The sequence below is a fragment of the Haliotis rubra genome, unplaced genomic scaffold (assembly GCF_003918875.1).
Source record: "Haliotis rubra isolate DU_JTF1 unplaced genomic scaffold, ASM391887v1 Scf507, whole genome shotgun sequence".
NCBI lineage: Eukaryota > Metazoa > Mollusca > Gastropoda > Lepetellida > Haliotidae > Haliotis > Haliotis rubra.
In genome coordinates, this window is record NW_025767199.1 from 416,662 (window position 1) to 488,750 (window position 72,089).

General features: G+C 40.2%; 3 protein-coding genes across 4 annotated transcripts; all 3 read right to left on the reverse strand.

Annotated features, from left to right (window-relative positions):
• Positions 1–4,686: 4,686 nt before the first annotated feature.
• On the reverse strand, positions 4,687–23,640 carry LOC124292104 (multiple epidermal growth factor-like domains protein 11). The gene is made up of 4 exons (XM_046729147.1): positions 23,552–23,640; positions 22,056–22,199; positions 6,748–6,837; positions 4,687–6,616 (listed from the first exon to the last, which is right to left on the reverse strand). Exons 1-4 carry the CDS (start codon positions 23,616–23,618, stop codon positions 6,528–6,530), a joined length of 390 nt encoding a protein of 129 aa, XP_046585103.1. The 5' UTR covers positions 23,619–23,640; the 3' UTR covers positions 4,687–6,527.
• A 1,761-nt stretch (positions 23,641–25,401) lies between these two features.
• LOC124292100 (putative EGF-like and EMI domain-containing protein 1) lies at positions 25,402–26,628 on the reverse strand. Its single transcript, XM_046729141.1, has 2 exons — positions 26,405–26,628; positions 25,402–25,559 (listed from the first exon to the last, which is right to left on the reverse strand). The coding sequence occupies exons 1-2, from the start codon at positions 26,532–26,534 to the stop codon at positions 25,402–25,404; spliced, it is 288 nt and encodes a 95-aa protein (XP_046585097.1). The 5' UTR covers positions 26,535–26,628.
• A 6,166-nt stretch (positions 26,629–32,794) lies between these two features.
• On the reverse strand, positions 32,795–46,977 carry LOC124292108 (delta-like protein C). 2 transcript variants are annotated; one of them, XM_046729154.1, is made up of 5 exons: positions 46,890–46,977; positions 46,223–46,375; positions 41,463–41,552; positions 33,976–34,065; positions 32,795–33,842 (listed from the first exon to the last, which is right to left on the reverse strand). In XM_046729154.1, exons 1-5 carry the CDS (start codon positions 46,933–46,935, stop codon positions 33,754–33,756), a joined length of 468 nt encoding a protein of 155 aa, XP_046585110.1. In that variant the 5' UTR covers positions 46,936–46,977; the 3' UTR covers positions 32,795–33,753. The 2 variants fall into 2 exon arrangements, 1 of the variants encoding a protein (XP_046585110.1); XR_006902359.1 differs by lacking the exons at positions 41,463–41,552; positions 46,223–46,375; positions 46,890–46,977 and adding an exon at positions 36,506–36,640.
• Between the last annotated feature and the right edge of the window lie 25,112 nt (positions 46,978–72,089).

The window sequence follows — 72,089 nt, forward strand, 5'->3', positions numbered from 1 at the left end:
CATCAGATGATGCTTGCTCCTCCATCAGGTGATGCTTGCTCCTGCATCAGGTGATGCTTGCTCCTCCATCAGGTGAACCTGTTCCTCCATCAGGTGATGCTTGCTCCTCCATCAGGTGAACCTGCTCCTCCATCAGATGATGCTTGCTCCTCCATCAGGTGATGCTTGCTCCTCCATCAGGTGAACCTGCTCCTCCATCAGATGATGCTTGGTCCTCCATCAGGTGATGCTTGCTCCTCCATCAGGTGATGCTTGCTCCTCCATCAAGTGATCCTGCTCCTACATCAGGTGATGCTTGCTCCTCCATCAGGTGATGCTTGCTCCTACATCAGGTGATGCTTGCTCCTCCATCAGGTGAACCTGCTCCTCAATCAGGTGATGCTTGCTCTTCCATCAGGTGATGCTTGCTCCTACATCAGGTGATGCTTGCTCCTCCATCAGGTGATGCTTGCTCCTACATCAGGTGATGCTTGCTCCTCCATCAGGTGATCTTGCTCCTCCATGAGATGATGCTTGCTCCTCCATCAGGTGATGCTTGCTCCTCCATCAGGTGAGCTTGCTCCTCCATCAGGTGATGCTTGCTCCTACATCAGGTGATGCTTGCTCCTCCATCACCTGATGAAGGAGCAAGCATACACTCCGAAACTTGTTATTCACAACAAAGAAGTTGACATCCATAAATCTTGCTTTTCTTATGCTTTCTACTTCTAAATGCCCTTCAAGGTATTGAGTTTAGTTTATTATTTAGCGAGTCGTTTAGAATAGTGTAGACTACGCAGTCGTAGTCTCTTAGAAAACTTCGAGAGGGTAACGGCACTGTTGGGTTATAGTGAAGTCATGGAAGCCAGCTGAAATGATCACATTAAGAAGTCACGAAGCGCTATTCAGGCTTGCTCCCTGGTTACGGTTGATAGCGGGTTTGGATCCCCCTGTTTGGTTTCTTGCAGCTTCCATTGACCCTCGTTGTTGTTATGAGACAGGACACTTTAGAACATTTTATAGAAGATAGTTTATTCGGGTTTTTTGGACATCGATCGGCCCATGTACATCATGGAACATAAATATACTGAGAGAAATAAATAAAGGAACACAGGAAAATTCAAGCGTTCCTTTGATATTTTCCAGTTTTCATCACCAGCCTTCAATAGCTCTGTGGGAGGAAATCTGAGAATAAATATAGGAACACTGCCATGAAGTGGTGTTCCCTTATTTGTTTCCCTCAGTATATAATGATATGATGAAAATGACAATGATTATACAATGCGGAGAGACAAGCAGTATGTAACATATTTTGTTACATTTAGAATGATTTCATGATCTTTACTGCATAGTGCATGCTAGTAACGTATAAGAATAAAAGTAGGGTTATCAGAAAATCTAGATGGTAGATATTTACTTCTTATCAAATTATCCATTGGGCAGATAAACAAAGAGTGTGTAACATCTTCAACTACATTATCATTACAATTCTTACAGAAACACAAACATTTATCTATACCCTGCCTACGACCAATAGTTGTTTGAATAGGTAACTCGACTAATCTAAATAAACATAAATATCTCCTAAACTCCCAATTTCTAATATTTATGATATAATATTCTGTGTCAAAACCGATTTTAACTGGAGATAATATTTTAACCTCTAGTTAAGGGGACACTTAGTGACTTACAACATGACGGTTGATGTAAATATAGCCAATGGAATTGGTAATGGTTGTCTTAAAGTAACTGAAGAATACACTATTTAAAGCAGACATTGAAATTTTAAGCTTATTGTCTGTGTTCTTGTGTCAACAATGTTTCGTGACATCTATATTGTACGTATGTGTTTTATGCGGTAAATCGTTTTGAAAAAAAATTATTTACCATTTTTTCAGGGAAAGACAGGTCAGAGTGTGGTGACAATGCTTTAGATACATGTAAAATTTCGAACCTTTTTAAAGTTACAATGACAGGCGATTATATTTTCGAACAAATAACAACTCTATCGTGACAGCAGTGTAAAAGAACAAAATGAAATTTGTCCTTTGTTGTGTCAGGAAGAGAAATGTATTGAAAGTGAGAGATTGAATTAGGTTTGACGCTGCGTTAAAACTTCAGTAAAAGTCCCACGTAGTATACATGGCGGCCTGCTAACTCGTAGGAAGAAAGCCCGGAGTAATCTATGTCTGAATGAACCACTTTGGTGAAATCTTCGAGGATCTTTATGATGCTGACAAACCTTGAGTGACTGAGAGAGTGGCCGAGTTGGGGTTAACGTTATTTTAAGCAATATTGCAGCAATATCAGGGTTGGAGACCGAAATGCGCTTCTCACATTGTAGGGAATCGAACCCGGACCTTCGGCGTGACGAGCGAACACGTGAACAACTAGGTAAACCCTGTCAAGCCTGGAAAGATAATTTGAGTGAATGTAGGATTTAAAAAAACGATCGTAGTTCTCTGGCACGCGGGGTGGTGGGGTAGCCTTGTGGTTAAAGTGTTCGCTTGTCATGCCGAAGACCTGGGTTCGATTCCTCACATGGGTACAATGTGTAAAGCCCATTTCTGGTGTCCCCCGCCGTGATATTGCTGGAATATTGCTAAAAGTATGTGTCTGTGTGCATGTGTTTATTTGTGCGTATGTACGTGCGCGTGCGCGTGTGCGTGTGCGTGTGTTTGGTGTATGTCTGCGAGTATCCCTTGAAACATTTAAGCGTAATACATGTTATAATATAGTTCGCCCCGAATGAACCTTTGTATTTCAAGCAATGACGACTTGCTGTACACCGAATCTCGTATGCTGAAACATTAGTGAGTTAATCAAAATTCGTTGATTCAGGAAGAATCCGTATCCTTACATTGGAAACAAAAAACTCATGTTTCACTGACAGAGTCAGGAGAATATACTTATACTTCGATATTATCGTCACGCAAATACACCCTATGATCAACCTCTCTGCCTTTACTGCCACTCTGCTGGCCTAAACTATGTTGAAGACGAGCTTCATGTCCTACTTATCTGTGGTAAATATTCTGAAATAAGAAAGAAGTGTTTCACAAACCACCAGACCTGCCCTCCAACAATTGAAACCTTTGTGCGTTTTATTACCTGTAACAACATAAATTATATAAAATCATTAAGTACGTACATTCCTCTCTGCTGTATTAAAACTACGAAGTAAACCCACCAGGACAATCAACTGACCCTGTATTCCAATCGTTATCCTACATCCAGCATGTATGTATTATCTATATTTGCACTATGTTGTATTATTGGCCAATGACCTACGTTATACTGGTTAAAAATCTCATAATTGATGATTGGCTCATTACAACCGATCAATCATCGAAAATAATTGGTTAGCGTCCTTTTCTGAAATTTTCCTGATTATTTTTGTTAACGGACAAAAAAAAATAAATAAAAAAACCCTGTAGTTCTTTGGTGTTTTTGCAAATTGCACAAAAGGCATTGGCAAATTTCACATCTTTAAAGGATGACTAGTAGGTTAGGAACATTAATTTCTTGGGGTCTTTAAGATACATTAAATCATGACTTGAAACGAGCTTGTAGTGGTCATGAAATGTAACAGACAAAACCAGCCTTGCGAAAAATATTGTTAATGCAAACAAGTGTGCCAGAATTGTTTGTGTTCGAGAAAACATGATCGATTGCTTGGTTGTTTAGTCACTGCGACAAATCTTCGATTATTTCAATTAATCGGACCACCACTACTACGTTACTGAAATAAAATATGTCTGTCTATCTGTCTGTCTGTGATATTATCAGCCGATGTTTATATGCACCAGCCGATGTTTGAGTAAAACTTTATGAAAGTATATTTACAAACGTTTCTCACCTTTATTATAATAGGGTATTTATATAGCGCACATATCCAGGCAACTACTGCATGCTCAAGGCGCTGGTATTTTGGATGGATCATTGGATGTCAATCTCAACGGCACATCGTATTATCAGTCTCAACTCCCTGGGGAGTATGCAACTCTAGGCGGACCGAGTTATTGTGGCTTTCTCATCATAACAAGGTACCCATTCACAGCTGGGTGGACTGGGACACATAGTCACAGTACTTTGTCCAAGTTCACTGCACCCGCAACTAGGTGTATTCATGTGGCCACCATGTGGTCATATACCAACGGATCTGTGGGTTCTTTTAAGTGCACAAGGTTGTGTACTGTACACTAGGGGTTGTGACAACACTGAAAGAGTCTGCACACAAAGTTGACTCCAAGGTTTTTACACCCGGTCACATGTGGGCTCGATCCCGACACCTCATGCTCGCTGGATCAATAGCCTGGCGCCTTAGCCAGCTCGCCCACCGTATTTCACCATGATACTAACTTGATTGTTTTCTTCTTATTTGCTCGCGATACATTAACGCATGCTCATGATACAGTCAGAGGCTTTCAATGGAATCAGGGCGGTGGGGTAGCCTAGGGGTTAAAGTGGTTAAAGCGTTCGCTCGTCACGCCGAAGACCCTTGTTCGATTCCCCACATGGGCACAATGTGCTTAGTCTATTGCTGGTTTAACCAGTCGTGATATTGCTAGAATATTGCTAAAAGCGGCGTAAAACTAAACCCACTCGCTCAATCGAGTCTTCTTTTGGCAGGGAATTCTCAGAAGAAGAGGGTTTTGTCCCTGATATTTTTCACGCATTGTTACTTGACAAGCAACAGGCAAACTGTAATTTAAATCTTTTATTGGAAAGAAGATTTGAGTACAAGCATGACATTGATAGATTGGTGGGTTAACAAAAGATTACACATGTGCATATTGTGACAATATTGATTTCTGAAACTTTGTATAGACGAAAAACTATGAATGAACATGAAGTATAACTGTAGGTAACATCTCATCTAGCCCTTTCTGCAGGTCAGTGTGAGATGAAGCAGACAAAGTGCGAAGTTGTGCTTTCAAGACACATTCCAGATATTGAGATTGTGAATGCATATCATGAGATTGTGAATGCATATCTTTACTTTGTGAATGTATGTCTTTACTTTGTGAATGCATATGCTAAATACTTTGTGAATGCATATCTTTACATTGTGAATGCATATCATAATATTGTAAATGCTTATCTTTACATTGTGAATGCACATGTTTTCATTTTGAATGCATGTCTTTACATTGTGAAGGCATCTCTTAAAATTGTGAATACATATCTTTACTCTGTGCATGCTTGTAAGATATGCAGACAATGCATGTATTTTGAACCATACGCCTTGCAGATAAACGCCCGTATGTTCGTGCTCGTGACGTTCGACATGTGACAAACATACCAAGTCATGAGAGGGTTTTACTGACAAACACACTAAGTCATGAGAGGGTTTTACTGACAAACATATCAAGTCATGAGAGGGTTTTACTGACAAACATACCAAGCCATGAGAGGGTTTTTCTGACAAACATACCAAGCCATGAGAGGGTTTTACTGACAAACATACCAAGCCATGAGAGGGTTTTGCTGACAAACATACCAAGCCATGAGAGGGTTTTACTGAGAAACATACCAAGTCATGAGAGGGTTTTACTGACAAACATACCAAGCCATGAGAGGGTTTTACTGACAAACATATCAAGCCATGAGAGGGTTTTACTGACAAACAGGATTTCCTGTCCTTGTGATGCCGTGGTTCTAATGCCAAACTGGATATAATGTCATCTGCCAATGGCTTTTAGAACAAACGTCATTGTTCCCTGGTTGTAATGCCAATTACAGTGGATGCATGTAGTATACATACCTTAATTGGTTAATTGACATGACGCAAATTTATTGACCAAACTCATGATGGACAGATTCAAGCGGATGATGAGAAGAGCCATGTGTTCTTATTGCTGGACAATCTGATCTGAGTCACCTAGCCTCAGATGTATTTGAAATATATATTTTGAACGATGAATGATAGCAAGTTCACATAAAATTCGTAAATAAAGGGTTATTATGATAAATTATGTTCTGTATGCTTTATGCTCAATGCAGAAACAACTCGTTGGTAGCTGATATTTCTATATATATGCCAAACTTCAGACAATAGCCTCGTTATTGTTTTACTTCATTTTTACCTGTGTGTTCTTGTTTCCATCTTGGGATTAAAGAAACAGTGAAACTTGATCAAAGTCTGAAGAAATGGTTTCATATGTGATGAATTATACCTTCACGAATGGTTCATATGACCCTTTAAGGAACAAGGTGAAATTAAACGAAAAGCTTTTTAAAATGGGTAAATATGTATTTTGATTGTTGGTCTGATATGTAGGCTGATATGAAGGCTGATTGTTGGACTGATATGTAGGCTGATTGTTGGTCTGATATGTAGGCTGATTGTTGGTCTGATATGTAGGCTGATTGTTGGTCTGATATGTAGGCTGATTGTTGGTCTGATATGTAGGCTGATTGTAGGCTGGTTGTTGGTCTGATATGTAGGCTGGTTGTTGGTCTGATATGCAGGCTGATTGTTGGTCTGATATGTAGGCTGATTGTTGGCCTGATATGTAGGCTGATTGTAGGCTGATTGTAGGTCTCTACGCCTTCATGGTAAGCTGCACAACGACACACATCAGTACCGTCGCTGGAAAGGTGATCACGTGATCTGCTGCGGACAAAACACTCTCTGAAAAGGAGTAAACAGCTTATAAAATCGATTTGCTTGTACCAAAAGATATTACTGAATAAGTAATGCTATTCGATTCATTATTTCGCAGCTGTTGAATTATGTTTTCATCAGAATATAAAGCATCTCACCACACTTTCCCCCCGTGTATCCCGCCATACATTTGCAGCCCCGGGCTTCGCACGTGCCTTTGTTGTTACAGTCAGCGTTGGTGTTGCAGGCTGAAACAGATGATAGTGACGTCACACATGATGCTGATACATCTGAAGGAGTGGTTCCCCACCATGAAAAAACAAACTGGTTATTGGCATGAGAGTCAGCTGAAGACGTACCGAACTGACCATGCCGTGATCGTCTCATGACACAGCTGGGAACAGCTGTACAAAGCGATCTTAGAGCTAAGGTGATCGTAACTCTCATACCTTAACACAGATTTATGGCGACAGTCGAACTGCTAAGGTGATCGTAACTCCTATACCTTAACACAGATTTATGGCGACAGTCGTACCGCTAAGGTGATCGTAACTCCCATACCTTAACATAGACTTACGACAATCGTACCGCTAAGGTGATCGTAACTCCCATACCTTAACATAGACTTACGACAGTCGTACCGCTAAGGTGATCGTAACTCCCATACCTTAACACAGATTTATGGCGACAGTCGAACTGCTAAGGTGATCGTAACTCCCATACCTTAACACAGATTTATGGCGACAGTCGTACCGCTAAGGTGATCGTAACTCCCATACCTTAACATAGACTTACGACAGTCGTACCGCTAAGGTGATCGTAACTCCCATACCTTAACATAGACTTACGACAGTCGTACCGCTAAGGTGATCGTAACTCCCATACCTTAACATAGACTTACGACAGTCGTACCGCTAAGGTGATCGTAACTCCCATACCTTAACATAGACTTACGACAGTCGTACTGCTAAGATGATCGTCACTCATACCTTAACATAGACTTACGACAGTTGTACCGCTAAGGTGATCGTAACTCCCATACCTTAAAATAGACTAACGACAGTCGAACTGCTAAGGTGATCGTAACTCCCATACCTTAACATAGAATTACGACAGTCGTACCGCTAAGGTGATCGTAACTCCCATACCTGAACATAGACTTACGACAGTCGTACCGCTAAGGTGATCGTAACTCCCATACCTGAACATTGACTTACGACAGTCGTACCGCTAAGGTGATCGTAACTCCCATACCTTAACATTGACTTACGACGGTCGTACCGCTAAGGTGATCGTAACTCCCATACCTTAACATTGACTTACGACAGTCGTACTGCTAAGATGATCGTAACTCCCATACCTTAAAATAGACTTACGACAGTCGTACCGCTAAGGTGACAGATGAACTCCCAGTAGGCTGACGTAAATCAGGCCTTGTTACGACGTAAATTGTAATAAAAACGCAAATTGTAACACTTGCAGCAAATTGTAATAAACTTGACGTAAAAACTAATAAAAACGTAAATTGTAATAAAAATTGACGTAAATTGTAATAATTTTCGTTGCGGTAACATGTAATAAATGTTAACGTAAATTGTAATAACAGTTTTAATCACTCGTAAATACGCGGGTGTTTGTTTTTCGTTGCATTTCATACATCAAATAAGCTTGTTAGGGCGATAACTCAAGAAAGAAATGATGGATTTTGTTCAAATTTGGTACCAAGGTATATTGGCGAGATTCACCGACACAAGTGAAATGGCGTGACCTTGAGATAATATAAAGATTGATAGCGCGATAACCCAAGAATGAATTGACAACTGATATGTATACATATAAAGTGGGGGTGGGGTAGGGGTGGGTTTCTAACGGGTATATCTAACACACTTGCATGCATGTAGAGTAGGAGAGGTGGGTGGGTGTTCGGGTATAACTACGAGGGACGTTCAAATAGTAGTCAGCCTCACCTAGAATATGACACAAATGCAGCTGTTTTTATGTTTTATTTTTCTACATATTATCAGTCAGCCTCAAACAAATTGGTTTTGCTATGTTGCAGCCTCACGATCCCCATTTTGTGAGACTTTGTATCTTGGCTTGGTACTCCCAAAAAACGTAAAATCTGCAATAAAATGCATCACAAACTTCAGGAAACAAAATATGCTATGTTTGAGATTAGTAGAAGTCGGCTAGAATGAAACATAGACATTAAACTTCACAAAAACGCAATTTCAAAACTACAATCGCTTGTTCAAATGACTCCCCATTCTGTTTACTGAAAGAACTCGAGAAAGAAATGATGGATTTTGTTCAAATTTGGTACCAAGGTTTATTGACTGGAGATTGAGATTTACCGACACCACTTGAATTTAGTGACCTTGAGGTCATTTTAAAGGTCACAGCGAAGGTGTAACAGTTTTGCACATGCCAAGCTTGGTAGCCGCGAACTCAGGAAAGTATTAATAGATTTTGATCCAATTTTATATCAAGGTGTATTGGCGGGATTCCCCAACACCAATTGATTGGAAAACTTGTGCTCATTTTAAGTTCACAGTGAAAAGTGTTTTGCACATGTCTAACTTTTTTAGTGCGAAAATACAGAGAGAATTAATATGTTTTGCTTAAAGGTACCAAGATGCGTTGGGAGTATCGTCTAACGCCAGTCCAATTCAGTGACCTTCGGATTATTTTCAAGGTCACAGCGAGTATTCTTGCGATATCTCCAAACCTAATGGATGGAATTTGTTCGCATTTTGTATCAAGGCATCAGATGACAGTTTCGGTAACGTTTACATAATTTTCAGGGTCAGACAGAGGATAATTGCGACATTCAGATATCGACATGTGGCGGGGTAATAGCTTTGTTTGTGACAAACTACTAATTTTCAAATTTTTGTTAGCATATGGTTTCTATAATTTCATGTTAATTCTACCAGCTGTAGAAATTATTCGTGACACGTCTTAAAAAAGCCAGAGATTATTTGTGTATGTTTAAAGTTAATTGTTTTCATTATGGAGTTATTTTCGATGTTGACGCAAGGACATATTTTACGAGCAATAGCTTTCAATAATTTAATGTTATTTCTATTACATTTTGAAGTTCTTCATAGCATATCCCAAAATAGCAGGATATTGTTTGTTTACGCTTTGAAATGTACGTTTCTTTTTCTTCATTTTCGAATTATTTTCAATGTTGACGCAATGACATATTTGAAGTTAATTTAATGTTTTAATCATATGTGATTTATTATGATTTATGTTTCGATCATACATTCATATATTGCGTTGTCATAGTTTAACCTGGTTCGTATTATTTTCTTCATCATATTACTACATGTTATTGTATTTTTATGAGAGGGAATTTTAAGTTACATTTGCTAAGGATATCATAAATCGCTGGCACCTGGTTATTCCTTGTCACATAGCAGTCAATCTGTCTACTCATTTGTTGTATTTGATTGATGCATATAAAATAAAATGTAGAAATGATATTGAATTGCATCATTTGCTTCAAGGAATCGATCAGATGTGCTCGTTATCAAAGTAAAGTCAAAACTTCTTTCTGTAAGGTATACAGTGGAAGTTGACACCTTAATTGTTATGGGTAGACCAAAGAAATCATTTATTTAGTTTCACCGATCAAAATACAACACAGAATTCAACGGGTGGCATTAACCTCAAAGAATGATCATAACAATGCTTATAACATACGAGGGCAAACATATCGGGGATAATTTGTTTTGATGCGATATGCACCGGGTGAAATATCACTTTGTCATGGTGACATGACATCATGAACAATGTTATGACGTCACGTTGCTTCTAAGAAGCCGCCTTCTATATGTATACAACGATGACGGGGAGCCTGCCTTTGTTGGAAAATAGATTATCGCGTAATTTCCGCAATTAAAGACTTCGGTAATAAATAGAAAATTATATTCGTGACCATAATATGCTAGGTTAACGACTTAAATATCGGCATATCCCTTCTCTGGTTCCGAAAATACCAAGACAGTTACCAACGTCCCAATAGTGTCCATATATTTTAGAAATCTATAACAATAAAGCACAACCTCACTACTTTTTTTGATAAATGACAAAGGATTAATCAACCATATTAAAAGGTTTTCAGTCTTGAAGGACGAAGCTCATTAAAATCTATTGCCAGCTCCCTTTTAGAGACTGATAAAAGGTTCGAAAATGTGGGTCATAATGCATGAAAGTTTTTATTGTTGTTCATACCCGTTAGGCCTCCCGCCTCTACGTGTATTTGATATATAACCGTTAGAACCACCACCACCCCCTCTATGTCTTAAAGTATGCTAGATATAACCGTTAAAACACACCACACCACTTTTCTGCCCATTTATTCAATTGGGCTAAATCATAGTTGAGAGTTGCTTCTATGGATTTTACATATTTTCCCGCAACACCGATTGATGCGTCATCGGCCAACATTATTGTGATATTTTGTAAATTTCCAGGTAAATCATTGATATATACAAGGAACACAAATTAACCAAGGGCAGATCCTTGAGGAACCCCTGCAGTAACATTTAGTTTTTCATAATGTTCCATTAACAGAGACACACTGTCGTCTAGTTAGTTAACCAACTAAATACGTTTCCACGAACACCATCATTTTCTAATTTGTGCAATAAACCTTTATGCCCTGCCCTGTAAAAAGCTTTTGAAATATCACAAAACAGCATACAGTAAAGGTGGTGATTATCTTGGACTGAACATATATTATGATAAATGTCTATGTTGAGATGTAGTAGAATGACTAGCAGTAAAACCTGACTGGAATTTACTTAAAATGTTATGTTCATGGAAATGGTCGTGCACATGCTTTACCATTATTCTTTCAAGGATTTTCCAAAGGATAGGTATTAAACTAATAGGTCTGTAATTAGTTGGGAGGGATGCATTTCCTTCTTTCAAAATAGGAGTAACATTACCCGTTTTCCACAATGTAGGAAATACAGTCACTCAGTGATATATTATACAACAAACAAAGAGGTTCAGCTATAGATGTACAAATTCGTTTTACCCCTCTCATGTTAATGCCATCAGGTCCACTAGATTTGTTTGCTGGTAAGGTCTTATCAGATACCTCCTTTTTTGTTGTCGCATACTTTTGCGTTATTGAAACAAATGTTGACAACTTAAAGATGATGTATGGTGTTATTACAGCAAAGGCTGAGCGGAAGGAGAAATAACATGGTTCCGGCACTGTGAGGCTATTAAGAAAGGTCACATGCAGCGCAATAATATTCCAATTATGTACTGCCAAAAAATATTTTACAGTAGTGAGCTGAATAGACTTAAGAATTACGAGTTGGTACGTGTGGCATATTTGGCTGTGCTCTAAGAGACATCCTCGATAATCTCAGGGTATACGTTACGATAACTCTCCACTATACCCTGGATGCATCCACGGCTTAGGGCGATGATTTTATTACCTCCCTTGGCTGGCTCCACATTCTCACAGTAGCCAATCAGCTAAGCCGCCGTTACAACCGAGCTTGCCAGTGTCAACAAGGATAACGGTCGCAGTCGCGAAGGTTTGTTCGCAGTGCCACTCAGATTTTTGGGAAATAATGAAGACAAATTGACAGATCTGAAACTTTAAAAAATATATGACAGAACTCCTTCTACTTCTTTCAGAGTACCTCTGCATCAATTGTGTTGCCAAGTTTTAACGGTTAGATAATTTAAGAAGCGAAAGTGAGTTGTGATTGGTACGCTCAACTTCCCAGCGTAGGCACCTGATTGGATAAAAAGCCAGCCAATTGAGGTAATAAAATCATCGCCCTAAGCCGTGGATGCATCCAGGGTATAGTGGAGATTTATCGTAACGTATACCCTGGAGATTATCGAGGATGTAAGAGAGATAAAGTGCTATTCTATTGGGACAGCTAGGGACACTTGAGATGACAAAGAGGAACCTCATCGCCCTTTGTTCACCACTGAACCTTTTAATCCGTAACTGATACTGGTAGCAAGAGCGAGTGCAGCTTAATAAGGCGTGTTAGCTTGCGTAATACTGCTTTCTTTGTCAGGCTCTTTTGGTGATAAGAATAATGGGTTCACGTGGACGTGCAGCACATTGAATACTCGGATAATATACTCCAGTAGAAAAATCATATAACTATATAACTATATATATATATATAGTTCTATATAAAACCCTATATAACTATATATATATATATATATATATATATAAAACCCTATAAAACTATATATATATGTCTGCGGATATATATATATATATATATAACTATATATATAACATATATATATATATATAGTATATATATATATACCCTATAAATATATATATATATATATATATGTCTGCGGATAGTTCTTTATAGTATATATATATATGTCTGCGGATCTAAGTCGACCATATCAGATTAATGTCTATTAATATTTCGCTCATCTCCTACGTATATACGAGATATTAAGTACTACGTAGGGGATAATTTGTCCTACGTAGGAGAAAATATGCCTTACGTAGGAGATATTAAGTCCTACGTAGGAGATAGTGAGACCAAACATTTTTTTCACCGTGGCCCTACTACACTTCCGTAGTACTAAACCCTAACTTGAAACTCTACATGTTACTGTAAGAGACAGTTATCATGAACATAGAACCGTTCATAGACAACCGTTCTCTGTCAAGTTTGTACAGGAGGTGGTGCGCGTGTAAACGTATGAAGTAATATCCGTTACATGTTCAACACGAATGGCGTTATGAATAAGCTTCACAATATCATATGCGACTGAATATCTTCGATATTCACTGCGCGATCAAAGGTAACAAGAGTTTTTAAAACTCCCAGCGTTGTTGAGTGAGTGACTCAACATGGATTTATGCATAAACACCATACAGGGCATTGATTAGATTCGAGTTCCCAAATAGACCAGCACGAACAAACACAGGCGTTCACTACACGCTCTCGCTTTATGAGATATACGACGACAGATGGTTGTTGTCACAACATGTACTCAGTGAGTGTTCAATAGCAAAAAACAGTCAGTAGTTTACAAACTAAATTATAATAGCAAGGTTTCCTTTTATCCACTATTATGTATCATTTAGCATGTGTTAAGTTGTAGAAACGCTACACTTCAAAGAGTAAATAAGCACAAGAACTTCCATTTGTTTTCCGTTGTCAGATCACATAATGCCAATGTCATCGCTGGGCGTGGGACGTGGAGTGACTGAAAAGCAAATCAGCTCGGAATACTTTCTGTGTTTCAAAGACAACTATTTAACATTAATGGCTGGTGTAAATCACATAATGCCAATGTCATCGCTGGGCGTGGGACGTGAAGTGACTGAAAAGCAAATCAGCTCGGAATAGAAGCTGTGTTTCAAAGACAGGTATTTAACATGAAAGACTAGTGTAAATTTTGCAGTAATGACTTTTTAATAACGATCGAAATGGGTTGACCAATATGAATAATCTCTCCATATATGCCTATGAGTATGAAGTCAAGTACATGTAATGCCTTGCAAATGGTATTATTGATAAATATAACTTGACAAACGTTCAGCCATTATTTGGGCTGTGGGATAGCCAAGTGGTTTAAGCGTTCACTCGTCACGCCGAAGACCCGGGTTCGATTCCCCCAAAAGGTTACTATGTGTGAAGCCCATTTTAGGTGTCCCCCGCCGTGATATTGCCGGAATATTGCTAAAAGCGGGTAAAACTAAACTCACCCACTCACTTCATTATAACCGACACTGTCCATGTATTTCATGCAGCCTCCATGATTTTGCCGTCGCCCATGTCCGTGTATGAACCATACAGAGACACATACAAATTGCATGTTACAATAATGTCAGTAAAAGCTGATATCATCTAAATGCGTTTTCATGCAAGATTAAAGAGTTACAATGCCTTTAAGGAGATATGCAAATAAACGATAAGAAGGAATCTCGTAGCATGCTGTTACTCTGTAATCAACGAGTGAGCGAGTGAGTGTGGTTTGCGCCGCTTTTTGTAATATTCCAGCAATATCTCGGGGGGTGGCCTCACACATTATGCAAATATGGGAAATTGAACCCGGATCCACGAGCGAACGCTTTAACCACGAGCCAAGCAAACCGACCCTCCATGATCAACGAGGACACGTGACCAGAACATAATTTGTTAAACATCAAGCACATTCCTATGGTTGTTTTCATATATGGACACAGCAGATAATTTCATATATGCTTTCATTCGGAAAGTGAAGTATGTGTATATATAAATTTTATTTTCTAGCATTGCCATTGAAAAGCATAGTTTTATTACTTCCTTTTTAAAACTGTTTCTGAAGAGAATACAATGCAACCATTCTGAATAACACATATAAGATTCAGATTTAAGATTCACAAATCGTAATCGAGACGGGAAGCTATATGAGGACCTTAGGAGAACGCATAACTTGTCAGTTGACACGATTTATCATCAATGAAGTTCTTACCGGACCCGAGCAGCGCAAGGTCGAAGGGCCCGTCAACTGGTCTTGTATAAGAAAGTCGAGGCGTCATGGGTGACCAGCGGGGTCATGCATCCTCATTAAGATGGGGGACGGGCCGGCGAGAAAGGTGGCCAACAGCACTTCGATGAAGTGTGCAAGTCTACTAAACTCAAGGTGGTGATTAGTCTGAGTCAAAACAAATGAATACTATTACAGTCATGAGATAACTTGTTTGAAATACCCATAATGCCCTTGCACGATCTCATGAACAGTTACTGTCGATAGTCATCATGACTCCATGCTTTACATTTGTTAACATCAGTATAACTGTGCATAAAACTGTGTTGTTTACAGTAACATAGCGCTTTTGCAGAGATTCACATGTGATGTAAATGAACAATTTATATGATTTAGATAAATATGATAATATGCGCTCATGAAGTTGTCAATGCCTCCCCTCACGTCTTCAGTCAGTGACACGCACCGCCAGATGTTAACGGTGAACGCGCTGCGAATGTTGTGAAGCATGTGCACGTGAGTGTGTGGGATGCACGAGCAGTGTATCCGTGCTCTACATGCTATTTAACGGTTCTGTCTACTACAGACAGACAACACGTACTTATAATAGATCGTCCATACAAGTAAACTGTGAGCGTCCTCCGATGATAACGAGTCCCAGTGTACCAACTTGATTTTTATGCATACTATGATTTTGCTTGCTTGGTTCCTCATTTCATTAAAATGCACATATGAATACACATTTGTTTGCATCTCTAACCAGGTGTAATCTTGAATACGAGTGGACGTTGCTTAGCATAGCATTGACTACATGCATAATATGTTGTGTAGTATATGTGCAACATATACAGTATTGCAGTATGCATATTACAGTAAGGGCTGGACAGAAGGGCAAATAATATCGGTCTGTGACTGTGATACAGACTGGGACAAGGTATGGAAAACCAACAATTTGGACAACAGACCATTGTTTGGGTCTTTTAATTGTAAATATGATTCAAATAGCTTAACCTAGATTTCGATATCCTCGAATGTACATTTGGTTGAAACTGGAAAATATACATACGCTCAATCACAAGTGTCCTCCAGGTCACGGAGAATCATTGGTGTAGGGGCTCGTATTGCAATTCTCGTGCGTTTGCATGTGTTGTTGACGCGGCATGGACGCCTTGTAACATCACAATTTGATTATGATTCACAAACACATGCTCATGATATGGTCGGAATCATGCCACGGATTAGCAGATATTTATCATGAAAACGGATTTTTATGTAGGTGGCTTGAAACTTGCTTTTACAAAGGCCAATAGATTCGATCACAATACTTTTCGTTTTACAACTTCTTTTCTCTTAACATGCTGACCTCAAAACTGATTTAAATTCTAATCGCTGATTAAAGAGTAAGACAATAAATAGTATGCCAAATTATCGTTACCATGACAACCCTGTGATATTTCCCCTTATGTAAGAGAGTAATAAATACGATGCTAGGTATGGCAGTACTACTGCAGCTGACAGTGTCTGTCGTAAATTTTAATAAGTTGCTTCAGCGCTATCACTAATCACTGGGTATGTATACAATTATATGTGTGATGGAGGAGTTCTTGCCTCGCTAATTTTCTCAATAATCTGAATATATGTATGTAGCGTGAAACCGGCAGATACCTATGGAAGAAAGTGTTTGCCCTACCTGTAACAACGATGTCCCTTGTATGTAGAAGGGATATAATATGGGGATGAATGGCATGTACTTTTATCTTAGCCCGTTTATGAAGATAAATACTGCGATATTTCACAATAATCTCTCTGGCTATCAGATTGAGGGTACTTTTTAAACATAGCTGGTATTTCAATTATTGTATTTATACAGTAACATTCTTCAAACGTTCTCCACAAACGTCCGTCAGATACATCGCGCACTACCCCTTTCTCTTTTGATCTCTCAAACGACTGTTACAAGTTCGGAGAATCCTGGTCAAAGTTGAAACGTCTTAAGACCAGAGCTCCAGATAAGATTTAGCTAATGTGGGTACTGTACTCAATGTATTTTTTTGAAGTGGGTATTATGAATGTTGAGTGGGAATTTCATTTTCCGTTACCCACTGCTTTCACATATGTGCGTATTTCAGTCATGTTACTCACCTAAGTATTATGTCAGTGAGTAAGTTTACTAAGCAGGTATGTTCTGCCTTATGTCATACCTAATCAAAACCAACTTAAATATAATGGAAATGATTTCATAAAAAAATCACTCATCCTGTACTGACAGTACAACACTTGTCCTATACTAACAGTACAACTTGATAGCAATCGATGTCTTTTCATTACGCAAGCGATTTCTATAAATATATTCCGTATGCATTTGTTTTAAACCTTTTGCGTATCTAACATTTCAAATGCGTAATTGGTACGCAACAATGATTTTTCAATGCGTAATTGGAAATTTTCTAAGCGTATTTTACCCGGATACGCAGCTTATCTGGGCCTCTGTAAGACTATTCTGTAACATGCACATTGTACCTAAAATGGGTAGAGCTTCAGTTCAGGAGAATATCAGAAGGACAGCGATACACTTGTCTCCAATGTTGTAGAAGACACTCCACTTACTTACGAAAACAATCACCCAATGAGATATTGCATTCATGTCGAATTCAATTTTTTCGGCCCCTATCAGATGTGAACTTGAACATGCAAGGTCTGCGTCTATGTCAGAATAAAGGTCTACGAGTTGTTTAGCAGCACTGGGGCGTAATAGTCATATAGGCCTGCTCCAAACAACGGAATATATATCTTTTGAGAAGGACTTCTCCGACGGGTAAAGGTACAGCAATGCAACATTACGAAAAATCTTTTTCTTTCACTATTTTTCATTTCATATCTCACAGAATATATAATTTGATGGGCGAGAGTTTTTAATATCGTTCTAACTTAGTCGAATTAAGTCAAAATGAGCTGAAATTTGTGTCATGATGCTTATAAACATACCTTCATTCATTTACAACCTCCAAAACATGAATTCTGAGCGAAATTAAACATTCTCGCCCATGGGCCAATATATTTTTCGCCCATGGGCGAGAATGTTTAAGTTTGCTCAGAAGCGAGTTTAAATCTAAAGTTTTCGCCAATTTTTTTCATTTTTTCATCCTTGGCACATAACAACTGCATGTTTAATTTGGTCAAATCACTTGTCAGAAAGTACCCACAGTGCAGAGAGTTTCTGGACTTTTGTGAGTCCAGAATTAAATTGTGACGTGTTAATGACATTTGTTATACTGTTAACACAGCGATTGCTAACAGGTGGCAAAGTCTTGCCGCCATCAGTAACATTTGAAACAGATACAAAATATTCATTTAATGTTTGAGCTTTATCCAAATCTGTAAAACCTGAAGGTATCCCAGAATCATCAGTGACAAGAAGGGGAGTGGGCCCCGATGAAGTACTAACCACCTGATTGAGTAGACTGAGGTGATAAATGGTTATCAAAATTAGAATAAAAGTTTCCCTTGGCTATTCTTTTCAGATTATTTACTTTATTCCTTTGCTTTTTGTATTTAAATAGCTCAGAAGTATTCAGAGATCGAAATGCTTTTTTCCTTAGACGTTCTCATTTCTTTTAAGTATGTTACGAGGGGCGTTGAAAAAGTAGTCAAACTAACTATATTCTCGATGTCCAATGTTTGAAAAGAAGCTTCCATTTTATTTTGAAGGAATCATTAGCAAAGTCATATCAAAAATTTCATGTGGGTAATGTGGTTAACGATATATTAGTCATCACAACATTGGGGTATTATGCTTCTTGCAAATTTGCAGAAAATGGAAAACATTACATGTGAAATGTAATGGGATAAGAAGATTTATTACCCTTATAAAAAATTTGTCGAATTCTGATTGGCCAATAGCCAAAACATACGAAACCACGTAGGCGGATTTGCCAGGGTGTACGAACCTTACACCCCATCAAATCTGTCAGGTGACATAATACACTGGTTGTACAAATCACCTTGACCTTAGATGGAATGTGGCTGCCAAACGGTTGATTGCTTCGAAATTTTAGAGTAGGCGTATACAATTATGTGTATAAACAGAGTAATAAAATTATTGCCACAATTTCTTATTTGTTTGTGTCAATAAAAATATATAAAAATGAAATGTTTCTGTATTTCGCTTGCTGTTTAACAAAAGCTCGAATTCGATCATTTTTATGATAAACTAAGTCATCCCGAGTTATTTCCCTTTATGACCGTTCCGGGAAAAAAATCGGGCTAGAATATTGGCCTTCAGTAACCCATGCTTGTCGTAAGAGGCGACTAACGGGATCGGGTGGTCAGGCTCGCTGACTCAGTTGACACAAGTCATCGGTTCCCAATTGCGCAGATCGATGCTCATTCTGTTGATCACTGGATTGTCTGGTCCAGACTCGATAATTTACAGACCGCCGCCATATAGCTGGAATATTGCTGAATGTGGCGTTATACTAAACTCACTCACTCACTCAGGAAAAAAATCATGGCGAAACGTTTTGCGTCTCATTCTGCCAAAGATTAAATGTTGGTTTTCAAAGATACGCCGCGAGGACGAGAAATCACTTTCTTTGTGGGGTATGAGTCTGTTTAACATCCCGCAATGAAGCTAAAGACCGTTCGTCACTAAAACGTCAATTAAAGAAGAAGTCTATGTGCCATTCAAAGATCTGCGTCATTTAAAGTCATAGTCATTTACTGCAGGAGCTAGTCGAACTACTTGATATCTATCAACTTTCAGTTCATCTTTTACGACAGATTGAAGCTTGTCGGCAAGAGGAAATCGGTGGCAGTATCCCATGGCTTGTGTTTTTATTGTTAGGCGTTATAATTCATGCATCTCCGCTCTTTATGTCATCAACCCAGCTCGTGTTATAACACATACCGCGGAAAATACCCGTCAAGATCAGGGTTAGAATTTCTCAATCAGAAATCATCTGAACATTAATGTATTTCTTTGGGATTCTGTTGTTTCCCTCATTAAGACGTATTTTCAATGCAGAGAATAGGGATTGCCACAGTGAGTGATCAGTCGCGTCAGCTGCATCTTCAACGGTCTCTGCTCATTGTTGTTAATCACTGTCATGTATCACTACGCCTGACCAGAGCCCAACTGCATCTTTAACGGTATCCGATTATTGGTCCTAATCACTGTCTAATTACTGTGATGCATCACTACTAATCACTGTCATGATCACAGAGCCGATATATGAAACAACATACAGGGCTGTCAAGGTGAGTGTCAAACACGAGGGTTTCACGCTTGATTTAGTGACGTAGACAATGCCTCAATGAATAAATGATGACATCATGAACTAAAGGACGTATTTATTGATTGAGTGGGAAAGATGTCAATAGTTTCATACGATAAAATTCATGTTTTGAAAGAACTATCCAAAGTGAATATTCTCGTCAGATAGCTTGCGACCTTTTGGTTTTGACAAATAACACATATCAGAATGGTTTCTAATCGAATCACCTTTACCTGCATGACATCTCTTTACATATAGGTTGTATCTGTTTACCTGCCTGACATCTCTTTACATACAGGTTGTATGTGTTTACCTGCATGACATCTCTTTACATATAGGTTGTATCTGTTTACCTGCTTGACATCTCTTTACATGTAGGTTGTATCTATTTACCTGCTTGACATCTCTTTACATGTAGGTTGTATCTATTTACCTGCTTGACATCTTTTTACATACAGGTTGTATCTGTTTACCAGCCTGACATCTCTTGACATATAGGACATCTCTTGACATATAGGTTGTATCTGTTTACCTGCCTGACATCTCTTGACATATGGGTTGGATCTGTTTACCTGCCTGACATCTCTTTACATATAGGGTGTATCTGTTTACCTGCCTGACATCTCTTTACATATAGGTAGTATCTGTTTACCTGCCTGACATCTTTTTACATATATGTTGTATCTGTTTACCTGCTTGACATCTCTTTACATGTAGGTTGTATCTATTTACCTGCTTGACATCTCTTTACACACAGGTTGTATCTGTTAACCTGCCTGACATCTCTTGACATATAGGCTGTATCTGTTTACCTGCCTGACATATCTTGACATATAGGTTGGATCTGTTTACCTGCCTGACATCTCTTGACATATAGGTTCTATCTATTTACCTGCCTGACATCTCTTGACATATAGGTTCTATCTATTTACCTGCATGACATCTCTTTACATATAGGTTGTATCTGTTTACCTGCTTGACATCTCTTTACATACAGGTTGTATGTGTTTACCTGCATGACATCTCTTTACATATAGGTTGTATCTGTTTACCTGCTTGACATCTCTTTACATATAGGTTGTATCTGTTTACCTGCTAGACATCTCTTTACATATAGGGTGTATCTGTTTACCTGCTTGACATCTCTTTACATACAGGTTGTATCTGTTTACCTGCCTGACATCTCTTGACATATAGGGTGTATCTCTTTACCTGCATGACATCTCTTTACATATAGGTTGTATCTATTTACCTGCCAGACATCTCTTTACATATAGGGTGTATCTGTTTATCTGCCGGACATCTCTTTACATATAAGTAGTGTCTGTCACCTGCCTGACATCTCTTTACCTATAGGTTGTATCTGTTTACCTGCCTGACATCTGTTTACATATAGGTTGTATCTATTTACCTGCCTGACATCTCTTTACATATAGGTTGTATCTATTTACCTGCTTGACATCTCTTTACCTATAGGTTGTTTATGCTTACCTGCCTGACATCTCTTTACATACAGGTTGTATCTGTTTACCTGCCTGACATCTCTTTACATATATATTGTATCTGTTTACCTGCTTGACATCTCTTTACATACAGGTTGTATCTGTTTACCTGCTTGACGTCTCTTTACATATAGGTTGTATTTGTCTACGTGCTTGACATCTCTTTACATATAGGTTGTATATGGTTACCTGCTTGACATCTCTTCCCTTCATATCCAGCTGGACAAGAGCACGCTCCCCCAGCCACTATGGTGTTGCAGGTGCCCCCGTTGGCGCAAGGATGCGCAGTGGAACACACATCACCGGAAACCACCGCAGGCGGTGTGGCGGACTCTGTTAAAATAAAACATGAAGTGCCGTCTTAACATCCACGTTCTTCTATCCTGTTCTTTTATCTCGCGGGGTGGTTGGGTAGCTTAGTGAATAAAGCGTTCACTCAAAGTCACGCCGAAGACCCGGGTTCGATTCCCCACATGATTACAGTGTGTGAAGCAGATTCCTGGTGTCCCCCGCCGTGATATTGCTGGAATATTGCTAAAAGTGGCGTAAAACTAAACTCACTCACTCACTTCATATGTATCCTGTTCTTAATATCTTGCTCTAGTAAACCTCTAGAATGCATGTGCAGTCATTGTGTACCAACTCAGGGTGACAATTAGATGCACACAAAGCAGGTTATCATACGAAACAGGTTTCCATGTCAAGAGGTGTTACGAGTTGAGTGAAGCAAGTCATAATGTTTTGTCTGATGATCGTGAATATGGATGAGTGCTTCACCTTCGTCTTGACACCAGGATAGGTTTCTTTTCATTGTGGTGTCGAGTAACGTCATAAGCTTGGCTGCATCTAAATGTCTCATTGTGAGAACAGGGAACAAACGCTGCATGGGTGTATTGGTCTATAAGAGTGAGCGAGTCTGACTACCCGATCCCGTTAGTCGCCTCTTACGACAAGCATAGTCGCCTTTTGTGACAAGCATGGGTTGCTGAAGACTATTCTACCCCGGATCTTCACTGGTCTGGTCTATAAGAATCCCAAGTTACAAAGTAATTACAGAGCCAATACAACGACAACAAAACCGACAATATTTATTATCATGCCAGTGTCAAGTCCTTCCTTACATGGCTTGTTTATTGCTGTTGTGACATTAGATGGGAAATATCTCGAACGCAAGTCACGATAAGCGACACTGTTTTCGACAAATATTTAAATTCTTGAGACAACTGATCTGCAATGTGACCTCAACATATATGTAAAGCAATGGTTTCAGATTATACCAGTGACTGTGAACACGGGTGGGGGGTTGGGGGCTCAGGGAGTGGGGTTGTATAGTTACAGTAATTCCGTATATGTGTGTGTGTGCGCGCGATGCGCGCGTGCGTGTGTGCGTGTGTACGTGCGAGTGCGTGTCTGTGTCGTTGTTATTATAATACATGTTGGTGTTACAACCTGCTTGATTGTCTTTCAGTTACATGTCACGTGATGGTGTTACAGCTTTCCAGAATAGTCTAGTCCAGTTACAAGCCACTTGATGGTGTTATTATATTACATGTTGGTGTTTCAATCTGCTTGATTGTTTTTCAGTTACATGTCACGTGGTGGTGTTACAGCTTTCCAGAATAGTCTGGTCCAGTTACATGTCACGTGATGGTGATGGTGTGTAACAAATGGGGTATTCAACTCACCACACTTTCCTCCTGTGTACCCTGGTGCGCAAACACAGGCCTCTCTTTGACATGTGGCCCCGTTCATGCAGTCTGCACTTGTGGAGCACTCTGTTAATAATCAACAAACAGATTAAATATAAACCTATAGACATCGGAATTTAAAGACATTCACTTGAAAAACAAGAAGGGTTTTGATGTAAACCAATAGACATAGGAATTAAAAGACATTCACTTGAAAAACAAGAAGGGTTTTGATGTAAACCTAAAGACATCGGAATTAAAAGACCTTCACTTGAAAAACAAGAAGGGTTTTGATGTAAACCTAAACACGTCGGAATTTAAAGACATTCACTTGAAAAACAAGAAGGGTTTTGATATAAACCTATAGACATCGGAATTTAAAGACATTCACTTGAAAAACAAGAAGGGTTTTGATGTAAACCTATAGACATCGGAATTTAAAGACATTCACTTGAAAAACAGGAAGGGTTTTGATGTAAACCTAAAGACATCGGAATTTAAAGACATTCACTTGAAAAACAAGAAGGGTTTTGATGTAAACCTATAGACATCGGAATTTAAAGATATTCACTTGAAAAACAAGAAGGGTTTTGATGTAAACCTAAAGACGTCGGAATTTAAAGACATTCAGTTGAAAAACAAGAAGGGTTTTGATGTAAACCTAAAGACGTCGGAATTTAAAGACATTCACTTGAAAAACAAGAAGGGTTTTGAGGTAAACCTAAAGACGTCGGAATTTAAAGACATTCACTTGAAAAACAAGAAGGGTTTTGATGTAAACCTAAAGACGTCGGAATTTAAAGACATTCACTTGAAAAACAAGAAGGGTTTTGATATAAACCTAAAGACGTCGGAATTTAAAGACATTCACTTGAAAAACAAGAAGGGTTTTGAGGTAAACCTAAAGACGTCGGAATTTAAAGACATTCACTTGAAAAACAAGAAGGGTTTTGATGTAAACCTAAAGACGTCGGAATTTAAAGACATTCACTTGAAAAACAAGAAGGGTTTTGATGTAAACCTAAAGACGTCGGAATGTAAAGACATTGAGTTGAAAAAGAAGGGATTTAATGTAAAACTGTGGATATCGTTTTTTGAGAAGCACAATTACTGTAAATAATGCGATAAGGGGTTGTCATTATCGATGACATAAAGGACAGTATCAATATCCTCCCAAGCGCATGATTCGACGTGAAGTCTATAATAACCTAATTGCAGATACTGTTAAGCGTGCTGACTAACCTGAAAATATGGCTGGCTGCTTCTGGTTTATTGCATAGAGCAACGTTCGATGTAGATCCTACACCGTGGCCAAGCTGGGGTGACTAGAACAACTGACTGACTGAGTTTGGTTTTACGCCGCTTTTAGCAATATTCCAGTAACATCACGGCGGGGAACACCAGAAATGGGTTTCACACATTGTACCCATGTGGGGAATCGAACCCGGGTTGACTAGAACGAAGTAAATAAGGCGTGTATAAGCATGACGCCTGGTTAAGGACCATCCTGACATTATCAGCAACAGGTAATAGATAACAAGTTTGTTTGTTGTTTAACGCCACATTATGCAATATTCCAGCTATATGAAGGCTGTCTGTAAATTATCGAGTCTGGACCAGGTAATCCAGTGATCAACAGCATGAGCAATTAGGAACCGATGACATGTGTCAACCAAGTCAGCTAGCCTGACCACCCAATCCCGTTAGCCACCTCTTACGACAAGCATGTGTTGGCAAAGACCAGTTCTAACCCGGATCTTCACGGTTGTCTCTTCATGAAGGCCACCACTGAAGAGCATTTATGGTTCGTGATTTGCAGGATTAGCAACCAAAATCACCCAAACATATTACCTTTTTTGACACCTGTCACCAGTGTATCCTGTTGGGCACGTGCAGCTGCCGCTGTCGCTGCTGCCGGTGGGGTCACATGTTCCTCCGTTCTCACAGGCGTGTTTGTCGGAACAAAATTGCCCGTACGACCCACCACCTTCAACAACACCGGACACTGAAACATGCAACAATGTGTGTTAAATATGCCCTCTGTCAATTAGAATAGACAGTGGACGGAATGGCAAATTTGCTGTTAAGGTGTGAAGATGTTCAGTTCTGTTTTATCAGTAAACAGTAAAAACTGTAAAAACTGCTCGAAGGGAAGGCATGGGCCCTTCTAATCAGTCTCACAGTCCCTGAACCACATTATTTTCCCTACTGCCTAGCTATCTCTGCAGTGCTAAAGCCCTAAATAAAGCAAGTCTAGATTCCCTCAGGTTCTGAATCTCTGGTCTCCCTGGGGCTCCTTTTCAATTTAAATGGGCTTGTTTGTTACCATCAAAATTATATATATTCAGAGATTAAGCATTAGTCTAGGGCCCATGGTATTTCGTAGTTGTTCACTTGAACTTCCAGACACCTTTGTATAGACTGTGGAATACCGGCCTTCAGGAAACTGGGAAAACGGGATGTGCAAACACACATACGACTAGCAGTGTCTGTCTTGTGACGTTTAGAATTGTGATTCAAATACACAACACAATTTTACGATTTGAAGTTCATCACAGTTTCCGATCGTACGTTTTATCTTTTTTTTCACAATATGTAGATTAGGTAACATTGTGGCTGTCGAATAACATATTTTGACAATCTGCAGCATTAGGTGCCTGACTCGAGGGTTCGAATACCGGACGGGACTCAACCCAACGAAAGTACTAGAATCTTGACTTTACTGGGGAAGTGTAATCACAAACGTAACATGTATTACAGAGCAAGTGTAATACCAGATATATCATGTGTTAAACTTTAAAAATGACAATCAAACAGATATTTTGTTAAAGAGTGCATATTAACACGCACCTGCAAGCAGAACAACTGCACCGAATGGAGACAAGCACATTTTCATCTTCTTGTTTACAGGAGTAGATGGAGCTCCGTACAGCTGGGGGGAACGACCTGGATCTGGCGGCTTTCTGTTAGGGTTGTACATTCAAAGGCTTTGTTGCTAGGGGTGAAAACAAAACATTGACGCTTCAGAAGTTTCTGTATTAAAAAATGCTGCATATATTGTTCACGGGTGCTGCTGTCAATACCGCCTTTTAGGAAGACGCGACTTTTGCCAATGGAAAATACAGTGAAGTGCAAAAGGTTCTGTACCAAAATGACAGTTGGTGAAATTTGTCATCACAAAATAATCGTGAAACCAAGCCACACTAATCGTAGAAATGCAAGAAGGAACCGATGCTTTAGTTCCATGAACTTCAGCCAATGGAATCTCCTTCAGGTCCGGGTTCGAATATTGGCCTTCAGTAACCCATGCTTGTCGTAAGAGGCGACTAACGGGATCGGGTGGTCAGGCCCGCTGACTTGGTTGACATATGTCATCGGTTCCCAGTCGCGCAGTGTTGTTGATCACTGGACTGTCTGGTCCAGACTCGATTATTTACAGACCGCCGCCATATAGCTGGAATATTGCAGAGTGCAGCGTAAAACTAAACTCACTCACTTCTTCAGCGGGTTATCAAGACTGGGTATGATCTGGCGGTGACATTTTTTACATTACTTAGTCAGATCAGGAAACGTGCGTTCAGCGTGATCACACTACACAAAGTGTACAGTATACATATGAAACAGGACACACAATTAAAAGATGCATAGGGTACAGGAGACATATGGTACATGTGATATAGGATACAGGAGACATATGGTACAGGGGACATAGGATACAGGAGACATAGGTACATGTGATATATGATACAGGAGACAAAGGATACAGGAGACAAAGGGTACAGGAAACATAGGGTACAGGAGACATAGGATACAGGAGACATATGGTACAGGAGATATAGGGTACAGGAGACATAGGGTACAGGAGATATATGGTACAGGAGACATAGGGTACAGGAGACATAGGGTACAGGAGACATAAGGTACAGGAAACATAGGGTACAGGAGACATAGGGTACAGGAAATATAGGGTACAGGAGACATAGGGTACAGGAAATATAGGGTACAGGAGACATAGGATACAGGAGACATATGGTACAGGAGACATAGGGTACAGGAGACATAAGGTACAGGAAACATAGGGTACAGGAGACATAGGATACAGGAGACATATGGTACAGGAGACATAGGATACAGGAGATATAGGGTAGAGGAGACATATGTACATGTGATATATGGTACAGGAGACATAGGGTCCAGGAGACATATGGTACAGGTGAAATAGGGTACAGGAGACATAGGTACATGTGATATATGGTACAGGAGATAAAGGACACAGGAGACATAGGTACATGTGATATATGGTACAGGAGACATAGGGTACAGGAGACATAGGGTACAGGAGACATAGGGTACAGGAGATATAGGGTACAGGAGACATAGGTACATGTGATATATGGTACAGGAGATAAAGGACAAAGGAGACATAGGTACATGTGATATATGGTACAGGATATATAGGATACAGGAGACATAGGGTACAGGAGACAGGGTACAGGAGACATAGGATACAGGAGACATAGGGTACAGGAGATATAGGGTACATGAGACATAGGGTACAGGAGACATAAGGTACAGGAGACATAGGGTACAGGAGACATAGGATACAGGAGACATAGGGTACAGGAGACATAGGGTCCAGCAGATACAGGGTACAGGAGACATAGGGTACAGGAGATATAGGTACATGTGATATATGATACAGGAGATATAGGACACAGGAGACATAGGTACATGTGATATATGATACAGGAGACATAGGTTACAGGAGACATAGGGTACAGGAGACATAGGATACAGGAGACATAGGGTACATGAGACATAGGGTACAGTAGACATAGGATACAGGAGACATATGGTACAATAGACAAAGTGAGTGAGTGAGTGAGCTTAGTTTTACGCAGCACTCAGCAATATTCCAGCGATATAGCGGCTGTCTGTAAATAATCGAGTCTGGACCAGACAATCCAGTGAGCAACAGGATGAGCATCGATCTGACAGGAGACAAAGGTTACATGACACATAGGGTACATGAGAAACGGGGTACAAGAGACATTGGGTACTGGACACATAGCGTACTGGAGATATATGGTGCAGGGGCATAGGGTACATAACGTATAGGGTACAGAGAGTGTAGGGTACATGATGCATATGGAACAGGATGCAGAGGGTACGGAAACTGCTGACATTTGCATGAAGAGTCCATGGTGGACAGTGGACACTTAGGACAGTGGACAGTGGGCAGTGGACACTTAGGACACAAACACCACTTCAAGTCTGGTAATGTGTGAAGCCAACGTGCTATTTTCACTGTGACCAATTATAACCTCAAACAGACGACACCTCGTGTCCTTGTATATGCCGTAGGTTGTGTATATGCCTCGCCAAAGCTAACATCGCATCGTTGCCGATGTATTTTACTTAACCTGACGTTTTGGTGTAGTTTATTTTGCTAGTTAGTGTACATGTTGATTGAATATACTCTAAAGAAGTTACGTTGTTGTTGAACGCTCGACTGAACAGCCTTTCACTAATTTTACATGTGTAAAGGCGGCCAGGGTCGTACAAAACAGCCTTTCCCGTTATAAGCAATGATGCGTGCAGTCTTTTGTCCCTCATATTTATCAATATCATGTTGGAAGTCCACACGTTGATTGTAGTCGCGTTATTTGTTGTGGCGTTGGTTTGTTGGAAAGTGGGAGCAAATGGGTGTGTGTTCATGTTACATCCCTGTCAGGACCACTGCTGAAGTTCATGTTACATCCCTGTCACGACCACTGCTGAAGTTCATGTTACATCCCTGTCAGGACCACTGCTGAAGTTCATGTTACATCCCTGTCAGGACCACTGCTGAAGTTCATGTTACAACCCTGTCAGGACCACTGGTGAAGTTCATGTTACATCCCTGTCAGGACCACTGCTGAAGTTCATGTTACAACCCTGTCAGGACCACTGCTGAAGTTCATGTTATATCCCTGTCAGGACCACTGCTGAAGTTCATGTTACATCCCTGTCAGGACCACTGCTGAAGTTCATGTTACATCCCTGTCAGGACCGCTCATCTAACACCCTGTCAGGACCACTGCTGAAGTTCATGTTACATCCCTGTCAGGACCACTGCTGAAGTTCATGTTACATCCCTGTCAGGTCCACTGCTGAAGTTCATGTTACAACCCTGTCAGGACCACTGCTGAAGTTCATGTTACATCCCTGTCAGGACCACTGCTGAAGTTCATGTTACATCCCTGTCAGGACCACTGCTGAAGTTCATGTTACATCCCTGTCAGGACCACTGCTGAAGTTCATGTTACATCCCTGTCAGGACCACTGCTGAAGTTCATGTTACATCCCTGTCAGGACCACCGCTGAAGTTCATGTTACATCCCTGTCAGGACCGCTCATCTTACACCCCTGTCACGACCACTGCTGAAGTTCATGTTACATCCCTGTCAGGACCACTGCTGAAGTTCATGTTACATCCCTGTCAGGTACACTGCTGAAGTTCATGTTACATCCCTGCCAGGACCACTGCTGAAGTTCATGTTACAACCCTGTCAGGACCACTGCTGAAGTTCATGTTACATCCCTATCAGGACCACTGCTGAAGTTCATGTTACATCCCTGTCAGGACCACTGCTGAAGTTCATGTTACATCCCTGTCAGGTCCACTGCTGAAGTTCATGTTACATCCCTGTCACGACCACTGCTGAAGTTCATGGTACATCCCTGTCAGGACCACTGCTGAAGTTCATGTTACATCCCTGTCAGGACCACTGCTGAAGTTCATGTTACATCCCTGTCAGGACCACTGCTGAAGTTCATGTTACATCCCTGTCAGGACCACTGCTGAAGTTCATCCCTGTACTGCTGAAGTTCATGTTAACACCCCTGTCAGGACCACTGCTGAAGTTCATGTTACATCCCTGTCAGGACCACTGCTGAAGTTCATGTTACAACCCTGTCAGGACCACTGCTGAAGTTCATGTTACATCCCTGTCACGACCACTGCTGAAGTTCATGTTACATCCCTGTCAGGACCACTGCTGAAGTTCATGTTACAACCCTGTCACGACCACTGCTGAAGTTCATGTTACATCCCTGTCAGGACCTGCTGAAGTTCATGAAGTTCATGAAGTTTACATCCCTGTCAGGACCACTGCTGAAGTTCATGTTACATCCCTGTCAGGACCACTGCTGAAGTTCATGTTACATCCCTGTCAGGACCACTGCTGAAGTTCATGTTACATCCCTGTCACGACTGCCTGCTGACCACTGCTGAAGTTCATGTTACATCCCCTGTCACGATCACCTGAAGTTCATGTTACATCCCTGTCAGGACCACTGCTGAAGTTCATGTTACATCCCTGTCAGGACCACTGCTGAAGTTCATGTTACAACCCTGTCAGGACCACTGCTGAAGTTCATGTTACATCCCTATCAGGACCACTGCTGAAGTTCATGTTACAACTGTCGGGACCACTGCTGAAGTGTCAGGACCACTGCTGAAGTTCATGTTACATCCCCTGTCAGGACCACTGTTCTGAAGTTCATGTTACACACCCTGTCAGGACCACTGCTGAAGTTCATGTTACATCCCTGTCAGGACTGAAGTTCAAGCTCATCTAACATCCCTGTCAGGACCACTGCTGAAGTTCATGTTACATCCCTGTCAGGACCACTGCTGAAGTTCATGTTACATCCCTGTCAGGTCCACTGCTGAAGTTCATGTTACAACCCTGTCAGGACCACTGCTGAAGTTCATGTTACATCCCTGTCAGGACCACTGCTGAAGTTCATGTTACATCCCTGTCAGGACCACTGCTGAAGTTCATGTTACATCCCTGTCAGGACCACTGCTGAAGTTCATGTTACATCCCTGTCACGACCACTGCTGAAGTTCATGTTACATCCCTGTCAGGACCACTGCTGAAGTTCATGTTACATCCCTGTCAGGACCGCTCATCTTACACCCCTGTCAGGACCACTGCTGAAGTTCATGTTACATCCTGTCAGGACCACTGCTGAAGTTCATGTTACATCCCATCCACTGTCAGGACCACTGTCAGGTACATTCAGGACCCTGAAGTTCATGTTACATCCCTGCCAGGACCACTGCTGAAGTTCATGCTACATCCCTGTCAGGACCACTGCTGAAGTTCATGTTACATCCCTGTCAGGACCACTGCTGAAGTTCATGTTATATCCGTGTCAGGACCACTGCTGAAGTTCATGTTACATCCCTGTCAGGACCACTGCTGAAGTTCATGTTACATCCCTGTCAGGACCACTGTTGAAGTTCATGTTACAACCCTGTCAGGACCACTGCTGAAGTTCATGTTACATCCCTATCAGGACCACTGCTGAAGTTCATGTTACATCCCTGTCAGGACCACTGCTGAAGTTCATGTAACATCCCTGTCAGGACCACTGGTGAAGTTCATGTTACATCCCTATCAGGACCACTGCTGAAGTTCATGTTACATCCCTGTCAGGACCACTGCTGAAGTTCATGTAACACCCCTGTCAGGACCACTGCTGAAGTTCATGGTACATCCCTGTCAGGACCACTGTGAAGTTCGTACTAGACGTACCTCTCTACAGTGATGTTAAGCTCTGAGTCAAACAATGAATAATTTAAACAGTTTTTATTCAGACTGAAATGAAATGAGACCCCCTCACCATAGGATTTACAAATGTTTGAACATTAAACTGTCAGCAAAGAAAACAGACAACCAAGCCACACTAATCGTAGAAATGCAAGAAGGAACCGATGCTTTAGTTCCATGAACTTCAGCCAATGGAATCTCCTTCAGGTCCGGGTTCGAATATTGGCCTTCAGTAACCCATGCTTGTCGTAAGAGGCGACTAACGGGATCGGGTGGTCAGGCTCGCTGACTTGCTTGACACATGTCATCGGTTCCCAGTTGTGTAGATCGATGCTCATGCTGTTGATCACTGGATTGTCTGGTACAGACTCGATTATTTACAGACCGCCGCCATATAGATGGGATATTGCTGAGTGCGGCGTAAAACTAAACTCCCTCCCTATTTCAGATTAGCGGATGAATACTACGTGGATACTACAAAGAACCTCCAAGTATTTGCATGAATGTTTACGATCTCAGAAACGGACAGAGTAAGTATTGGTAACGGCCCATTTATCCCTTTCTGTAGTTAGTGAGAGAAGAAGCAGATCAAGTTGTGCTTTCATTGAGCCGCTAAAAGACACCTGCCAGATCTTAACTCTGTGAATGCATGTCTTTACTTTGTGAATGCATATCACTTAATTGTGAATGCATATCACTAAATTGTGAATGCATGTCTTTAAGCTGTGAATGCCTGTATTTAAAATGTGAATGCATCTATTTAACCTGTGAATGCATATCTCTACGTTGTGAAGGCATGTCTTTACACTGTGCATGCTTGTTAAACATAGAGACAATGCATGTGTTTTGAAACATACACCATGCAGATGTTCCGTGCTCGTGACGTTTGACACGTGACAAACATACCAAGTCATGAGGGTTTTACTGATGAACAAACGACACACCAGACTAGTGACATCTAATACCATCAAAACATCTAAATTACTGTAATACAGACAGAAATTTGAACAGCCAGGTTAGTGGTGATGCATTGGTCTGGAGAGACATTTATTCAGAGCTTTAAGGTCACAGGCCCAAACAGATGATCCAGCTGTAATTTGAACGAAGAAATACAAAAACGACAACACACCAAAAATATATAATATGAAATATAATATATAATATTTTAAATATTGTAAATATTAACATTAGCAAATAAAGGGTTATTATGATAATAGTGTTCTGTATACTGTATCCTTCATGGAGAAACTTGCGTACAGATCGTTAGTAGACGATACTCCTTTTCCAAACATGCCTAACTTCAAAGAAAAGCAACATAATTGAATTTCTTTCACCTGTGTCTTACAGTTTCCATCTTGGGATTAAGGCAGTCAGCAGAAATGGTTTAACTGGTGATGAATTATACTTTCACCAAAGTTCATGTGACCCTTCAAGGAACAAGATGCAATCAAACGAAAATATAAAAAACATTTGTAAGCTGATATGTAGGCTGATGTGCAGACTCATTGGTTGGCCTATATGTAGGCTGATATGTAGGGTGATTGGTAGGCTGATATGTAGGCTGATTTTGGCTGATTGTAGGCTGACTGTAGGTCTCTACGCCTTCATGGTAAGCTGCACAACGACACACATCAGTACCGTCGCAGGAAAAGTGATCACGTGATCTGCTCCGGACAAAACACTCTCTGTAAAGGAATTATCAGATTATGAAAGTGTACAAATCCATTTGCTTGTACCAAAAATGTTACTGAATAAGCAATTCTATAATTATTTCGCAGCTGTTGAATTATGTAGGCATAAGAGAAAAAAGCACCTCACCACACTTTCCCCCAGTGTAACCCGCCGTACATTTGCAGCCCCGGGCTTCGCACGTGCCTTTGTTCTTACAGTCGGCGTTGGTGTTGCAGGCTGAAACAGATGATAGTGACGTCACACATGATGCTGATACATCTGAAGGTGTCTTTCCTACTTATGAAACAACAAAGGGGTTTATGGCGGGAGAGTCATGCTCGGCAGGAGACATACCGAAGTGTGACCCGATCTTCTCACAACACAACAGGCTACAGTTGGACAAAGCATTCTTAGAGCTAAGGTGATCGTAATCCCATAATTTAACATAGACTTACGACAGTTGGAGTGCTAAGGTGATCGTAACTCACATACCTTAACATAGACTTAAGACAGTCGGAGTGCAAAGGTGATCGTAACTCACATACCTTAACGTAAACTTACGACAGTCGGAGTGCTAAGGTGATCGTAACTCACATACCTTAACGTGGACTTACGTCAGTCGGAGTGCTAAGGTGATCGTAACTCACATACTTTAACGTAGACTTACGACAGTTGGAGTGCTAAGGTGATCGTAACTCACATACCTTAAAGTAAAAATACGACAGTTGGAGTGCTAAGGTGATCGTAACTCACATACCTTAACGTAGACTTACGACAGTTGTAGTGCTAAGGTGATCGTAACTCACATACCTTAACATAGACTTACGACAGTCTTATGGCTAAGGTTACTCTGTACAACGCCATATTAACTACCAGGCAAAAGAAAGTTATCTCTTTTAAAGTAATTGTATTAAAAATACAAAAACTTCTTTGGTACAGGTTTGAACCCAAGCAGAACACTTTTGCCTAAACACAACATGGTTCCGATAGCAACTCAGCTCTCCGAAAGCGTCATACGAATCGTACATTTTAAAAAGTGAAAAACGTATTAGTGGAACATTGGTCCAAAAGCACGTGCTTGCTTGTGGCATAAATGCCAATGTTGGGCGGAGCAAGCATGCAGTAACCACAAAACCACCACGAATAGGCCAACACTTACGCAAGCGGAGGGCAATCGACGGGGCGTCACAAAAACCTTGAACTGCAGTCAGGCCACCATTCACAAATTGGTTAACCACTACCAGAAAACAGGCCATATTGGAAGATGAAGAGCCTCGACACCGGCCAGAGTCCGTACATCCGGCACATCCACCTCCGGCACAGATTCGTGACCAGATGGTGGCCACATGAATACGTGCAAACACCTAGTTGCGGGTACAGCAACGTGCAGTAAACTTGGACAAAGTACTGTGACTATGTGTGTCCCAGTCCACCCAGCTGTGAATGGGTACCTCGTTAGGATGAGAAAGTCACAATAACTCGGTGCGCCTAGTGGCTGCAAGAGTTTTATACTCCCCAGGGAGTTGAGATTGATAATACGATATGCCGTTGAGATTAACATCCAGTGATCGAGGGAAAATATACCAGCGCGTTGAGCAAGCACTAGTTGCCTGGATATGTATAAATATATATAAATATCATATAATAAATAAAATAACCTGTTTACCTGCCTGACATCTCTTTACATATCGGTTGTATCTGTTTACCTGTTTGCTTGACATCTCTTTACATATAGGTGGTACATGTTTACCTGCTTGAAATCTCTTTGCATATAGGTTGTATCTGTTTACCTGCCTGACATCTCTTTACACATAGATTGTATCGTTTTACCTGTCTGACATCTCTTTACATATAGGTTGTATCTGTTTACCCGCTGGACATCTCTTTACACATAGATTGTATCGTTTTACCTGTCTGACATCTCTTTACAGATACATTGTATCTGTTTACCTGCTTGACATCTCTTTACATATAGGTTGTATCTGCTTACCTGCTTGACATCTCTTTACATATAGGTTGTATATGTTTACCTGTTTGACATCTCTTTACATATCGGTTGTATCTGCTTACCTGCCTGACATCTCTTTACATATAGTTTGTATATGTTTACCCGCGTGACATCTCTTTACATATAGGTAGAATCTGTTAACGTGCCTGACATCTCTTTACATATAGGTTGTATCTGCTTACCTGCTTGACATCTCTTTACATATAGTTTGTATATGTTTACCCGCGTGACATCTCTTTACATATAGGTAGAATCTGTTTACGTGCCTGACATCTCTTTACATATAGGTTGTATCTGTTTACCTGCTTGACATCTCTTTACATATAGGTTGTATATGTTTACGTGCGTGACATCTCTTTCTACATATAGGTAGAATCTGTTAGGTTGTACTGCCTGACATCTCTTTACATATAGGTTGTATCTGCTTACCTGCCTGACATCTCTTTACATATAGTTTGTATATGTTTACCCGCGTGACATCTCTTTACATATAGGTAGAATCTGTTAACGTGCCTGACATCTCTTTACATATAGGTTGTATCTGTCTACGTGCTTGACATCTCTTTACATATAGGTAGAATCTGTTAACGTGCCTGACATCTCTTTACATATAGGTTGTATCTGTCTACGTGCTTGACATCTCTTTACATATAGGTTGTATATGGTTACCTGCTTGACATCTCTTCCCTTCATATCCAGCTGGACAAGAGCACGCTCCCCCAGTCACTGTGGTGTTGCAGGTGCCCCCGTTGGCGCAAGGATGCGCAGTGGAACATACATCCCCGGAAACCACCGCAGGCGGTGTGACGGACTCTGCTAAAACACGAACTGCCGTCTTAACATCCTCGTCTATCCTTTTCGTAATGTTATGTGGGGCGGTGGGATAGCATAGTGGTTAAAGCGTTCACTTGTCACACCAAAAACCCAGGTCGATTCCCCACATGGGTACAATGTGTGAAGCCCATTCCTTGTGTTCCCCGCCGTGATATTGCTGGAATATTGCTAAGTTGCGTAAAACTTAACTCACTCACTCACTCACGCACTTCATATGTATCCTGTTCTTAATATCTCGCTCTGGTAAACGTCAAGAATATATATGTGCAGTCACTGTGTACCAGATCAGAGTGAGAATTAGATGTGGACGAAATATTATACTGAACAAGGTTTCATTTCAAAAGCAAGTAATACTATTTCGCTTGATGATCATGAATATAGATGAATGCTACACCATCGCCTTTACACCAGGATAGGGGTCCTTTGACTACTGCGTTCATCCATGACCTATCACTAGATGATAGATAAACGCAACGTCAGAAGGTTGACTCAATCTGAATGCCTCATTGTTAGTAGACCGAAGGGTGGGGTATGTTGGTCTATATGAATCCTAAATTACAAAGTAATCACAGAGCTAATACAACGAGAACAAAACCGACAACATTTATCATTTGTGCCTTGGATCGTGCAGGTGCGAAATCCTTCCTTCGTTTATTTTTTGCTGTTGTCACAATTAATTAGGTGTGAAGCATACCCTTAAAAAAGTAATTAAAAAACGAACCGCTGAAGATGTATTAAATGTATTGAGATGTACATAAGTCGATTGAGCTTGAACATAGATGAAGGAAAATCGACACAGAGGTTAACATATATATTGTTGTCATTGGCAGCATGAATCCAATTCACACACTGCACACATGCGGTCAGTACCTGGTGACACCATCCCTTTCACTGCTCGACACTGCCTTGGTGGCTTCATGATTCCTCCTGTAACGTATTGTCAAGCCCTGCAAGTGTCTGAGGACGATGGTGACGTTGACTGCTTTAAATGCTGGTCTTTCCTTGAGAGCTCTCACCTTGTCGTCAGACACCTTAAGTTTCACAATAACAGGGCGTGGTTGATCATCGTTTTGACGTAGCTTTCCAAGTCGCTGAGTACGGTGAATGTCACACCTCTGCCATTTTTGAAAGGTTAAATTTTCATGAAAGACTGAAAGGACCTATTCTTTACAAGCCATGGATTTCTCGTTTTCTGATTCTGACACACCATACAGAATAACATTATCACGTCAGCTATATGACTCTAACTTATCCAGTTCATCATCTACACGAGAAAATCTCAAGGACACACCGTCCGCTTTCTCAGTTAGGGCATTAATATCGTTGCACATAACATCATGGTTCTGTTTAACCTCGTTAATGGCTGACTTTAACTCACTAACCCTTTTATCCAAATCAATACATTTCGAGTTGATCGCTTTAACTTCGGATTTCATGTCGGATAGTCCTGATTTGACGTTACGTAGCTCGCTCATAAAAGTATCTCTCAACTCTTCCAGTGTAAGCGGGTCGGGTTCAGATTCGACGTCGTTGGAACACACCAATAACTGTGGTTTGACCTCTTAACAAGCAAGCCTGGTGTGCACGTGGAGCATGAGGCGATGTCATAGACAAAACTAGGTCACATTCAAAACTCATGACGTCACACACTGCACAGAGGAATGTCGTTTCTTTCGGCAAATATGCATGAACATTTAATTTTTCACACCAATTTATAGCACAGAAAGATGCTGATAAATGGATCCCCAACAGTATGAAGCAGGTAAACAGTCTAAATTCCGAGCCGGCCATGTGTGGCGAGTACTCACTAGTATTAATGTCTAAGTCGCCACAAGGTCATTTTGCCGGATCCAGCCGGATCCAGCCGGAGCAGATGTTGACTGGCTCATCCAAGTCACGTGGTCACCGTTAGGTACGAGATAGATAGGACATCACAGGTCAGGAAAGGTCAATGAAAGGTGTGTGTTTTAATGTAGGTGTGCAATCTTGTAGAATACCCTTCATGAGACGAGAAAACAAAAGGAAAGTGTCATCAATAAAGGAATGTATAGCATACTGTCATGAATAGATAGACAGTCTAGTTCAAAAGGGTGCGCGCAAGGACGAGATAGTCATCTCACCCTGCATTGACTATAACGCTGAATGCAGCCGGAAACTATTGTTAACCATTTGTAAAGAAGGCGGTCTTCACCGTTGGCTTCCACGGGCGGCAGGCCAGAACATGCGTCACACAGGTAACACATCTTGAACTGAACTGTCAGCAGTCTCAAAGGACATTGGCGCATACGCAACAGATCACAAAACCTAAGGAGAGAGGGTTGGAGGCAGGGAGGGGGTGTCAGCAGGGTGATATTCATGTATAACCGTGGATACTTGAAAAAGGCGCCTTCAGAGGAATGGTTTATTCGCAAGCTGATATTGTCTTGCTTATTTCTAAGGAGACTTGGGGGGCGGCAGGCTGGGTTGAGAGGATGAGGAGACTATTGTAAACATGAAACACGTTTCTCGCCACTAACATATATAACAGATTGCTTCTGTCTCTCTCCTAATGACGATGACTTTCATGGTGTTAAATTTACACATGAACTAATCAGTTGTATTAGTGAACCATGTGTATTTCGAACCATTAAATATCACGCTCTGAACTAAAACCTTATACATACTTTAGTTGAGACGGTTAAAGTCAAACTTTTCATCACGTTACGTTTAAAGGGAAAAGCTAGCGTGGACTACAATTTAAACATCGGGTTCAACTATTCATGTCGGGGCAGGACTGAATAATTCAGCGCCTTCTTTACAAATGGTTAACAATAGTTTCCGGCTGCATTCAGCGTTAAAGTCAATGCAGGGTGAGATGACTATCTCATCCTTGCGCGCACCCTTTTGAACTAGACCGTCTATCTATTCATGACAGTATGCTATACGTTAATTTATTGATAACACTTTCCTTTTGTTTTCTCGTCTCATGAAGGGTATTCTTCAAGATTGCATGCCTGCATTAAAACACACACCTTTCATTGACCTTCCCTGACCTGCGATATCCTATCTATCTCGTACCTGACGGTGACCACGTGACTTGGATGAGCCAATCAACATCTGCTCCGGCTGGATCCGGCTGGATCCGGTAAAATGACCTTGTGGCGACTTAGACATAACTACTCTCACTGTATCTGTGAAGTGTGATTTGTCGGGTACCCCTCGGGTGGGCGAAAGATCCAATTCTGGCTCTATACACCTCGATTGCAATCATATTCACGGGTAGAATATGTGATCATACACTTACGGACACACTACACCAGGAAGGTGTATATAAAGGTTTGGTTTTACAGAACAATTCAAGAAAATATCTCTCTGCTCAACACCACATCTCCCGCCACCAAGGACTCAAGATTAGTCCTCTCAAACTTAATGATTAATGAAGGAAGACGTATGTCCATCGACAGATATAACATAATTTGCCCATTGTGTAAATTATCTGTTGACAATGACATTCATTTCTTATTTGTCTGTCCATCTTACATAGATTTACGTAAACAATATATTCCTGAATGTTACCTCTCCAAGTCACCTGCTGTAGCATTTAAACAATTCCCGTCTACTAATGACAACTGTATCAACTTAAAACTATCACAATACATTTACAATGCAATGTCTAAGCGTGATATTCTGTTAAAATCATCGCTGTGTTCAAGCTGTATGTGAAAGTATAATGCATTCACCTCCTGTAATGTGTATGGGCCGGAGGCCTGAAATACAATAAACATCTTTGACTTTGACTTTGAATTCATCACTGAACCAAACGCGTTGCCATTTCCCCAGGTTCCATGCCTGTACCCTTCTGCACCATTGGACACGTCATTGTCGGTGTAGTCGTGTCAGGACAGGTTCAACTTTTTCTCGATATGCTCGAATCCCCTCTTCTCTCAGACGATTTCTGATGGTTTGGTCGGAAATTCGTCGAAGACCAGACACCTGTCCTGCAGTGTCCGTTGCCGTAGCAAATCGGTGACCACCCGGACGAATCGGTCCTGAGCAGGAGTGGTCATCAACTGCTGGGACGATCTTGGGTCGAATTGAAGCGGGTATGCCGAAGTCATAATCGAGATATGGGGTTGTGGTGGACGTTGAAGTGTCTTGCATAGGCAGACTGAGACTCTCCTGCTTCCAAACTTCCAATGGCGATATTACGATCAGTAGCATTCACTCTTGGCATTTTATATGTTCGTTTACTTTGTAAATTTCGTAATGAAATGATGAATTTGGCTTGGCATTTTTTAGTCGATGTCTCTTCAGATACATTGCACGTGTTTCCGACACATTGCACGTGCATTACATAACAATCACACCATGATTAACGAGATTCAAACGTAGGAACTGTCTAAATGACGACTGCTGTCAAAATATATCTAAACTAACTGCTGAAAACGACAGTGCGTTTCTTTTTTTTAAGAGTATACCTAGGACACCAGTCACGGTTAGCGTCTCTGTTTTCGACAAATATTCAAATGTTTGGGACAAGTGATCTGCAACACTGCCTCAACATATATATAAAGAATTAGTTTCAGACTGTGAAAAACGGTCAGAGGGAGTTTACAGTTGACGTAGTTCCCTATATAATGATGGAAAACGCCCCTGTATCGTTCAGAAAAGGAACACTCTGAATGGGGGAAAGACATTTGCTGGAGTTACGGCGTGTCTTATGATTGCGTTATCGTGTGCTTGAAGAACATTAAAAACAGTAAAAAACTTTCCTTTCTCACGCTCTGTATAACAAATGGGTTAATCAACTTACCACACTTTCCTCCTGTGTACCCTGGTGCGCAAATACAGGCCTCTCTTCGACATGTGGCCCCATTCATGCAGTCTGCACCCGTGGAGCACTCTGTTTATTATCCAAAAAGAGATTAAATGTAAACCTAAAGACGTCGGAATTTAAAGACTTTCACTTGAAAAACAAGAAAGGATTAAACTACAGACGTTATAATTTAAAGACATTCACTTGAAAAACAAGAAAGGATTTATTGTAAAACTACAGACGTCATAATTGTAAAGACATTCACTTGAAAAACAAGAAAGGATTTATTGTAAAACTAAAGACGTCATAATTTAAAGACATTCACTTGAAAACAAGAAAGGATTTATTGTAAAACTACAGACGTCATAATTTAAAGACATTCACTTGAAAAACAAGAAAGGATTTATTGTAAAACTACAGACGTCATAATTTAAAGACATTCACTTGAAAAACAAGAAAGGATTTATTGTAAAACTACAGACGTCATAATTTAAAGACATTCACTTGAAAAACAAGAAAGGATTTAATGTAAAACAATAGACGTCGGAGTTTAAAGACAATCAGTTGTAAAACAGGGAGCGGTCAGAATTTAAAGACATTCCGTTGAAAAACACTCTGACGGATTTGGTGTAAAACTATTGACGTCGGAGTTGAAAGACATTCGGTTGAAAAACATGAAGGGATTTGATGTAAAACTATAGTCGTTGGAGTTGAAAGACATTCAGTTGAAACGTCAGAGTGTAAAGGCTCAAAGTTACCCATTTTTGACAATATTGTGGCCTATATTATACATATTGGTGCATATGCACTTACTTTAGCTTCCTATTGGTACAATAATAGACTTATTATCCCTTACGACTTTCCTGCAATAGAGAATAGAAACTTCGAAGCGAACAGCTTCCAAACAGAGAAAACTTGCCATATGTGGAATTTAATATTGCAATCTAAAGACGTAATTTTTTGGGAATACATTATATGGTAGCTTCCCTGTGTGCTGATAGTTAGTTTTATTGAGAGAAATGCATTATATATTTTTAGAGAAGTGTCGTGTGAAATAGTGCCTTTAAAGACATTTAGTTGAAAAACAAGAAGGGATTTGATGAGAAACCATAGACATCGGAGATTAAAGACATTGTCTTTGTTTGCGAACACCATTACCGAACAAGAAATTGGGACATAAAGGACAGTAACAATAATCTCCCCCCAACGAATGACTCGACATGAAGTCTACAATAAACTAATTGCAGATATTTTCACAGTTGTTGAATGCCTACTGACTGCATATGAAAATATGGATGACTGCTTCTGGTTTATTGCATAGACGTTCGATGTAGATCCTGCACCAAGGCCAAGCTCGGGTGAGTAGAACGAAGTAAATAAGGCGTGTATAGGCATGACGTGCCTTGATAAGATCATCCTGACATTATCAATAGCAGCTTACAGATAATAAGTCTGCTTGTTTGTTAAACGCCACACCCATATTCCGGCCATATGACGTCGGTCTGTAAATAATCGAGTCTGTACAAGACAATCCAGTGATCAACATCATGTGTATTGATGTACACAATTGGAATACGATGACATGTGTCAACCAAGCCAGCGAGTCTGACCACCCGATCCCGTTAGTCGCCTCTTACGACAAGCATGGGTTAGTGAAGGCCCATTCTAACCTGTATATACTACGGTAGAAATAAGGTTAAAGAGGATACTGACAAACTGACTGGATACTAATTTCAAAAAGCTCATTGCTTCAGTGGACCTTTATTCTCTGCTCACTACGTCAAAGAGTCGTCGGGTGGTCTGTGCTTGGAACTATATTCTTACTAAAAGAAGGGGCTGTTCAATATAAAATCTGTCACAACAATTGATATTTTATATCTTTAATGAGAATAATTAATTTAACAGTGTAACAGGAACATCTGACTTGCATTAGCCGTTGAACGTCAGATGACCATAGCTTTTGTTAGATGCTTGACCAAAGCGCCCTTCTGTCCATCACGTCATTAACCATGAAAGGTTGAGCTAATTCACATTATCTGAAGGCATACCATTATCCATACAATAGCACAATCTTATTCCCTTCTCATCTGTATACTCTGTGCAGCTTAATCTCACACTGTATACTCCACCCTGTAATCTCTCCTTTGGGTCAGTTCATTATGCCAGACAGGTAAATGCCACGTGTTGTTTTAACTAATTGTAGGTGTACTGGGCTGTAGGGGAACTGGGCTGTAGGGGTTTTGGGAGACAACCCGTAAATCCGATTCTATTCAATCACGGATTCGACGAAGCGTACTCTTTCTCAAACACCAATATGCCATCTTGGTTCATTCCACCTCATATTAGCATCGTACTGCCATTACAACTGCTGTTATGATATATTGCCACCATTCTAGTATATTTATAATGCCACTGTAATTGTTCAACCTTTGCATCTGTACTACTACTCTATTGTAAAGCGCCATTGTTATTCCTTTATACTAGGTATTGATTTCTAAGCCTAGTAATTTTAGAATACAATTCTCAATTGCATGCTGTTATATCCGGAGAATTCTTCTCGACATTATGAGCGACTTTGGACTTGTCATACAGCGGTGAACTGAACTTTATTTACACTCCGGCCGCGTTCTGCGGCATTAGAGGTACAAGTAAACAGCATGATGTACAACTTAAATACAAGTATGAAACATATCGCTCGGTTGCAAGAATATACTGTCTGTACATACATTTAACCAGTTAAATGAACAATGTTACACCCATGCCTTAATGGTTATCTTTTGTGGGGGCGTTGCTTAAAATGAGAAATTATTATTTTGCAAAATATTGCTAATTTCCCAATTGTTCCTAGTTTGTTAGAGTGAAAAAGCTGGTTCATTTTGTGTATATTCGGATTTCTACAGAAATAGCTGTTAATATATTTTTTGCTTTCTTGGGCCAAAGTAGGGCAAATAAACAAAAAGTTTATCATCTCCAATACCGATTGCATTACAGAGAGTACATATCCTTTCATTTGTGCGAGTTTTGCTCCATCGTCCTGTTTCAATTGGTACATAATGGTTTGAAGTTCTGAAATTAAGTAACGCCCTCCGGTTATTATAATGTAATAAACTCAGATAGGTTCCATATTTCAATTCAGAATTTTAAAAATTATTATAAATAGCGCCTCTTGAAGATTTTTCTGTGTTTGATATCCAGGTCTGTAGATGATTTGTTTCAGTCTGTTTACAACAAGTGCTTTAAGACTATTTTTATTAGGACATGCCTGTGTAGCCCAAATATCACTCATTCAAATTTTGTCAAAAGGGTTCTTTAATACAGGCAAGCCATTTATAGCCAGATGTGTTACAAGTTGTATCATTATAGAGTATTTTATCAACTAGGAGAGAGAATTTAGAAGCCTTTCCTGAAATGAGTTTTCCCCAAAAGACTAGCATTCGTGATTTAATTTCAATTTCCAGCGGATATCTCCCCAGTTCCCCATAAACCATGAAAGAGGGGGTGCTGTTTCTTAATGAGAGGAGTTCCTTTAGAAATTTTAGTAGAATATTTTCTACCCAAGAATTATTACTAACACCCCACAAAACCCTATAAAGAACAGGGGCAACTAAACCTTCGAATAGTCGTAACTGACAATCCCATGACAAATTAAGTAATCTACCCTTGCTTAAAATAGAATTCATAGTTTTGGTGGCCTTCTCGGCGAGATTCTTTTTTATTAAGGTGAATGTATTATTTTTTTGCATTGTCATTCCTAGGTATTTATAAGAAGGCACATTCTCTATAATGTGATTTCCAATTTTGAAAAAGTATTTATAATCTTTTTGGAACCACCAAATATAAGTATTGTTATTAAAATTTATATTAAGTCTCCATGTTTTACAGTATTTATCAAAGCAATCTTACATATGCTGTAAATCATTTGGGTCTGATGCTAGTAGAACGGTGTCGTCGGCATACAACAAAACAAATAGATTTATCATAGTTTCTAATCGGTTGTTAAAATCATCAGGATGTAATTCCACTCCTTTCCAGTTGTCATTTTGTAGATTATATTCGAGATCATTCAGAAATATTAAAAATAGTATCGGTGATAAATTTTCACCTTCACGAACGCCAGACATACATGGGAAGAAACTGGTCTTCTCTCCATTACATGATGCACAAGATTTGATATTTTGATACATGTTATGAATAACTTTAAAGAAAGCCGAGGATCACCCCATCGTGTTTGCTTAAGCTTTTTCGTCTTAAAAACTGTATCAGATCGACGGATCCCTGTAAGATCACGTTTCAATTTTATAGCGATATAATTTTACAAAATGTATTTTATTGTACAAAATAAAAATTATACAATTCACATCAAGCATTCTTTTCCTTCTTAATTTAATAGAAAACCATTCGGTTAAAAAGAATGTGCTCTTAACAACGTATGTTATTTTTAGTCCAAAGTCACATTAAACTTTTCCATTATTCCCAATTCAACTAGACGTTAACAAAGCATTGTGATCATCGTTCACTGGTTTCTGTTTAGTACGAAGCTGTCTTTTCAGCCTCTCGAGGGCATAGTCATTTGGATGGTACCAAACTATCTTATCGGAGCTGGACTAATGTGATTTCAGCATTGTCGTGCTCAGCTTTCAATATCCCAATAAATGGGTAAAGATTTAGATGCTTACGTTCAAGTCTTTTCGTGAATGCTGCCCCTGAAGAACATTTATGGTTTGTGATTTGCAGGCTTAGCAACCAAAACATATTACCTTTTTGACACCTGTCACCAGTGTAATTTGTTGGGCAAGTGCACCTGCCGCTGTCGCTGTTGCCGGTGGGGTCACATGTTCCTCCGTTCTCACAGGCGTGTTTGTCGGAACAAAATTGTCCGTACGACCCACCACCTTCAACAACAGCGGACACTGAAACATGCAACAATGTGTGATAAATGTCCCCTCTGTCAACTAGAATAGACAGTGGACGGAATGGCAAATATGCTATCAAGGTGTGAAGATGTTCAGTTCTGTTTTATCGGTGTACAGTAAAACTTTGATTTGCCGAAGATACGGTTGTCTCGAAGGGTAGCCATGGACTCTTCGTATTTCCTCTCTCTAAATATTCTTAGAAGTTCACTTCAGCGCAAGGGTAAACTATAAACTGCAGGTTACCAGCTGTAGTCAACCGAGAATACGGGACATTGAATGTAAAAAGAGGAATCAAGCACATAGAAGATGACTTGCTATGTCCGACTAGTGGCGTTGGGAATTGAATAATTGGAAAGCATGTAGACTTGTCGGGGAAGAAGTAAACCGTATTTAGGCTTACACCAGTACTCTGTAATATGCTTGTCTTGAACACTTCACTTGGCAATAAAGCTTGGTACTGACATTCTTATTCCATGATCCATTACTTCTGTGGAAGAGTATGAACACTCACCTGCAAGCAGAACAAGAGCACCGAATGGGGACAAGCAAGTTGTCATCTTGTTGCAGGGACAGGAGTAGATGGAGCTCCGTACAGCTGGGATGACGCACTGGCTGGTAGCGTTGTGTTAGGGTTGTGCATTTAAAGGATTTATTGCCAAGGGAAAATAAAACAGTAACGCTTCAGAAGTTTCAGTTTAAAAATATGCTGCACATATTGTTCACGGATGACGCTGTCAGTATCGCTTTTCAGTGAGACGAGCCTCTTGACAATGGCAAATACAATGATGCGCAGGAGAATTAGGGTACAGGAGACATAGGGTACAGGAGGCATAGGCTACAGGAGGCATAGGCTACAGGATATATAGGGTACAGGAGATAATATAGAGTACAGGAGACATAGGGTACAGGAAATAATATAGAGTACAGGAGACATAGGCTACAGGAGACATAGAGTACAGGGGACATAGGCTACAGGAGATGATATAGGGTACAGGAGACATAGGGTACAGGAGACATAGGGTACCGGAGGCATAGGGTACAGGAGGCATAGAGTACAGGAGACATAGGCTACAGGATATATAGGGTACAGGAGATAATATAGAGTACAGGAGACATAGGGTACAGGAAATAATATAGAGTACAGGAGACATAGGGTACAGGAGATGATATAGAGTACAGGAGACATAGGGTACAGGGGACGTAGGGTACAGGGGACATAGAGTACAGGAGACATAGGGTACAGGGGACATAGGGTACAGGAGACATAGGGTACAGGAGACATAGGGTACAGGGGACATAGGGTACAGGAGACATAGGGTACAGGGGACAGGGACATAGGGTATAGGAGACATAGGGTACAGGAGACATAGGGTACAGGAGACATAGGCTGCAGGAGACATAGGGCACAGGAGACATAGGGTACAGGGGACATAGGGTACAGGAGACATAGGGTACAGGGGACAGGGACATAGGGTATAGGAGGCATAGGGTACAGGAGGCATAGGGTACAGGAGACACAGGGTACAGGAGACAAAGGCTACAAGAGACATAGGGTACAGGAGGCATAGAGTACAGGAGACATATGCTACAGAGGATATAGGGTACAGGAGAGATAGGGTACAAGAGACATATAGGGTACAGGAGACATAGGCTACAGGAGACATAGGGTACAGGGGATATAGGGTACAGGAGACATAGGGTACAAGAGACATATAGGGTACAGGAGACATAGGCTACAGGAGACATAGGGTACAGGGGATATAGGGTACAGGAGACATAGGGTACAGGAGATATAGGGTACAGGAGATGATATAGAGTGCAAGAAATATAGGCTACAGATGAAATAGGGTACGGGAGACATAGGGTACGTGAGACACAGTACAGGTGATATACTGCAAAGAGATGTAGTGTACAAGAGATGATATAGAGTACAGGAGATATAGGGTATAGGAGATGATATATAGTTCAGGAGACATAGGGTACAGGAGATGATATAGAGTACAGGAGACATATGGTACAGGAGATGGTATAGGGCACAGGAGATGATATAAGGTACAGGAGACATAGGGTACAGGAGATGATATAGAGTACAGGAGAAATAGGGTACTGGAGACATAGGGTAGATGAGATGATATACAGCACAGGAGAAATAGTGTACGGGAGACATAGGATACAGGAGATATAGGGTACAGGAGATGATATAGAGTGCAAGAAATATAGGCTACAGATGAAATAGGGTACGGGAGACATAGGGTACGTGAGACACAGTACAGGTGATATACTGCAAAGAGATGTAGTGTACAAGAGATGATATAGAGTACAGGAGATATAGGGTATAGGAGATGATATATAGTTCAGGAGACATAGGGTACAGGAGATGATATAGAGTACAGGAGACATATGGTACAGGAGATGGTATAGGGCACAGGAGATGATATAAGGTACAGGAGACATAGGGTACAGGAGATGATATAGAGTACAGGAGAAATAGGGTACTGGAGACATAGGGTAGATGAGATGATATACAGCACAGGAGAAATAGTGTACGGGAGACATAGGATACAGGAGATATAGGGTACAGGAGATATAAAGGATTACAGGAGACATAGGGTACAGGAGATGGTATAGAGTACAATAGACATAGGGTAGAGTAGATGATATAGAGTACAGGAGACATAGGGTACAGGAGATGATATAGATTACAATAGACATAGGGTACAGTAGATGATATAGAGTACAGGAGACATAGGGTACAGGAGATGATATAGAGTACAGGAGACATATGGTACAGGAGATGATATTGAGTACAGGAGAGATATAGAGTACAGGGAGATGATACAATAGACATAGAGTACAGGAGAGATATAGATGAGTAGGGGTACAGTAGATGATATAGAGTACAGGAAAAGTAGGGTACTGGAGATATAGGGTAGATGAGATGAAATAGGGCACAGGAGAAAAAAAGTGTACAGGAGACATAGGGTACAGCAGATATAGAGTACAGGAGATGTAAGATTTTACAGGAGACATAGGGTACAGGAGATGATATAAATTACAGGAGACATTGGGTACAGGAGATGGTATAGAGTACAGGAGACATAGGGTACAGGAGATGATATAGAGTACAGGAGACATAGAGGTACAGGGGACATGGGGTACAGGGACATAGAGTACAGGAGACATAGGGTACAGGGGACATAGGGTACAGGAGACATAGGGTACAGGAGACATAGGGTACAGGGGACATAGAATTACAGGAGACATAGGGTACAGGGACAGGGGCATAGGGTATAGGAGACATAGGGTACAGGAGACATAGGGTACAGGAGACATAGGCTGCAGGAGACATAGGAGCACAGGAGACATAGGGTACAGGGGACATAGGGTACAGGAGACATAGGGTACAGGGGACAGGGACATAGGGTATAGGAGGCATAGGGTACAGGAGGCATAGGGTACAGGAGACACAGGGTACAGGAGACAAAGGCTACAAGAGACATAGGAATTACAGGAGGCATAGAAGTACAGGAGACATATGCTACAGAGGATATAGGGAACAGGAGAGATAAGGGTACAAAAAGAGACATATAGATTTACAGGAGACATAGGCTACAGGGGATATAGGGTACAGGAGAGATAGGGTACAAAGAGACATATAGGGTACAGGAGACATAGGCTACAGGAGACATAGGGTACAGGGATATAGGGTACAGGAGACATAAGGGTACAGGGAGATATAGGGTACAGGAGATGATATAGAGTGCTAAAAATATAGGCTACAGATGAAATAGGGTACAGGAGACATAGGGTGCACGTGAGACACAGTACAGGTGATATACTGCAAAGAGATGTAGTGTACAAGAGATGATATAGAGTACAGGAGATATAGGGTATAGGAGATGATATATAGTTCAGGAGACATAGGGTACAGGAGATGATATAAAGTACAGGAGACATATGGTACAGGAGATGGTATAGGGCACAGGAGATGATATAAGGTACAGGAGACATAGGGTATAGGAGATGATATATAGTTCAGGTGACATAGGGTACAGGAGATGATATAGAGTACAGGAGACATATGGTACAGGAGATGGTATAGGGCACAGGGAGATGATATAAAGGTACAGGAGACATAGGGTACAGGAGATGATATAGAGTACAGGAGAAATAGGGTACTGGAGACATAGGGTAGATGAGATGATATACAGCACAGGAGAAATAGTGTACGGGAGACATAGGATACAGGAGATATAGGGTACAGGAGATGATATAGAGTGCAAGAAATATAGGCTACAGATGAAATAGGGTACGGGAGACATAGGGTACGTGAGACACAGTACAGGTGATATACTGCAAAGAGATGTAGTGTACAAGAGATGATATAGAGTACAGGAAATATAGGGTATAGGAGATGATATATAGTTCAGGAGACATAGGGTACAGGAGATGATATAGAGTACAGGAGACATATGGTACAGGAGATAGTATAGGGCACAGGAGATGATATAAGGTACAGGAGACATAGGGTACAGGAGATGATATAGAGTACAGGAGAAATAGGGTACTGGAGACATAGGGTAGATGAGATGATATACAGCACAGGAGAAATAGTGTACGGGAGACATAGGATACAGGAGATATAGGGTACAGGAGATATAAGGTACAGGAGACATAGGGTACAGGAGATGGTATAGAGTACAATAGACATAGGGTAGAGTAGATGATATAGAGTACAGGAGACATAGGGTACAGGAGATGATATAGAGTACAATAGACATAGGGTACAGTAGATGATATAGAGTACAGGAGACATAGGGTACAGGAGATGATATAGAGTACAGGAGACATATGGTACAGGAGATGATATTGAGTACAATAGACATAGAGTACAGGAGATGATATAGAGTACAGGAGACATAGGGTACAGTAGATGATATAGAGTACAGGAAAAGTAGGGTACTGGAGATATAGGGTAGATGAGATGAAAAAGGGCACAGGAGAAAAAGTGTACGGGAGACATAGGGTACAGCAGATATAGAGTACAGGAGATGTAAGGTACAGGAGACATAGGGTACAGGAGATGATATAGAGTACAGGAGACATTGGGTACAGGAGATGGTATAGAGTACAGGAGACACAGGGTACAGGAGATGATATAGAGTACAGGAGACATAGGGTACAGGGGACGTAGGGTACAGGGGACATAGAGTACAGGAGACATAGGGTACAGGAGACACAGGGTACAGGAGACATAGGGTACAGGGGACATAGGGTACAGGAGACATAGGGTACAGGGGACAGGGGCATAGGGTATAGGAGACATAGAGGGTACAGGAGACATAGGATTTACAGGAGACATAGGCTGCAGGAGACATAGGGCTGGGAGACATAGGGTACAGGGGACATAGGGTACAGGAGACATAGGGTACAGGGGACAGGGACATAGGGTATAGGAGGCATAGGGTACAGGAGGCATAGGGGTACAGGAGACACACAGGGTACAGGAGACAAAGGCTACAAGAGACATAGATAGGGTACAGGAGGCATAGAGTACAGAGAGAGACATATGCTACAGAGGATATAGGGTACAGGAGAGATAGGGTACAAGAGACATATAGGGTACAGGAGACATAGGCTACAGGGGATATAGGGTACAGGAGAGATAGGGTACAAGAGACATATAGGGTACAGGAGACATAGGCTACAGGAGACATAGGGTACAGGGGATATAGGGTACAGGAGACATAGGGTACAGGAGATATAGGGTACAGGAGATGATATAGAGTGCAAGAAATATAGGCTACAGATGAAATAGGGTACGGGAGACATAGGGTACGTGAGACACAGTACAGGTGATATACTGCAAAGAGATGTAGTGTACAAGAGATGATATAGAGTACAGGAGATATAGGGTATAGGAGATGATATATAGTTCAGGAGACATAGGGTACAGGAGATGATATAAAGTACAGGAGACATATGGTACAGGAGATGGTATAGGGCACAGGAGATGATATAAGGTACAGGAGACATAGGGTATAGGAGATGATATATAGTTCAGGTGACATAGGGTACAGGAGATGATATAGAGTACAGGAGACATATGGTACAGGAGATGGTATAGGGCACAGGAGATGATATAAGGTACAGGAGACATAGGGTACAGGAGATGATATAGAGTACAGGAGAAATAGGGTACTGGAGACATAGGGTAGATGAGATGATATACAGCACAGGAGAAATAGTGTACGGGAGACATAGGATACAGGAGATATAGGGTACAGGAGATATAAGGTACAGGAGACATAGGGTACAGGAGATGGTATAGAGTACAATAGACATAGGGTAGAGTAGATGATATAGAGTACAGGAGACATAGGGTACAGGAGATGATATAGAGTACAATAGACATAGGGTACAGTAGATGATATAGAGTACAGGAGACATAGGGTACAGGAGATGATATAGAGTACAGGAGACATAGGGTACAGGAGATGATATAGAGTACAGGAGACATATGGTACAGGAGATGATATTGAGTACAATAGACATAGAGTACAGGAGATGATATAGAGTACAGGAGACATAGGGTACAGTAGATGATATAGAGTACAGGAAAAGTAGGGTACTGGAGATATAGGGTAGATGAGATGATATAGGGCACAGGAGAAAAAGTGTACGGGAGACATAGGGTACAGCAGATATAGAGTACAGGAGATGTAAGGTACAGGAGACATAGGGTACAGGAGATGATATAGAGTACAGGAGACATTGGGTACAGGAGATGGTATAGAGTACAGGAGACATAGGGTACAGGAGATGATATAGAGTACAGGAGACATAGGGTACAGGGGACGTAGGGTACAGGGGACATAGAGTACAGGAGACATAGGGTACAGGGGACATAGGGTACAGGAGACATAGGGTACAGGAGACATAGGGTACAGGGGACATAGGGTACAGGAGACATAGGGTACAGGGGACAGGGACATAGGGTATAGGAGACATAGGGTACAGGAGACATAGGGTACAGGAGACATAGGCTGCAGGAGACATAGGGCACAGGAGACATAGGGTACAGGGGACATAGGGTACAGGAGACATAGGGTACAGGGGACAGGGACATAGGGTATAGGAGGCATAGGGTACAGGAGGCATAGGGTACAGGAGACACAGGGTACAGGAGACAAAGGCTACAAGAGACATAGGGTACAGGAGGCATAGAGTACAGGAGACATATGCTACAGAGGATATAGGGTACAGGAGAGATAGGGTACAAGAGACATATAGGGTACAGGAGACATAGGCTACAGGGGATATAGGGTACAGGAGAGATAGGGTACAAGAGACATATAGGGTACAGGAGACATAGGCTACAGGAGACATAGGGTACAGGGGATATAGGGTACAGGAGACATAGGGTACAGGAGATATAGGGTACAGGAGATGATATAGAGTGCAAGAAATATAGGCTACAGATGAAATAGGGTACGGGAGACATAGGGTACGTGAGACACAGTACAGGTGATATACTGCAAAGAGATGTAGTGTACAAGAGATGATATAGAGTACAGGAGATATAGGGTATAGGAGATGATATATAGTTCAGGAGACATAGGGTACAGGAGATGATATAAAGTACAGGAGACATATGGTACAGGAGATGGTATAGGGCACAGGAGATGATATAAGGTACAGGAGACATAGGGTACAGGAGATGATATAAGGTACAGGAGACAAAGGGTACAGGAGATGATATAGAGTACAGGAGACATATGGTACAGGAGATGGTATAGGGCACAGGAGATGATATAGGGTACAGGAGACATAGGGTACAGGAGATGATATAAGGTACAGGAGACAAAGGGTACAGGAGATGATATAGAGTACAGGAGACATATGGTACAGGAGATGGTATAGGGCACAGGAGATGATATAAGGTACAGGAGACAAAGGGTACAGGAGATGATATAGAGTACAGGAGACATATGGTACAGGAGATGGTATAGGGCACAGGAGATGATATAGGGTACAGGAGACATAGGGTACAGGAGATGATATAGAGTACAGGAGAAATAGTGTACGGGAGACATAGGATACAGGAGATATAGGGTACAGGATATATAAGGTACAGGAGACATAGGGTACAGGAGATGGTATAGAGTACAATAGACATAGGGTAGAGTAGATGATATAGAGTACAGGAGACATAGGGTACAGGAGATGATATAGAGTACAATAGACATAGGGTACAGTAGATGATATAGAGTACAGGAGACATAGGGTACAGGAGATGATATAGAGTACAGGAGACATAGGGTACAGGAGATGATATAGAGTACAGGAGACATATGGTACAGGAGATGATATTGAGTACAATAGACATAGGGTACAGGAGATGATATCGAGTACAGGAAAAATAGGGTACAGGAGACATAGGGTACAGGAGATGATATAGAGTACAATAGACATAGGGTACAGTAGATGATATAGAGTACAGGAGACATAGGGTACAGGAGATGATATAGAGTACAATAGACATAGGGTACAGTAGATGATATAGAGTACAGGAGACATAGGGTACAGGAGATGATATAGAGTACAGGAGACATAGGGTACAGGATATGATATAGAGTACAATAGACATAGAGTACAGGAGATGATATAGAGTACAGGAGACATAGGGTACAGTAGATGATATAGAGTACAGGAAAAGTAGGGTACTGGAGATATAGGGTAGATGAGATGATATAGGGCACAGGAGAAATAGTGTACGGGAGACATAGGGTACAGCAGATATAGAGTACAGGAGATGTAAGGTACAGGAGACATAGGGTACAGGAGATGATATAGAGTACAGGAGACATTGGGTACAGGAGATGGTATAGAGTACAGGAGACATAGGGTACAGGAGATGATATAGAGTACAATAGACTTAGGGTACAGGGGATGATATCGAGTACAGGAGAAATAGGGTACAGGATGTGTAGGGCACAGGAGACATAGCTGGAGTTGAAGTAGTTGCTGTAGTAGTCAACACTAAGGCGTCCGGGTTAGGTGTTACTTGAGATGTCGCTACACCCTTGTCCTACACCAATGATGGTTTGTGAAACAACTTTTTCATTTTGTAGAGAAAATTAATTTCATCGTCTGCCTGGGGTCGAATGACGGTTTGCACCGAATGCCTTCGGGTGATTTAACACAAGACTCTGTCGTGATGTTATGGTTACTCACTGCAGCAGAACCCTCGTATTATCTGGTGACATTTCTGTCACGGAACAATAGAACACAAACTGCACGGCATGCTGCTTTACATACATAACCGTATGTCATCCTGTATGACAACATGGGCATATTTGCATACAGGGGTGAATCGTGTGTGGAATTCTGCAGTACATATTGATACTGAATGATCCAGAGTAGTATATAGGGTGGGAGCAGAGTCTCCTTTTAAGGATCCAGACGGAACAGATGTTGATTGGCTCATCTAAGTCACGTGATCATAATAAGGCAAGAAAACTCATGAATACGCAAATGAATGCATGACGTCATAGGTCAGCGAGGTTAATGAATGAATCGTAGCTATGACGACATCACTTTCACTTTTAGACAACGTGATCAGACTGACACCCTATGTCTTGAGACATGTTTTAAACACGTCTACCACGTCACGAGTGACTGATCACGTGACTAGACACGCAGTGTACGAGGCAGATGTTTTTCTAATAGTGAATCATTTGCAGCGCAGAAAGCTTTCGAATCAAGTAGATCATGTACGTGACAATCAATCTTTTATTCGGTAGAAATGTTTTCGGTCCAGGTACAATGTAAACATATGAAATACATTTATGAGTTGCTGTCAAACAAATGAATTGGGCAAAATTAAGGCTTCTTTAACATAATTTGAGATGGACAGTAAATAATTTGGATCATCATTTTGAAAATTATAGATCATGACATCTTCATTGATGTACATAGGTATATTTTCAAAGTATTTAACACATAATTCGTTATATGCTGGACATTTATAAAGAAAATGAAATTCACCCTCTACAGAATTTAATTTACATATCTTACAATAGCAATAATGACATGAAATTCCATCTCATCTACAAATATTTTTATAAATGGGAAGCTCACCAATTCTTAGTAACATTATTCTAGGTCTGGCTTCTTTTGTTCACAGAATACAGTTTTACTGTTAGAATATAAATGTAATGTTGAATATTCATTAATATCAGCCATTATTGATTGAATGTGGCAATTCCTTATCCTTGTTTCAAAATTGAATAGAAATACCTCCTTGAATTCAACACCTTGATTCTCCCAAACAAAAACTAAGCCATAAGTAAATACAATAGTTCTTACATGATACACCCACGTTTTACGTTCAACTTTGTCTGAATTAGGTAGCTCTGTTTAGGGTACCTATCCACGGGCATTTCAAGCAATCTAAACCAATATTTAATTACTGTCAACAACGAATCAGTATAAATACAATGTCTTCCACATTCTGCTAAAACAGCAACATTAGTACTGTTATAACTCAAACCCAATACAAATTTGCAAAACCTTACATGAAATTGTTCAACGTTTGACCACTTTTGATAACTCCATATTTCTGATGCATATAATATATTTGGCTTTATCAGAACATCAAAACTTTAAAAAGAACTATTGCAGAGATATTTCTGAGTTTGTAAGCAAGAAGTTAAACTGAAGATAAAGCATTAGTGGCTTTATTGACAAGAGTGAGTGAGTGAGTTAAGATTTTAAGTCACATTGGCAATATTTCAGTCATATCGTGACTACAAACGTTATAATTTTACAATGAATAAAGGTAAATAATAAAAGCCTGTCAGCAAAGGACAGTAAAACAACTAGTATATCACACACTTCAATCTAAAACTAGTAATTAACACTAAAATACTTTAACTATAGAGTACAACACAATATAAAAACACGCTATGTATTGCCAACAACTGAAGTTAGATCACCATGCCAGGGACAATGGGGACTTACAGTACTCTTGCTACCTGCACGGTCCCTAGCTGGATTTACACCATCCCTTCAGCCGTTAGCAATTTAGATAAATCTAGCCATAGATTAAAATAACACATATACTACGATTAAAAATAGTAGTAGGTTTAAATTTGCTGGGAATGCATTGGGACTTACGTACCCTATCAGGAGGACAATAACAATTTTACAATACTTCAACCCCCTTTGAGTGCAGCCACTAACAATCTAAGTTACTTATCTAAACTACCAATCATTAAATACATCTATCTACAGAACATGTTAATCAGAATTCATCAATGAAGTCAATTTCTTTTAAAAAACCAAGAATTAAATGAGAATTAACAGTAATAAAAAGATCCTTAACTGTTTTCACACAGAAATATTTACCCCTTATGATGGAGAATTCAACACAGTCAAGCAGGATTTATTGACAAGATGTTGAACAGACTTGGACCACGAAAACTTACTGGAAAACAACAATCCTAAATAGTTGTAATACAATGAAATCTTCAACCTTCGACCATCAAAACACCAAACATCACTTTTCCTAAGTTTACCACCATTTCGAAAAACTAAGACTTCTGTCTTGTCAAAATTAACAGTCAATCCCCATCTGTGACAAAATGTTACCAATAAATTGAGTTTCCTTTGCAAACCAATAACACTGAAAATAAACACAGGTCATCTGCATACATCAAAAAGCTATGAGCAAATAAAGATACCCCAAACCGAATTCTCCATTTTACCCTGAAGCTGATTTATAAATAAGCAAAACAGCAACGGACTTTAAATGCACCCCTGCCTCACTCCGCAAAAAGAATCAAAATAATCTGTAACTGAAGAACGAGATAATTTGACAGAAGCCCTCGTTTTTGAATGAATATCCTTGATAATATTAAACATACGATCGTGAATATTATGAGATAATAAAACATAATACAATAAGTTTCTGTTAATCAAATCGAAAGCTTTACAAAAATGCACATATAAACAGTTGTTGATAATACTTTTGAACAATACTTTGCAACGTGAATATGTTATCTACCATTGTATACGCTTTATGGTGACTCTCAGGATTCATATCCATAAATTCAACAAAATCTTCAAACGGTTATTAAGTACAGAGGTAAACAATTTACCACAAATATCCGCAAGTGATAAACCACAATTACGCGTTCGGTTTTAAATTAAATTTAGAGCTATTATAATTTCGTTATATACCTCTGATTTTCCCACACAGTAGGTTTATCTCCTAATTATATTATAGATCAATAAAATTAGAAAATAAAAGCCTGTTGGCGAAGAACAGTAAAACAACTAGTGTATCACAGATATCAATTTAAAACTAGTAATTAAATTTAAAACATTTGAACTAGAAATGACAAGACAATGTAAAAACAGGCTATAGATTGCCAACAACTGAAGCTAGATCACCATACTAGGGACCATGGGGACTTACAGTACATTTGCTTCCTGCATGGACGACCTTTGAAGGTCCGGGTTCGAATTGATCTTCAGTAACCCATGCTTGTCATAAGACTAACGGGATCGGGTGGCCAGGCTTGCTGACTGAGTTGGCACATGCCATCGTATCCCAACTGCATAGATCGATGTTCATGCTGTTGATCACCGGATTGTCTGGGTCCAGACTCGATTATTTACAGACAGCCGCCATATAGCTGGAATATTGCTGAGTGCGGCGTAGAACTAACCTCGCTCACTCACTCCTGCATGGACCTCTTATGTAAAGGAAGAATCATACTTTTAGACCATTGTTCTGGAAAATTGCCAGATTGGAAAACATTGTTGAAAAGTACAAGCAAATATGGAGAAAGAATATCATAATTATGTTTAAAAACCTCAGGTGGTACACCATCAGGACCAAAGCTTTTTCTCAGTTTGAGATACTCCACAGCTCTGTCAACTTCCTTTTAAATGAAATCTCTATGACAATCGAAGCGAATCTCGTGAAATTCAGGTATCTCAAGGTCCTGATAAGCTCTTTTATCACAAGATAAAAGGCAATTGGTAATTTGACATATTTCAGCTAGCAGCCTAGGCTTCTGAATCATTTTACCTGTCAGCATTTGCATTGTCAGTGTCACGTCACCCTGAATTAAATGTAGGCGTATTTCAAATACCGACATCCTGACTTTCTCCAGCTATCTACTCGACTTGACCTACTTTCTCCCAGCTATCTACTCCAAGTTGAGTAGAGGGTATATGTGTGTTGAAAGTACTTCATACCACAAGAGCAGACAGGATTGTGTCAACACGGTTGGGAGTGGGAATGTACAATCTTATCTCCACGAGAAACGTCCTAGAAACACCACCCCAAATAACATTCCAATCATTCCAGTTTCAACAGCCAGCGACACAAATAAACTTCAAGTTCTATTCATGACACACGAGTTTGCTTAACCAGTGAAGCGATACATTTACCGATACATGTATTACATTTTGTATTTTGAAGGAATGTGCTTAAATCAGAGAGGTCATGGGTTTCACCTTGTTGAACCTGATCATCTCAAAATATATTTGGCGAATTTTATCAGTGAATTTCTTTTCACTTAAAACAAGATTTTCTTAATAATAAAATAATCAAAACGCTATGAACGCGTAAAACTTGTAACGTTTTACATCATAATTTATTCTTATATATTCTTCAAAAAAAGAAACTTGACATGCTGGTTTGGAGTTCATTTACTGAGTGCATATAACTGATTCAAACATGACATCGTTGCTCAATGACAGTAAAATCATCACATTACAAATTTCTAAAACATGATTATCCAGAAAATGGTTGGTAAAACCACAGAGGACTATTAAAGCCACTTGGTCAGAGTAAAATGTCAGTATATGGTGTGACCACCATCAACATCGATAACAGTTTGGCAGTGGTGAAGAAAGAAAGATGCGAATGCTGTCTTGAGGAATGTTTTGATACTCTTGCTGAAAAGTGGTGTGTACAGTTCTTGAAGTGTCTAAGGTGTTAGATGGTGACCTAGATGGGTGGCCATAGTGTTCTTGTGTGTTTACTAGGGTGGTGAGCTTTTCCATCTGTGCCTGAAGCGTTGACAATTATGAGGAAAGTCAGTCCGTTGTCTCAGAGGTGGGGAAGTACATTCGCAGGCAGTTGGCCTGGTTCAATGATGTCCTTTAATATTTTGGAGAAGTCATGCATACAGTTGATTGCACTGATGGTCTGCATTCCATCAAGACGACCTGGCGGTCGAGGTCGTGGTCAAGGCTTCTGGCTAAACTGGTGACATCCGCCACATAATCATCCACGGATTGGGATGGTCCCTGTTTCGACATATGAAACCGCTGGAGCAGATTGATGTCAGTGGCGGCTGTGTCACTATATCAGTTTATGAATTCTGTCTTCAGACGGTCCCAAGATTCCTGTGATGTTTTTGGAAAACCGTCGTACCACGTCAAAGTCTTGAACACTCCACCATTTTAACTTTGAAAAACGCTCGAAGCGTTGAAACCAAAATTGTCAATCTTGTTCACTTCCAGCCCAAGGAGGTGGACTTAGGTTGTTGGAAAACTTATGTTCGACGTCTACAGGTGGTGTATTATCATCGGGTGACTGGGCCATGGTCAGTAGAGGTTTCTGTGACTGTGTGGGTCACTACGTGTTACAAGACGGGTATAAGATGGTTGGGACACCTTGTCCTTAGAAGCCATGAGCCCGGCATCTCTACCACTTATCGTATCGTTGGAAATACGACAACAAAAGGGGATATAGCTTTCTGTCGCTTATTCTCCGGGTCAGAGCCCAACAGACGAACTTCGTTCGGACCTCCCGGGATATCCATCGCCACTTATCCTGTCGGGTCATCATCCGGTCATCCCGACAAGTACAAACATAGAGATGGTCGAACAAGACAAACAAGTGTTTTTTTTGTTTTGTAAACATTTTTTGTCGTAGGAATTTAAAATGGACATTTCAATGCTTATATGTACCCCAAGAAGGATGTCTTCTGAAAAAGAATTGATGGCTCTGATTGTTACCAAAAATAACTATTTCTCTCTTGCTTAAAGTACACCAATAAAATTAGGTTTCACATGTCACAAAAACAAATAGACCGATCCAGTCTGTCAGTCAAAACTGGCGCATGCGTCAATTTTGGCCAATGAGCAGGCCGGGTGCGCTTTGTGGATTTGTCAGACTTATTTCTGGGGTCAAACGATGCCCCAGAAGCGATATCGCTGTGCTTCGAATTATGCCATTCGCACTCGCTATATCCTTCACATATTGCTGTGATTTGATGTGTACCTTTAATACAACCATTACGATCAAGACAAAAGATTTGAGGCGGATCAGGGAGTACGATAGCTCTCACGATCAGTTAAATGTCAGCACCATCATTCACGAAACCTACGTCTGCTCGAAGGTGAGAATTTGCACGAATTTGCACACTTTTGTGCAAAATAATTACCAAAGCATGACAACAAATAGCAGTTTAAGACTTTGCAAGTGTTATAAACACGGACAATTCTTGTAACTACAAAATTGTTTTTGCTGAACGTTTTTAGTCAATACTGGGCATTGAGTTGGGCAAGAAAGCCGTGACACAATGTAAACAATGTAATGTAATCTGACAGCGATCTGATTTCGGTTCTAGGGTCCACAGAAGTAGCAAAACTTGTTACATTAAAGAACAATGTGGTTGATATTGTTGCCTTCGCTCTTAGATATTCTTAAATTTGTCACACATTTTAGGATCTTTTAAAGTTTCAAGAGCACAATCTGAAAGCCTACTGCAGTACAGTACAGTATCTGTTAACAGTGCAAAATATTCGAGGTGTTACGGTTAATAATTTGCCGTGACAAAAGGTTTAAGAGTCCCCTTTGAACCAGCCAAATAGAACACAGACAAGTCTAAAATATTCAATAATATATTGAGCAAACAATGAGCAAGCTACAATGAATGACAATACAGATATCTAGTACAATGCAATTGAGTCACAAATCTAAAATATTGGGTCACAAATATAAGATATCAACTCATCAGAGTCTTGACATTTACAGTGGGAGCAGGTATACTGAATGAAGGTTCTTTACAATGACAAATGTTGAATATAGACGAGCAACACGGTCAGTCTTGAATGTTGAGCAAATTCGACGATGGCAGGCAGATGTGTAAAACTCCAGTGATGTGAAAAGTCCGTGTGTGATTCTGTGTCGCACAGCACAACAACCAGCCTTTATATAGCTCTTACACAGTTCTCGAGCATTCTAGCAAAACTAGGCAGCATCATTATCCACTCAGAATGTTATCGAAATTCGTCGAACATGCGACATTACAAAAAAAAATAAACAGCCAAGGGAGGCAACTCTGAAGCGCTATCAAAAAGGCGTACCGCTAAAAATACTATTGCCATTGAACATATATGATGCGAGATGCGATCCAAAACCAACACTCAAAACTTTAACATTGTGACCCATAACAATTATCACTTAATCAATGATATCACAAATTACAAAAAAAAACCACTCTCGTAACAGAGGAGTAATATTTTGTTTTCCAACGGAAATATATAGTCAGTGTCAGCAGTTGCCTACATGTCAAAACACCTATTTCTTGCCCTGTTTCCTTTCGTTTGGGCGACTCCATTTCAGGGTGTAGGGGTGGCAGGTCGACAATATTTTGAGTTGGTATTTCACGGCGCTTCGGCAATGTTAAAACCATCAGCAGCGAACATTGAATCATTCCTTTAAAGATAAAACAAAAATGAGAACATTTTCCCAATAAACTTTTATTTCACAAAGAAGAAATACTATCATAAATACAGCATTTCAGCACAATATTTGCAGCTATTGTACCTTTTTAATGACATGTTGCATGTTCTACACTCAAAACATATCTGTCATTACTATACAGTTGAATTAAACTAGAAATGATGTATTTTTTGTTATAAAAAGTACCAATATCCGAATATACACCCGTCTAGTCTATATCATGTAAACCAAGACCCACATGACGTCTTGCACTTGAACCAATTGATAAATCAATCACATATTTCTATGTAGCTTGGAGAGGATTTCACCCACGTTTTACAGAATAAAATGAATTACATTTTAAATGCACGGAATTTAATATAGTAAATCTAAATTCTCTTAGTTCACACTACACCAGAAATAATGACATATTACTAATTCTAACCACGCAAATATGTGCATCAAATCCTTCAGTGAAATAGCTTCTACAGGCAAACGCTTCCCCCCCAAAAAAATATATAATCTATACTGAACAGCAAAAGAAACGCAAGTTTCGAAAAAATGAAATCTCATGAAGGTAAGCGTTCATGTTTATGGAACGTTCATGGTAAAGTGACGTAATGATCCCAGATGAGATGATGTCATGCAATTTGACGTCGATACGAAACATTCGCTCAAACAGACCAACAGTGCAGCAAAACCATAATTTTAGCACGTGCATCGATGGTTATGGATGAAAATCATGCATTTCACTCTGAGGTATCCTTTATACAGGTTTGTGTCAAAAAACAGTTCAGTATTGACGGTAGGTGTACACGCCACACAAACGATGCCTAGACTAACGACTGAGCAGAGGGGAATGACCATTGGAAAGTTACACGGAGGTAGCACTGCCATCGCTGTAGGTAGACAATTGGGCTGTCATCTTACCATCATTACACGACTTGCTCAACGTCATCAGCAAAGCGGGTTGCTGCTGATCGTCCCCGTACCGGACGGCAACGAGTGACAACTCATGCGCAAGATCAGTTCATCCGGGTCACTCATCTAAGGAACCGAACTCAAGCAGCAACAGTGACAGCAGCCTTTGTTCTTGGGTCAAGGGGAGCAGTGCCAAGCGATACGATGAGGAGTCCTCTTCGGGCTGCTGGAATCCACTGCCGAAGGCCATATGTGGGGCCAATTTTGGCACGTCAACAACGCCAGCGACGTTTGCAGCCCTCAAACAGCAGGGGTGTCGATGGATTATCTGGATCAGAACAACATTAACGTCTCTTTCCCCGGGTATGGCTCCCATTGAGCATTCTGGGACGAAATTGGACGGAGGATTGCTGCAGGTAGACAGCCACTCACACTTGCACAGTTGGAATAGAGATTGGTGTTGGAGCGGAACCAGTTGCCTCAGGCATTCTTTCAGACTCTAGTGAACTCACTGAGGCCACTTTGCAAGGCCTGTGTGCAAGCTCAAGGTGGCTATATGCTCTACTAAAGAGATTGTCACTTTTCGCGTTCAGGGGTATCTCCATTTGACGGACTGTGATCAATTTGAACTTATTGCAATTCAATGTCAACAGCAACTTTTAGCTGTTACATTGACAGTGTTTTCTATAGAATAAATGATTAGACATAATTTTGGTTGTCTTCTATTCAAAAACTTGACAAAAAGCCAGACTTGCGTTTCTTTTGCTGTTCAGTATATATTGAAACTAAAACCTTACCGAAACCTGTCGGCATTCATCTCAAAACAATGAGAGTACATGACTGGTCATGTATTTAATCACGTCACTGAACTGATATTTTTCATACATTTTATAAAAGCATTATGTATCTGCACATCTGTGTACAAACTTGTCACTCTAGATATAACCATATTACATCCACTTCAAAACATGTGTATGTATTTTTGGTTATAAAAAGTACCAATATCTGAATATACACCCGTCTAGTCTATATCATATAAACTAAGACCCACATGACGTCTTGCACTTGGACCAATTGATAAATCAATCACCATATTTCTATGTAGCTTGGAGAGGATTTCACCCACGTTTTACAGAATAAAATGAATTACATTTTAAATGCACGGAATTTAATATAATAAATCTAAAATTCTCTTAGGTCAAACTACACCAGAAATAGTGACATATTACTAATTCTAACCACACAAATATGTGCATCAAATCCTTCAGTGAAATAGCTTCTACAGGCAAACGCTTCCCCCCCCAAAAAAAAAAAAAATAAAATTAAAATAAATAATAAATAAATATAATCTATATTGAAACTAAAACCTTAACATACAATAGTGCATCTAAATCCGTGACAGAGCCATTCTCTTCTTTAACGTCTGAAACTGAATTCTTTATCCAGAGATAAACGTAACCGTTTGCCATCTTCCTGGCTAACGTCTACAGACAGAGACTGCTTCCATGTTGTACCTCCCGACAAATGCCAAAGACTTCCTACAGTCACCCAATAACATCTTTTTTCTTTTATGTATCTGAGATCTAGACAAACATGTATGAGGTTCTACAACCGTCAAAGGTCTGATTTACTGTTTTGATTTTGCAATAACATGCAATATAATTTTTGAATCTTTTTACGCAACACATTTTTTTTAGTCTGGAGTTTGTTTGCCTGGTGAACAACTGAACGGTATCTTTTGAACATAATCGTCCTCAATTTTCTTTCCTGTAACAACTGCTTCTGCATAGCCGGACGATATGCCTCAGAGACAACAACTGTCAAAATATACTTTTCAACTTACCAGTCTTCAAATAATTGCCTATACTGCATGCCCCCCTTTCTTTTGGTTTTATCATGCTATGAAATGAGTTTTTTTCAAATAACTTTTAGATTTGGGTAAACATTTGTCCAAAATGACATGCTGAAAGTCAATGTTGTTATTTTGACATACAGTCGACAAGACTGCCTGGCATATATTTAGCGTAAAATGTGTTAACTTTGTTTGTTTTCTAAACTCTTCATACAATCTTGATTTTGTGATGCTGACAGATATTTCAAAATCACCAGACATACCTAGATGAAAAGGGGATAACAGAATAAGTATCGAAGTGAGCAGAAGGTTAAACAATATCATCATAATTGAAACAAAAGCAAAAGCTGAAAGTCAGCTGTCAGAACAGAGGACATCTTAGTGCCTTAGGGTAACACTGAGAAGGTTGAGATCAAACCTGTTTCCCTTTTCTCGAACAAATTTGATTTTGAACATGAAACCTCTATGACTAAGTCTCTTTCTCATGTCTAGAGTATATTCCTCTTGTGGCTTTCTTTCGTAGTACCTGAAAATGATGGTCTATCGGTTAATGTATACAAAGTCTCCAGTCTGGTTTATTATCCTGACCAACCATTCATCACCGAACAAAATATCCGGACTGTGTACATCAAGGAACTTAAACTCTGCTCCTGGGTTGGACCCATTCCATGACCTAACCTCTCTTGACAGATCTAGAATGTCCCTAGCTATCTCAGGCGAAGATATTGGGATCTTTATAGTTACCAGAGAGTCTACCCCTCTCCAACAATGCAGCTGATCTCTTAAAGATGATAACAGCTGAAATTTGAAGATGTCATTTGGACAAGAACTAGACAGACATGACCATGTCACGATACTACTATCACTGACCCATTGGTCATATTCCTTGGCCCACCCTACATAATGTACCAGGCTTTGCTGTACCCCATCTACCACCCTAGTTTCCAACACTTCCACGTCAAACAACTGCTGGTCATTCCAACTGGGCTATCTAGTCCGCAGCTGTGCGCTGAACGTTTGTCGAGGAGGTCTGTAATCTGGCCTATGTCTACTGCTACTGCAGCTGCTGCGTACAGTAGGTGGCATCCTGTCTAAACATAAGAAACTCTATGAATAAAAGAGCACTATCAATAACACTATCAATTATATTATCGATTTATATGAAGAGACAACTCATCTAAACTTGAGTTTCTTAACTATAGCTTTATTGTTAGCTGATCAGGGTGAGGGTTGTTGGGAGTGGGGGACGTAGGTGGTTGTTTGGTGGGGGTTGGATAAGAAATAAGACTTTGCTTTTTTCAGTCATGCAGATGTTTATGTCACTTATGGATTTGGGGTTGCATTTTCTATGATATGCGTTTTGAGCAATTGTGCGGTAGAATACTAAAACTGTGTCAACATACCTTGACCAATATGGTTTTTAAATTGTAAAATTGATAATGGTCCAACCCGTAATATACACCCCAAGGGCAATGCATTAAACCCCCTATATATGGCCATGTTGATAAAATCTTGCAGAAATATTACAATTTATTAAAGCTGAAGACAGTTGGATCATAATAAACAATCCTATAAGAAGGTAATCAACATATAATTTATTTAGTGCTTTTATACACAGTACACCTTTGACTGAGCTTCCTCTCTGTGTTCTAACTTATCCAATCCAAAGGTAATTTTCAATTCTAGCATTAAAAGTGTTCAAGCTCTCGAATGAAAATCGTACATATATTTGAAAGAATTTTATCAAATAAATACAAACCCACCAATATGAAAAGCCTAATGTGAAGGGTGGTTCAAATAAAGTTCAGCTATCAATGGTAGTGCTACTGAAATGATGAACGAAATATGATTATTGCATTACAGGGGCGGATACAGGATTTTCGTTTTGGGGGGGTGCACCCCAATCCTCGGAACCCTGGGCATATATTATAGACTATACCTATTCCATTACACATGATCGGAGGCAGCGGAAATATATACAATACCCTCGGTTCTGAGGATGGTGCACTTAACTTATGTGTCTTACATCTCGTTTATATGTACTGAAATGGTCACTTTGGATTGAGGAACGTTTGTACAGAAGCGTTCAAGCAGTCAGCGGGTACCATGTGGGCCATGCGTGATATCGATACATGGAGAACATTTATCTACTCAGAAAGGAACTGATTAATCTTAAATACTCCAGTTTTATTTTCAAAGTTGTATACAAAACACGTTTGGTTATAACTGGATTTAAAGTTAGAAATGACCTTAGAATTATGGGTTCAAATCCAAACTTTAAGGTTACTTGTTGAGCTTAGACCATATATGATCCTGAGGTTTTCAAAGAAAGCATGAATGAACAGTAGTCAGTGAATGTGACTTGTCTACATAACCCGTGGACAATCTTTCAATCTACTGATATAGGATGCACCCATGAAACAGACGCCGTCTGTGTTTCTGAATGTACATCTGAACAACATTTTTAAGATCAACATCACATGTTTGCATTTTCAACAGTGTGAGTCCAGCTAATCTTTCTTGACCCATAGTAGATCGCAGGTGTGACTTGACCTGCCTTAAAGAGGAAAATGTTCTCTCTGCCTCTACACTCGTGACTGGCAGTGTTGCAGCAACTCTCAATAGCTGTCTGATGTTCGGGTAGACATCAATATCAGCTGAAATAAAGCAGTCCATGATAGTCTCAGGGCGCACCGTGTGCTTTTCCCAGTACGCTTTCCACTCTCTTAGCTCTGATGATACAGCAACTGGCATAGGCAGATCATCCTCCCAGAACATCAGTTTGAATTTCAAGCTCTCCATATCTACCACGTCGACTATGACGTCAGGAAGAAGAGACAGGAGATCAACCCCGCATCTGTTTTCAGGTTTAAACCGCTGGTGCAGTTCAGTGTTCCAATGATCAATAAAAGGGATGATGATGGTCCTTTTATAGTACACTTTAGGGGTGTCTGATGGGGTGTTGTCTCGGTGTGTCATTCTCTTTGTCACCCTGGGAGTCTGTATCTCAGAACCAACAACTTCAGCAATGTCACTTGCTTCTTTCATCCAAGTTGTTGCTAAGTCATCAACTGACTTTCTCATGTCTTGGGCCATTGCCTTTCTCTCATCAATCATTCTGTATGCACAGAAAATATCCAAACCTCTCTTCTGAAGTTTCGATGCCAATGGTCTAACAGTTTCCAATGCATTTTTTGAAACAACAAAAGCAATAATATGTGTGGGGTCTTTGAGAACTTTGGCAAGTCCATTGGCTTTTGTTCTTGTCTCTCTATCAAAGTTCCAGTGCTCACCTTTATAAACATCCTCATACTTGGATGGGTCTGTGATAGCCTCAAGGGTCGTGCATACATAAGGATACAGTTCTGAGAAAGCCTCAAAACAGGTATGCCGTTCAATCCACCGTGTTTTACAAAAGCCTAATAAACGGGTGCTTTTTGATTCGCGTGTCTCATCCAAATATTATACACGCTCAAGTAATCTCTGGCGCTTGGGTGATTTATCAAAGAATATGAACACTTGGTTTGTACTGTCCATCATGTTCCTAACAGCAGGAAGTCTACATGATGCAGCAATGCTTAGGTTCAACACATGGCTGGCACAATTTGTGTACAATGCCTTTGGACATATTTCTTTGATTCGACCATGTACACCAACAGCCTCTGATGACATACATGCAGCCCCATCATAACTTTGACCACGACAGCGTAATATATCTATTCCGTTGTCTTTCAGGGATTTCAGAATAGCATTAGAAATGTGTTCACCGGTGGTACGTTCAAGCTGAACATAGTCAAAGAAAGACTCTTTGATCTGCATGTCTCTTATGTCAACATATCTCAAACACAAAGCTAACAGTTCTACATTGGCATACTCCTCGGTGACTTCATCAGCTATGATTGAGAACACAGCATGATCAGTCTCAATAGACCATTTTCCGGTGGTAACGTGACTAATGACGCGATCACGTGACCAGGTCAAGCTTTCGTACAAAATGGCGTCTGTCAAGCATCGTTGTAGATACTGATCACGTTTGTTGTAACATTTATTCGCAGTTTATCGAATTTAGTGAATGAAATACTTGTTCTAAATAGTTCTTGTATATAATTTGTCCCTTTAGTGTATATAATATTTCTCTGAGGCTGCATAATTCGGCTGAGCAATTAGAATGTAGATCTGGTAGTCGGCACGTCTCCGATGACAGGTCCATGTCATAATACGCAGTTTATATAAGTTATGATTAATTACCATGGAGAAATTGAAAGTCCCAGAACTTAAAGATTATTTGAAAAGTACGGAATAACAACTACAGGTCACAGAAAAGACGTTCTCATAGCTTTAGCCAATGCAGTTGTCAAACTTGAATTGGAGCCTGATCCCGATTTTCAACATGACTGTCGACCAGAAACGTTTATGAAGCAGTGTCTCACGGACTTACACTGTGATTTTGATGATCCATTTGCTCTTACTTACACATCTGACTTCAGCCTCATCCCAGACTTTGGCTTGTATGATATCTTCAACTACCTGTTATTTCATAGATCTGATTATGATAGGAGGAAATTGAAGGCTTTCAAGTCTTTTGAGGACTATCGTTTGTTTTATGATGGTCATGTGTTAGACCTCCAATATTGTGACATTAGTGATGCCAGTAACCTTTGTGCATTCAAGTCAAAGGTGAAACCAACACAGAAGGATTCTTCCTATCTTGGAAAGCCAACATATGATATGTGGTTCCTCGTGGAAAAATCAACAGCAGTGATCAAACTGGCATTTTGTGAATGTCCTGGCGGGTAAGTTTTAATGCATGTTCAGTACAATTATCCACCACTGAATATATTTTCAATACATGTACATGTATTTGAAATATTTATTTAATGCAACCTTTATTCAAAAGAAAATTGTAATTGATTTTATATCACGTTTATAAAATGTTAATATATTGGCATTTAAACACTTCAGTGTTAATATAATATATCATTCAATTTCTTTATCATTTTGTGTTCATATTTCAGTGCTGATGGGGCTTGTCGACACATGGCAGCAAGCCTGTATGCGCTTGAGGATTTTGAAAAGCCATCCGTGACATCTGGTCCCTGTCTGTGGAAGAGGAGAGCCTTGAGCCAGACTGAAGCTGTGCCTATAAAGAAGCTTAGGATTGATACTGTTGGGTGTGTGGTAATTAATAATAACTTATCTGTTAACTCCACATATTCTCAATGGGTACTTATATAATGATAAAAAAATGTGCATTTGTAATGCACCCTTTCCATGTACAAGAATCATGCTCAAAGCGCTGACGTGGTACAATTATATACTGAAATGTATAAGTGAAGGAAATATAGTTAGTTTTAATGAGAAGAAAACAGGTGGGTCATCTGCCAACGTTTGAATGGGGTAAAGTCAACTGCTGATTTTATGGCCAAAGGGTGGGAGTTCCACAGTAGAGGGAAGAACAAGCAAAGGATTTCCTTCCAAATGTTTCAATTTTATAACGAGGTGCAAGTTCTGATTTGAGAGCTAGCTGTCTTTAATTAATTTCAGTCAAATAAAATCAAAAGAATTTTTTTTCAGTTATGGTAAGGAGAAACAGGAAGTGGGAGAGGTGGAGTTCGACCCCAGACACCCTGAAGACAGACAGAGTTTGTCACAGGAGGCAGCAAAACAGTTTATTGATGAATTGACAGAGGTGAATATTATTAAATGAGATCTAGTAAACTGAAAGCAATGATGGTTGAATTAAACTTAAGAAGTGCCTACTTTTTCACTTGTAACACCAAGCAAATTTATATCATAAAATTTTCCCCAAATTTGTAGGTTGCCCCTGTTGCAGTTGTTCTTCAGCTGCTCTCAGACAAGACTAACCTCCCTGAGATTGGACAAGGGGAGCATGGGGTGGACAGAAGAATCAGACAGCTGTCCATAGTCAGCAGGGCACAAGAACTGGCAATGAGTAATTCTGATCCAGCTGATGTCATGAGGAAACTTATCTACACAGCAGATGACATAGATTACATAGAGGCGAAAACCTGTGGACAAAGCTCAAATGAAAACTGGCATCACATTAGAAAGGGTATCATAACAGCTTCACTCTTCAAGCGGATTAACACTCGTGCCAATACTCTGAGATCAGATCCTGCTGCTGATCCCAGTAAAGCTGTAGACTGTGTACTAGGCAGAAA

Coding starts and splice junctions, on each gene's coding strand:
- LOC124292104 (XM_046729147.1), bottom strand. CDS start 23,618: ATGAACGGGGCCACATGTCAAAGAGAGGCCTGTGTTTGCGCACCAGGG. Junction 6,838..22,055: donor AGGGAAGAGATGTCAAGCAG/GTAACCATATAC, acceptor CATCTGTTTCAG/CCTGCAACACCAACGCTGAC. Junction 6,617..6,747: donor ATACACGGGGGGAAAGTGTG/GTGAGATGCTTT, acceptor ACTCCTTTTCAG/AGAGTGTTTTGTCCGCAGCA.
- LOC124292100 (XM_046729141.1), bottom strand. CDS start 26,534: ATGTACAACCCTAACAGAAAGCCGCCAGATCCAGGTCGTTCCCCCCAG. Junction 25,560..26,404: donor TGCAGTTGTTCTGCTTGCAG/GTGCGTGTTAAT, acceptor TGCATGTTTCAG/TGTCCGGTGTTGTTGAAGGT.
- LOC124292108 (XM_046729154.1), bottom strand. CDS start 46,935: ATGACAACTTGCTTGTCCCCATTCGGTGCTCTTGTTCTGCTTGCAG. Junction 34,066..41,462: donor GTACACAGGAGGAAAGTGTG/GTAAGTTGATTA, acceptor CATCTGTTTCAG/CCTGCAACACCAACGCCGAC. Junction 33,843..33,975: donor TTACACTGGGGGAAAGTGTG/GTGAGGTGCTTT, acceptor ATTCCTTTACAG/AGAGTGTTTTGTCCGGAGCA.